Below are 72,089 nucleotides of genomic sequence, written 5' to 3'. Positions count from 1 at the left end.
AATGTTAGTAGCACAAAATTATATCTTGATTTTTAGTCTACTTAATTATTAGTCAGGTCTAGGACTTGGATTAGAGTACAATAGTTGAGTATCAGACATCACTGAATAATCCTCGAAGGTTGAAGACTGAAGATCAAACGAAGACATTTGGAAAACTTCATCGACAAAGAGGTATGTGAATATTGAACCATCCTATTTACTCGCGTCATTTCCATTATATATATAAGACTATGTCGTATGGCTCTAGTAGATTCTATATTGCAGAGAAGAAGTTTCGAGTCAAGCTTGTCTTGTTAAACATCTCAAAATATGATTAAAGCAATGGTGTTCTTAGATCCTTAGCAATCTTAGTTAAGAACAATTTATTGTTCAAGAATTATTTTTGCTTCAAGTTTATCATTTGGAAATCGCCTAAGGAATGATGATATTTCATATCTATAGCGATTGGGAATGTTTTAAATCATGAAAAAAAAAGGTTTTCCAGAACTACTGGAATCTGGACACATGGTAGGTACGCATACCCAGTACGCGCACCGTAGACATCTGAAGTTCCGGAACACAGGTAGGTACACATACCCTTAAATTCAGAATTCGTATAAAAAGGGACGTATGCATACTAATACGCGTACCCCAATGGTTGGAGTTCATTAATACCTTAGGGTGTGAAGACCCAACACAAGAACCTTAGATCCCTGAATTTGCGAACTGGTTCATAGGTACGTGTACCCGTTCACATACCTACCCAGTACAAATCAAACAGATACTCATAAACTATTTCCACAAACATGTTTGGCATTGATACAACTCTTATGAACACCTATAAGACATTTTTGATCACTAAAATACTTTTTGTTTGTGATTCACGATTTAAGTCTTAAGTTTTAAATGAACCATATTATTCTTATACATTCATATGACAAACTTGTCATGAATTATCATTATACACGGTTCCAGTACCCTGGACCATAATGTATATTATTCTATGTAATTTCAAGATAAACTTCTCATATGCTTGCATGAACTCCTTACAAGAGTTTCATCTTAACTGAGAAAGTGTTTGCTTGAATCTCAAGTTATTTTAGTTCGAATTCAAAAATACCTATAGTCTTAAAAGTCTATAAATAGAGAGACTCAAAGAACTAAAAATTCCAATTCCTGACACTTCTATGTCCTAGTTATATGCTAGATTCGTCCATCATTGGCCTAGGTTTTCTCTGAGAAACATAATTAGCTTTACGACTTAATGAATCTTGCGACTGTACTCCCCAGGCAGAGTTTTCACCCGTTAGCTGGGCCCCTGATTTGCACAAAGGACGAACACTCATTGTTACTTAGGAACTCGTGAAGCTAGGTCCGACTATCTTTACGTTGATAGTTCGTGTATCCTGATCTTGTTTTTATTGATATTCGAGGTTCATGTTATCTCATATCAAGAACGAGATAGATAGAAATCATAAAATTTTGTTCGTCTCAGACTTTGTGATTCCTCAAGATAAATGTTTATACCTCTTATTTGTTCATCGGTTTAAGATTTTTCTTTAGAGGTGGTTAATAACCAAGGCTTATTAGCTAACTGAGTGTAGGTGTTTCATATTCGTGAGGTTTGCTAGCTTTATCTACTGAAAATAGATTTTCGAGCCTCGATCTAAAGGGAAACTAAACAAGCTTATCTGTTAGAGGTAGATTGGTATCAAAAGTCTTCACTGAGGTTGAAACAACTCTTAGGTTGTAAAGAACGTCCTCTAAGGGAATCAATTGTGTAGATCCTTGCGAGGTTCAAGAGACTTAAGTTGCATGATTTCAACTGAATTGCTTGGAGGGTTAATTCGGTCTCAACTACATTTCAACCTGAAGTCTGATAGTAGACTAGTGTTTGTTGCGGCTTAATATAGTTTGGTGCTCAGAGTTAATTGAGGTCCCGGTGTTTTTTTGCAGGTTCAATTTTCCTCGTTAATAAAACTTCTGGTGTCTTTTTTATTTTCCATATTATAATGTTTTATCTTTATAATAGGAATAAAAAAGTAGGACATATTCAATCTAGGTAGTTTAATTCCTTGTTAATTGTGATTAAATACGAGACTTGTTCTTGTTTATTTTGTATCTTGAAAGTTAGACAACAAGTTTTATACTGGGATGAATTTGGATACGACTAGATTGATCTTGGATATTGATTTGTGGGATCGTTCAAGGACTCTTCTACATAATTAGGTTCACGAATTTTGTTGCCTAGACATATCGATTGTGGAAAAGATAATAGAAAACTTTATATATATAATGTTCAAAGATTCTTAAACTAGTTCTACTTGCAATTATATTAGGTTTCGTCCATATAAGTTTCCGTACAAAAATATTGGCGGTGTACTTGGTACCCTATCCTTTTCAAAACATATCTTTGTAAAGTCAAGGAATATGACTGAATTGGCCACCCGATAACACCCATCCATCTGGACTTACAGTGGCAAGTTGGTAACATGATCCCAACTAGATCTATCAATATGTTGCAGCGGATCCCCATTCTCCATTTTCGTCCCTATCCACGTAATATGGGGTTACATGAGTTCCATATACAATATTAATAACACTCTTTAGTAGATAAAAATGAAAAAGAAGTTAATATTTGGGAGGATAAATGGTTAAGAACCTTACTAAAAAACTTAACAACTACTTTGATGATCTGCTAGAAAAAAATCTTACTGCAGATGAAGGGATCAGAGAGGGATCACAATAATATTTGAAGGTGGTTCTATTCTGTTGAGGCCATGCTATCAGGATTTTTATTTTAATTTGTAGGAAGAAGATAAAGTTGTATATGAGATTCCTAAGAAAGGAGATTTCAGTGTCAAATCTCTGTACAAGGCAATTATCTATAACAAATACCAAAATAATATTCAGGTAACTGACTAGAGTAAAACTGGAAGATGGATACCTTCTCGGCTCTTAAATTTTCCATCTGGAAATATGTGCATAAGATCCTGCCTACTAATGCAAAAGCATTCAAATATACTCCAATACATTAATCACATCTGCAACTCTCGCAGTTCTGTTGAAGAAACTATAATCCATCTTTTCATGGAACGTCCCTTTACCATTTATGTTTAGCAAAAACTACTTGGCACTGACTGGCATTCCTCTTTTTGGGATTTTGGCATTTTTTCATGATTGGTTGAATTCTTCGTTCCACAATTTTTCCATGAGAGGAAACTGGACATATACTTATGCTTGTGGTTGTTGGTTCATATGGAAGACAAATTGTGATCTCATCTTTGGGGAAAATCTTTTTAATGTTGGGTTTACTATTAAGAATATAAAGCAATTCAAATGTTGTTTTAAAAAGTTGAACACAATTAAAATTGCATCCTATAACCATCTCTGTTATAACAATCAAACCATAACTCTTAGTAAGAGCCTTACTTATAAACATAAATAAAAAAATGACATAGAAAATAAATATACACCTCATATGGGATCATGTTTCCAAAGATTTTACAATTGGTTTAACTGCAAGCTTTTTTACACGCTATCATATTCGATTAAGGGGCTATCCAAAAATGTGGAAGTGGAGATAGAATCGTGCAAGAAGCTATTTTAGATTTTTTCTGGGCCAAGGAGATGTACCAAATTAACATAGTTTTTAATGCTGGAGAAATTAGTTTTTTTTAGAGCTCTCAAGAGAACTATGAAAGGGCGGTACAATTTTCTCTTAGTTATTATTACATCATTCGAGTAAGTACATTACAAGTTTTGTATGGTCCAAAGACATTTAACTTACCCGGTTTTAAACTTGCTAATATACGTAAGAACTTCAATTGTAATTGAGTATTTAACTGGAAAGGCCGGAACTAATATTTCATTTAACAATCTTGAGAACAATGGTAATTTAAGTTCCAAAAACCAAAGAGACACTAGCCATATAATCTTTATGGAAACTTTAGTATAAGGAGCTTTGGCATCAATTTTCACCAACATTGCATAAAGTAAATTGCACTCTCAATGTGAGTAAAAGTGGGTATAAATATCCGGTCTACTGTGGATTTCTTACCATTATTATCCTGCAACTTTTGCCTCACCTGTATGTATGGAACTTCTATCCACCATCCTAAGCATACTTAAAACATTTATCTGAAGTAAGGATAAAATAAGGTTATATATTGAATTCTAGGTCAGATTTGTTTTAACGGGATCAACACGCTAATACTTGTGCCAAATTTTATTAATTTTGACACAAAAAAGTGGAACAAAAAAACAACCAAGTAATTTAATTTTCACCGCATTATTGTATAAAAAAATCTTGAATATTTAATATTTTCCTTGATTATGAAAATTCATTGGAGAAAGATAATAAACCTAAATGAAAACCGATTAAGATGACAGTTTTACATCTAAATCTCTTTATGAAAGGTTAGGTAGGGTAAATACTATCTCAAATAATAAAGTTTATTTTTTGAAAGAGTTATGGAAAATAAATATTCCGCAAAGGATAAAGCTATTTCTTTGGAAATTTCTTAACAATATCGAACTTGTTAAACAAAAATTAGTTATCTTTACAGACATACTCACTTGAGACAATTACTTTTTGATTATTCTTTTACTGAATCCAAATGAATGTTACCTTCTATTATTGGTATGGGGCTAAACTTATCACTAGATAAACCTTTTGAGGATTTCTGCAAGATATGAATTTGATGAAAAATTGCAGGAAACTCGCCTAGTTTGGGAGTAGCAGCAACAAATTATTTATCTCTCAACAGACTTTCATTGCAACGGAATGATATCTAGATTTTTGGTGCGGAATAAACACATGAAAAACCATAGAAAAACTTAAAGAATGAAGAATTCAAGAGATGTTGGATATTCAAAAAATCAAGAAGCATTATTATGGAGATTGAGCTGAAGTTTATTTTTTATTTAAATCCATATGTAGTTACTAATTTTGTCAATAAAATTGACAAAAAAAAGAGAATGTTAGAGCATTCCTTGGTCAAACTCACAAGTTTTGGTATGTCAAGCTTGCACAAAACTATATCTTGATTTATAATCTACTATAGCCTGTCTAGTTGATTATTAGAATGCACCAAATAACCCTTGAAGATTGAAGAACAATGAAGACATCTATGAGGATGTTAGAGCATTGCTCGATTGAACTCACCAAGCGTTGGTATGTCAAGTTTGATTGTCATGTTTTTGTATCAAAACTCATATAGAGTCGCTTGATTAAATAATAGAGTCAACTTTGTTTAGATTAGACTAGAAAGTCTAAGAATGTTGGGACATACAAGTATTACTCCGAAGACCTGAAGAATGTGAAGAAGTAACGAATTACAACGACGACATCATCCTTCAACTTGAGGTTAGTAATAATGACTTGAACTCGTTTCATTCCTAACGTATCTTTCAAGTCGTGCTATATTGAAAACATAACTGCGAAGCTGTACATATTATATAATACTCTAGTGATGTGACATGATCATAGTATTAAGGAATTAGACTACGAAGTATAACGCTTATCTTTTTAACTTCGTAAATATGACATCGACATAATCTTGTATATATTGTTATGATTATGTGAATAGGTTACGGTGAAGATTTCATCCTACGAAGCAATGTTTTACATTTGTTTAAAGGGAGTACATTCATGAACTTGTTTCGTGAATCGAAAGGGAAATCAATAGGCTTATTGGTCTGACTATTCATTACAAATCTTTGGATGACCAATATGTGTGAGATGGTATAAACGATCTTAACTCAGGTTATGTATCTTGGTATAACTAATCACAATGCCTAGACTCATGATTTGGTATGACCGGTTTTGATAATTGGTGTAACCGATCCTAAGTAATCACCATGTGATGGTATGATCGATCCTTGTAATTGGTGTGACCGATTCTAGTAATTAGCTTGACCGATCATAAATATTGTGTGACCGATCCTTGTAATTGGTGTAACCGGTCCTGGTAACTAGTGTGACCGATCACACGTAGATACCATGTGTATATGGAACCGATACTTGTAACTGGTGTAGCCGATCTTAGTGACTGGTGTGACCGATCACAAGTAATTTCATATTTAGGTATAACCGATCCTAGTGATTGGTATAACCAATTGAACCCCATGTATGTGATTTGATATGATCAATCACATAGTAGTCTTGGAATACAGGCAAACCAATTCTAAACTTATTTGGAAGTGTGATATAACCGATTCCAAGAATGCAAATCCATGTAAATATGAAATAAGGATTTGCAGTGAAAATATGTCAACATACTTTGAACACGAGCAGTACCTCTTATCATATATTGTTCAAAGATATTCATTGGTACTCAAGGTAATCCTGTGCCGAAATAAATTAAGAATCTTTAAATTAAGATTTTTGGTTTTATATGCTTTAATTGCCTGCAATTAATGCATAGCTCTAGAAAATAAAAATTAGTAATGTGCATTTACTAATTGGAGATTTTATATTGAGATATGTCGGAAATATTGGACAAGCATTTATTGGAATTAGGAAAACCGAATTTCGCATTCATTGCATATCTTTAGAATATTTTGGGTTTTGGAAATTCCTTGGTGTCAAAACATCCTTGGTATATAAATACCTAAGTTTTCATTTCTAGAAAACTATCCTAAGAGCCAGGAAAACTTTATTTTTAGTTGTTTCTGGTGGAGCCGTCTAGTCGGAGAAGAAAGTATCCTAATTAGGTGAAATCTCTTACGATCGCTCGTTTAAAGACTTCTGCGGGATCAAGAAGCTCTAGGAGTACCGTTGGTGGGAAATTAGATAATTGCAATGTTATTAGTTTTCGATTTAATTTGATTGACTAACGGTTGTTCAAACTCTGATTACGCCTAGTTTGTTTATACTTGAGAATCTTCTCTTCTTATATAAGATTCACTCAAACTAGATCAGATTATCGACGGGATCTTTCGAACTGATGTTAGATCTAAAGACATCTTGTGATAATCCATTAATTGTTAACATACTCCGTTCTGTGCGTGATAGATCACAAGAGATTCAAGTGATTTTGTGCAGGTTCTGAAGATAAAAGAAAATTTGAAGAAGAAAAAGATTTCTTATTAGTTTTCGTATCTTGTGAATTGTGTGCACAAACCTTGGTCGGCCGGGATCCAACTAGAATCAGTTTATATTTGATATATCTGATTGATTAGTGGCGTGAGATCGGCATTCTCCATATTTCTTCTTGACATTTATATATTTTGAGTGCGAATGTATACTTGACTGTTTTGGTAGTTAAAGTTAGATTGATCCAACCAGATAAATGAGTTTATTAGATTAAACGGAAGATTCTTTGTAAACCACTCGTATAAATCTTGTAGCAATATTGATTAAAGTGGTTACCAAATAAATTCTTCATTTGATATTTGGAATACGATCCAGAGGACTTTCTATTCACGTGCGTGACTCTAGAAGTCGAAGGCGCGGGGATACTGAGGGAACTAAGTAGCCAGGGGTAGTCTGCTTGGTCTCAACTATACGAAGTTGGTATTAGATTTTGTATAGCGGCTTAATTTTGAGAGTATTCAAAACTGGACTAGGTCTCATGGTTTTTCTGCATTTGCGGTTTCCTCGTTAACAAAATCTTGTTGTGTCTTTTACTTTGATTTCTGCATTATAATGGTTTATTATAATAAAGTAAAATAAACATATACGTTAACTCCGCAATACTTGATAATGATCCTATAGAGTTTGGTTATTACCGAACCTATTATCAAGCATCACACTTTGTTGTAGTATTGTCTCGATTTTGTATCCATAGTCAATCACACAATTTATCTTGTTGTTGTATTGTCTCGATCTCGTATCCATAGACAATCACACGAAGTGTGAACTAAATCGTCGTATTGTATCGACTCTGTCCATAGACGATCACGTTCGATAGAGGACTTGTAGGTTGAAACAAAAAGATTGTGGTGTATTTGGGTACCCTCGTCTTTTCAGAGGACTTCATCAACAAAGGTATATGTGAACACGGACTATCCTATTTAATCATTATTTATACCATTCTATCTAGATGATGTCGTTTGGCTTTAGTATAATTGATGAAATGCAAATATGAAGTTTCGGGGCCAAGCTTGTACTTGATCAATCTCAAAATACAATTTCAACCAATGAATATTCATAGGTTATCGCTTTTGAGGTTGAGAACAATTTGTTGTTCAAAAAACTATCTCTGTGAAGTATAAACCTAAAAACATCAAGTTGAAATACTATTCACGAATTGATTTTTTGAGTTCACAAACTACACAATCTTGAAATTCCTGAACTCCAAATTGAATAAGAGATCGCTAACAATTTTAAGAGTTCGTGAACTATGCACTTTTGGGTACTTTTTGGAACTTTTTAAGCTCTTGCTCAATAATTGATTTTTGAGTTCGTTAACTAGCACTTTTGAATATATTCCCAGGCACTCCAAACATCTAACTTATACAAACTGATTTTATTGGTTGCGGACTAATATGTTTTTAGGTGTTCCTGAACTCCAGCCTTGCTTAATGTTTCAGAAGTTTAATGAGATAAACATTAAAGTATTATTTTAATTTATGTATGGTTATAAAATTCCAACTATGTTTGTGCACATTCTTCTTTGTAACTCAAAAAAAACTTCTCACATACTTACATGGTTTAAAATCCTTAGAATCACTAAGTTTGCTTAAGAACAAATTAATTCGTATAAGAAAACTAATTCACGAACTTTCTTTGCTCTCAAAAAACTAAAATTGCAATCCTGACACGTTGTGTCCTAGTTACGTCTAAAGTCGTTCCCTAAAGATATAGGTTTCCTAGAGAGATCATTGTTAGAGCACTGCTCGGTCGAACTCGCATGCGTTGCTATCTCAAGCATGTCTGTCAATGTTAGTGATCAAAACTATAAGTCTTGATTTCTAGTCTACTATAGCTAAGTCTCGGACTAGGATAGAAAGTGTAGTTAATCTCAAGAACTCCATGGAGATCATCATACAAGACGAAGAACTACTAAAGGAACTAGTGGAACTTCATCGACTAAAAGGTATGTGGAGACTTGAACTTATCTATCACTCAAAAGTCTATCTACTCTATCTTCTATCTTGAGACAAAAGTCGTTTTACTATATAGACTTTGATTATACACATTTGCTATTTTGAGCCGAGTTTATCTCGCTTATCTATTTCTCTAAATATGTGTTGGTAAGATTTCGCTTTGTCCAAGTTCATCTTTACCTAATGACGAAAGTCATATTATGTTTCAGTTACTTGAAAATAGCTTTGACGAAAAATAGTTTGTGAACAACAACTATATAACGTCCTCTAAGAATGTTTCAATGATTGAAATGAGAGTTTAGATTATATAACCATTGTTGTATATAAGCATTGTGTGGTAACAAGTATATGTATAAGTCCTTATTCCTTAAACCAAAGTATGTGTACTTTGTTGATCAGGAAAACTGGAACAGAGTCCGTGAACTTTCGGAGGTTCTCGTCCCGAGAAAATCTGCTTGAGTTTGTAAACCATTTACAAACTTATTCCGGGAACTTAAGTCCGCGTACTTAGGTTGGTTATTTTCTAAAAACGATTATTCGTGAACTTATACTTATATAAACTAAGGAATGCAAGTTTGCAAACCGTGGCTATAAAGTTCATGAATCGATTCGAGTGAATCAAATCGTTTTTGCTTCGATTGTGTCTTGTATATTTCTATAATATCTAAGCAATTGAACAACTCTCTAACTAGTTCATTTGAGTCATTTGAACTAGTTATGGTAAAGAAGAATATGGTTGATATGAAAGAGCTCATATGGCTAACCATTTGGTTAACTAGTGTTGAACCAACGAATGTACATGTTTGGGTACGGTTACACAAACCTAAAATCGTGCATTTCATTTGTGTATGACAAGCGGTAAGTTTTCAATCTAACGGTTGAAAGATATTAGCTTGAATCTAATCAGGTTTTCATCTAACGGTGAATATTGAATGCTTTGTTACTAAGCTAACATTGATTGCAAACCCTGATTTGAAAGACTATATAAGGGGGAACTCTAGCAACTGGGAAACCTAATTCCCAGACCTCCCGTGTGATACTAGTTGTATAAGATAGAGTCGATTCTCCTTTAACCTTAGGTTTTTACCGAGACCCTGTAGGTTAACGACTAGAAGACTTCATTGGGATTGTGAAGCCAAACCGATACTACTTTTCTTGTAGTTGTGTGATCTGATCTTGTTGTTTCTATCGTATTGAGTATAATCCTAACGATTGGCTTTAGATTGATATCTCCGATAGGCAAGATATAAAAGTAATTACAAATATCTTCGTCTCATCGGTTGTGATTCCACAATACCTTCTTTCGCCGCATCAATTAAAATTATTGTGAGGTGATTGATAATAATGAGCCGTTCTTCGGGAATATAAGTCTGGTTTATCAATTGGTTCATGTGCACCTTGATTTATCAAAACACGGAACAAAACTTGTAGTTATTTATGTGGGAAACAGATTTATCTATTACCGTAGAATTTTCTGTGTGATACAAATTTGTTTATTAAAGTCTTCGACTTTGGGTCGTAGCAACTCTTAGTTGTGGGCGAGATCAGCTAAGGGAATCAAGTGCGTAGGATCATGTTGGGATCAGAGACGTAGGAGCGCAACTGTATCTTGGATTAATGTGAGATTGATTGGGGTTCAACTACAGTTCAGACCGAAGTTAGTTTTTAGTAGGCTAGTGTCTGAAGCGTCTAAAGTATGTGTTCAATCTGGGTTAGGTCCCGGGTTTTTCTGCATGTGCGGTTTCCTCGTTAACAAAACTTCTGGTGTATGTGTTATTTCTTTTACGCATTATATTTTGGTATTGTTTGTGGGTGAAAACCGTTTCTGCTGATTTTGGTAATTTTGGGTGTGTGAATGAGAAACGAGTCTAGACCCTAAACAATGCACTGCATGGGAGTACTTTTGATTCGAGAGATCAATCTGTACAATCCTAGACTAAACCAAGAAACGGCCGTTCCAGGATTGCTTCGGTCACAAAGTGAAGGAGAAGGGTTGGTCTTAAGTAGGGAAGGGAAGAAAGTGTTGAGACCAGAATCGTTGATTCTGAAGGTGTGGTTGTTTATGACTGGTATCTGAAAATAGAGCTGGCTAGCAAAAGGAAAGCTACCAGGTGATTTTCTAGATACTGTATTATTGCCGACCAAAACTTTTTGTCTGGTAAAAATAGGTGAAGCCTATTTATATAAGTCATATTGAAACGTACCCTGGTCTCGTAGGAAGTGGAAACGATTGAGTGGTGGAAGAAAAGAGTAATGTGTAACCGTTAGACGTTACGCTTCCATGATGAAGGAAGTGTGTAACCGTCAGACATTATACTTCCATAATGAAGAAAATAAATTTGTTTACACCGTTACTTTTCACCGTCACTAATTGTCCCGCTTCATGACACTTTCTTGTAACGGGCGCATTGCACGCCGCACGCTGTAAACCGCCAGACCAATACCCTGATGAGCATCCCCCAGTTTGTGACATGTTTGATGTCTCGAGTGTTTTCATGGAAAACATGTAGCACTCTGCTACGTGTGGCAAGTTAAAATCAAGAGGCTTGATGTAGGAAAATAGCATGCGATGCTATTAGGCTTGCCTTGGCTAGTCGCCTGAAACTTTCCACAAGCCTGCGGCTCGGTGACGAACTTTGATGGCTCAGATTGCATCTCATGATGAAGGGTATCCGTCGATTATGGCTACCTTCTGTTGGCGCCTGGTAATGGCGCAATGACACCTTTGGTGCATTCCGACATCATTGCAGCATTGCTTGGCATGGCTCGTGCATGCCAGTGGCACAGTGGTACAAGTGGTGCCTGGCGTAGTCGTGGCCACTAGACTTAGGTGGATGATCGCCTAAAAGTTGCCACAAGTCTGTTAGTTTGGTGGAAAACTTGGATGGCTGAGATTGCATCTCATGAGTAAGGATGACCATTGATTATGGCCGCATCTTGTTGTATAGTGAAGTGGCACCATTGGAATAGCGTCGCCTGGTGGAGCCATGGAATAGCGGCATGCCAGTGGCGTTGTAGCATGTCCAAAGCCAAGATTTGGCTCTATGGCCAAAGTTAGGGCTTGGCGGCATGGCCAAGGTTTGGCGCCGTGGTGTTGGACCCACATGTGGCGTGGCAATATTGCCCAAATTAGGGTTTGGCATGTCGAAACCCTAGTTAGTGCGTATGGCATGCGTCCGCGGCATGGCGATACTTTTGTGAAAATGGCGCCATAGCTATGCCAAAGGAGTTATGTCAAGGCCATAGTGTGGAAACGGCCACAGGAGTAGGGATTATCGTGGGTGGCTATGATATGGCGCCAACCCTGGGGCTTCCTGGGTCCCACACGGCTCGTGGCATGTTGTGGGGTCAAAATGGCATAATTTGTGCCACGACTGAAAATTATGGCTTTGGTTAATGTGTAGACGTGCTTTTGACCAGAAAACCCTAATCTTAAGATTTTCATGGCGTTGGCCACGAACAGGAGGTAGGTTAGCACATAGGGCGCTATTTATCGCATGGTGCCATGAAGTGGCATGTTTGGCATGTTACTGTGGCAGAGTGGCATGTTGGCATGCCGATCAATATGTTGTTGTGGCAGGGCGCGTTTGGATTTCCAGTTAGTATGGTGGCGCGACAAGATGTGTTTGGCCTTTAACGTATGGTGGAAAGTTTAGAGCGACTTGATTGACCAAAAAAGGGGGCCGGCCAAACATAAGGCACAGACACACCTTTAGTGCTTTTGGCGCATTTAAAGTGACCCGATTGGTCGGTAGGAAGGAGAGGGTTCGGCCAAGCATGGGCGTTGGTACATTTCTGGTGTGAGTGTGACGGCTTTAGAGCAACCTGATTGGTCGATGGGAGATGGGGCCGACAAGCATGGGCCCAGTCACAGCTTATGTGCGTGTGGCGAGTTTAAAGCAACCTGATTGGTCGAGGGAAATAGGTCCGGTTTTAGGATGGGGCGTGGCCAATGTCAAGTGGCACCAAGGCATGGCCACGCCTTCCTTTGCTGCCGCGACTCCCTGTTTTCTGACTCTAGGCAAGGTCTTGCACCTACTAATCCATGGAGGATTAATTACCTAGTTTTCCTAGGCTTACTTTCGACAAGCAAGTATACTGCGTAATGCGCAAAAGTAATTGATTTAATTCTATGTGTTGACACAAAGTTCTTTAAGTTCATAGCCAAAGAGCAGCATGCTTTCTGATTGAATACCTTATGCAAAGACCTTATCCTTGATATTTGGAAATTTGTGCTACTCTGCTACGAGTGAACACAAATTGTCATGCCATATCAACATTAAGGGTTCAGCTGAGGAACATATCATAGAAATCATTCATAGAAATTCATATTAAGCGGATAAGGGCAAGGAGCCGAAATATACAGAACATCTGGGATGGTTGGTACATGCGCCAGTATGGATAAATTTCATGTAAATATATTGAATGACTCAATAAGTATGTCAGCGGAGAGGTTAACATTCATGGCTCTGTTTCCTTACAGAGTGACGTCACATCAGATGCAAGGTTTTACGATTTTAACCCTAAGCTAAAAACCACCATCAACAGTTATATAATTGAAATATCACAGGTTGTGCGTTTGAATCAATCAATTATAATATCCAACCTTTGGTTGTTGATTTACATTGATTGATACTTGAACATTGGTCTTTGATACTGTTCAAGTGATTTCTCTTGTATTCAATTAGACTCGCAGATTTCTATTTGCTTGAGTAATATTGAATCGAGAAAGAGAGATATAACTCTTTGATATACTTTTTTAAGATTGAGTCTAGTTGATTCTCTTGAAAGTATATTGGAGTTAGTCCATACAGATTGCTAATCGAAATATTGGGTGTGGTTGTTGTACCCCCCGCATTTTCAATTTGTATCAGAGCAGGAAAACACGTTTAAAGTCCTTACAAGTATGTGTTTGTAGCGATCTGACTCTATGGACAAAAATTCTATCTCCATAAACGTACCACCAGTATTCGATGTCTCAAACTACCTATGGTGGAAAATTTCTATGCGTGCATTTCTTCAAGCTCGTGATTTTCAAACATGGGTACGTGTTATTAATGGATATGAACCTCCGGTTAATGCAGACGACGATGTACCTATACCGAAGGATATTGGTAGATACAGCCCAGAAGAAGTTTTTGCTGCAAAGCAAAATTCTGACGACTTAAATACTATCATACATGCCAGTACCCTAGATCTTCATCACCATGTGACTACGTGCACAAAGTCTAAAGAAGCCTGGGATATCTTAGAAACCGTATTTGAAGGAAATACCAATGAGAAAGAAGCTAGACTTCAAAATCTAAGTTCTGATTGGGAAAACCTTTGTATGGCAGATGAAGAAACCTTTAATGAGTTTAACCACAAAATGTCTGAAATTGTTAATGAATCTTTTGCATTGGGTAAGACTATTCCTGAAAAGGACATTGTGATGAAAATTCTCAGATCGCTGCCATCTGGATACGATTCTAAGAAGCATGCCATCGTTGAAGGAAATAATCTCGCAACACTTTTCAGAAGTACTCTGGTTGGGAAGATAAATATCTTTGATCATGAGCATACGTCCAAGTCTAGTAAGGATGTTGCTTTCAAAGAACTAAAGAACACTAAATTACTTGATAAGAGTAAAAGTGTTTATATCTCTGAAGATGATCTTTCCGAGTTGATTCATAAGATGAAGATGTTGACAAGTCAGTCTCGTTGATCACAAGACAGTTTAGGGATCTTCTTTTGAAGAGAAGTAAACGGTTTTCCATAGATAAATCCAAGTCATCAGATAAACCTCATAATCGTGTTCCTCCTAAAAATAGGGATATTGATGATGATGATATGCCTCAGTGCTTTAAGTGTAAAGGTTTTGGTCATTTTGCAAATGAGTGTCCAAATCGAAACAAATACACTGGGAACAAAGGTCTTGCTGCAACTCTTGATGAAATGTCTGACAATTATGATTCTAATGAAGATGAAAAATCAAGTGTTGCAATTCTTTGTGAAAATATTGATCTTGATAACTGTAGCTATACACACATCAATCTTGATATTCTTTCAGAAGAAAACTCAACCAATCTGGAAGATAAACTTGACCCCTTCTTTGGAAATTTTGTGTATGATGTTTCAGGTTCCACTATGTGTCTAGCTGCTTGCACATCTCAGATGCCTGAATTATATTCAAGATTGACCTGTTCATATTGTTCACTCAAGGGTCATGAACTATCAAAGTGTTACAAGTACAAACACAAATTGAGACATGTCAACAAACTTCAGCTAAAAGCAAATCGATTAGCAAACAAACTTAAACTCGCTCAGAAGACCGCCGAGGTATGTAAGATTTTATCTTCGTCTAAGAAGTTAGTTTCCAAGGGCAAAATAAGACCATTAGATAAGAAAGTATGGTCAAATCGTTTTGATAGACAGAGGTATGTGGATTCCTCTCAAGAGGAACACGGTGGTCAAATTGTTGTTCACCGTAACACAACTTGATTGTGTTGATTTGAAGATATTTTCTCATGTGCCTGATCAAAAGAGACAAGGTTATGTACCTTTCAGGCTTTAGGAAAAGTTTGTTTTCTTCTTTTATTAGTTTTTTTCTCTCTTTGGAATTCTCTGTTTAAAGGAGGGTTATTCTCGACAATTCTACTCTCTCCAGGGTTCAAAATTGTACGTGCACGAACCTGTTAAAAAGCTTGCGTAACCCTATATTTCTTTTTCCTTCCCTGAAACCTTTTTTTATCTTGAGACTACTTGTTGAGTTTAAATTGTGATTTCCTATCACAAACCCATACGTTTATGGATACTCCAAGCATCATGTCTTCTGATGGAAAAGATGTATCAAGCCATCAATCATGAAGGAAAAAGATAAATCTCTGTCATCTCTGACATTGAAAAGAAAGAGAAGGAATGTGAGGAAGCCAAGAGTTATTCCTTCAAATTCTCGGAAGTTTTCTGATGTTCTTGAAGTGTTGACGGAGATGCGTAAGGAGATTCAACAAATAAAGGCTTTGTGCTTAAGACTCGTGAGATTCGTAAGGCCCTGGTTTGACATCAATCAAGAAGGTTTATTGATATTAACTCCTGTCTTCATGAACCTTATGTCCCAATGGTTGTTGACGACAAGGAGTTCGGGGACGATAAAGAGTTATTCAAAGGTCTTAATGTCTAGTAAATATCCTTTTGAGAATTTTATTCTTGTGTTTTTAGAAGAATAACTAGAGTTTGGAATAGCCATTATTGTGATTACACATAGCTATGTCCAACGTTTTCATCTTCATGTTTTTAGGTTTATTTGATTAAATTCTAAAAAGTTGTTTAGAAGATGATTTTTGCAGTATTAATATTTATTGTTTTATATATTGCAAACTTGTTATGAGATATGTGTGTTTGCGTCCGCGAACTATGATTGTCTCATACTTTGTCAAAAGTTAAGTCTTTCGTATGTCGATATGCATGTATTGATAAAAGAATGAATGAGCTTTTGACATTACAAAAGTTTGAAGCCTATTATGTCATTATTGATGGAAGATAGGATGAACTTTTGTTTACGAGGATTATATCTATTGTATGTCATTGTGCAAATAGTGATGGAAAATAGAATGAATCCTTGTCTATTCCGCAGTATTGATCTTCCCTGATCCATATTTTATGTATATATTGTGCGGCTCCGTAAGTTTTCTTATGTCGAGCATTTCAGATTAGATTAATCTTGGGTTTTCTTGTGGTTAATTTAATTGAGTATTATTTGGATTCAAATTCATATTCGTATGTGATTTGTTATGTCCAAAGAAAGCCTTCTTTTTCTTATGAAATTAAGGTTGCTCTTGTTGTTCTTCAGGGAATGACATATTATGGGGGAGAGTTCTTAATTGAACTTGTGCTTAATTTCCAAGTCTTTGTGGGGAGTGCGGTTGTGGAATATTACAGGGGTTATCTTGTATCTTTATAAACTCCTGGATGAAAGCATTTAGCTTCGGCTTTATGATTGCATCTAAATAAGTTGATAAGTGCTTGCTTTTGGTCATGAAATGTCTTTATGAAAATTTTCATTAGGATCCCGTTTTTATACCTTTGCCAATTTTATTGACAAAAAAGGGGAGAATTAATGTGTAGTTCACACTACAAATATATATGGTTTTCGGATCATTATGTAAGGGGGAGTGGTTTCCATGTGAGATGAAGTGTTTACTAAGGGGGAGTGATACTGAAAAAGCGTGGGTCTAACAACCACACCCAATATTTCGCTTAGCAATCTGTATGGACAAACTCTAATATACTTTCTAGAGAATCAACTAGACAGTCAGACTCAATCTAGACAAAAAGTATATCAAAGAGTTTTTATCTCTATCTCTCGATTTAAATCTTACTCAAGCAAATTGCGAGTCTCAATTTAAATACAAGGGAGATAAACTTGTATGGTACCAAAGACCAATATCCAAGTGTCAATCAATTTAAATCAACAACCAAAAGGTTGGATATTCTAATTGATTTAACAACACACATCATGTATTATTTCAATTATATAAACAAATATAATGCGGAAAAGAAATAACACAGACACCAGAAATTTTGTTAACGAGGAAACCGCAAATGCAGAAAAACCCCGGGACCTAGTCCGGATTGAACACACACTATATTAAGCCGCTACATACACTAGCCTACTCAAAACTAACTTCGGTCTGGACTGTAGTTGACCTCCAACCAATCTCACACTGATCCAAGGTACAGTTATGCTCCTACGTCTCTGATCCCAGCAGGATACTACGTACTTGATTTCCTTAGCTGATCTCACCACAACTAAGAGTTGCTACGACCCAAAGTCTAAGACTTTAATAAACAAATCTGTATCACACAAAAAATTCTACGATAATAGATAAATCCATCCCCCACTAATATACCTACGAGTTTTGTTCTGTCTTTTGATAAATCAAGGTGAACAAGAACTAATTGATAAACCGGACTTATATTTCTGAAGAACAGCCTAGTATTATCAATCACCTCACAATAGTCTTAATCGAAGCAGCGAAAAAAGATATTTTGGAATCACAAACGATGAGACGAAGATGTTTGTGATTACTTATTATCTTGCCAATCGGAGATAGAAATCTCAAGCCAATTATTAAAATTGTACTCGTACGATAGAAACAGCAAGATCAGATGACACAACTACAAGAAAAGTAGTATCGGTCTGGCTTCACAATCCCAATGAAGTCTTTAAGTCGTTAACCTGGTTTAGAAGAAAAAACCAAAGGTTAAAGGAGAATCGACTCTAGCTTAGCACAACTAGTATCACACAGAATGTGTGGGGATTAGTTTTCCCAGTTGCTAGAGTTCTCCCTAATATAGTCTTTCAAATCAGGGTTTGGAATCAATGTTAGCTTGTTAACAAAGTATTCAATATTCATCGTTAGATGAAAACCTGATTAGATTCAAGCTAATATTTATCAACCGTTAGATCGAAAACATAGCTTGTTATACACACATGAAATGCACGTTTCTGGTCTTGTGTAACCGTACCCAAACTTGTACATTTGTTGGTTCAAAAATAGTTAACCAAATGGTTAGCCATATGATCACTTTCATATCAACCATATTATTCTTCACCATAACTAGTTCAAATGACTCAAATGAACTAGTTAGAGAGTTGTTCAATTGCAAGGAAATCTCATGTACTACACCAAGACACAATTGAAACAAAAACGATTTGATTCACATGAATCGGTTCATGAACTCTATAGACATGATTTGCAATTGCATTCCTTAGTTTATAAAGATAAGTTCACTAAACATTGTTTTTAGACATAACCTACTCAAGTTCGCGGACTGGGTTCGCGGACTTAAGTTCCCAGATGGAGTTCACAAACTCCAGCAGAAATTCTCGGGTTTGAGAACTTTTCCAGTTCGCGGACTGGGTTCGCGGACTGAGTTAGCGGACTTAGCTCACGCAATTCTTCGGTTCACTTGATCAACAAATTTCGGAAACTTTGGTTCAAGCAATAATGACTTATACATATATGTGTTTCCACAACAATGCTTATATCCTCCAAATGGCTATATAGTCTAAACTCTCATTTTAATCATTGAAACATTCTCAGAGGATGTTATATAGTTGTTATTCATAAAACATTTTTCGTCATAGAAATTTTCAAAGTGATTGAAACATAACATGACTTTCGTCACTGGGTAAAGATGAACTTGGCTAAAGCGAAAGCTTTACCAACACATATTTCGAGAAATAAATAGGCGAGGTAAACTTGGCTCGAAATGCCAAATGTGTATAATCTAAGTCTATATAGCAAAATGAATTTTGTCTCAAGATAGGAAATAAATAGACTTTTGAGTGATAGATAAGTTCAAGTCTCCACATACCTTTTAGTCGATGAAGATCCACCCGTTCCTTGAGTAGTCACTCATCTTGTATGATGATTTTCATGGAGTTCTTGAGCTCAATTACACTTTCTATCCTAGTCCGAGACCTTAGCTATAGTAGACTAGAAATCAAGACTTATAGTTTTGATCACTAACATTGGCAAACATGCTTGAGATAGCAACGCATGCGATTTCGACCGAGCAATGCTCTAACAATCTCCCCCTTTGTCAATTTTAGTGACAAAACTATCAATACATATGGAATACAAAAAATATATAAATAAACTTTTGTAGCTCCTATTCCACATGCCTAATCTTCAACATTACTTGAAATCTTCATCACTTCCAAGTACTCCAATGATCCCAAAGGTTGTAAGTTTAGCATCATCGTTGTTGAAAATCCGTAGCTATAACAATGAGAAAACAAGAGTTCTCAATCATTGTTATACAGTGTCATAGTATCATTACACAACGTCAAAGTTCAATTGTATCACAACTTTAACAACAATCCTATGGTGATATGTTACTCCCCCTTAGTCAATACTCCATATCACATGGAAACCACTCCCCCTTACATAATGATCCGAAACCATATGTATTTTAGTGTGAACTACATATTAATTCTCCCCCTTTTTGTCAATAAAATTGGCAAAGGTACAAGAACGGGATCCTAATGAAATTTCCAAAAGAGACATTTCATGACCAAAAGAAAGCATATATCATCTTATTTAGATGCAATCATAAAGCCGAATCTAAATGCATTCATCAAGGAGTTTAAAGATACAAGATAACCCCTATAATATTCCACAGCCGCACTCTCCACAAAGATTTGGCAATTAAGCACAAGTTCAATTAGGAACTCTCCCCCATAATATGCCATTCCTGAAGGAACAACAAGAGCGACCTTAATTTAAAAAAGAAAAGAAGGATTTCTTTGGACATAACAAATCACATACAAGTATGAATTTGAATCCAAAATACTCAATTAAATTAACCATAAGAAAACCCATGATTAACTTAATCGGAAATGCCCAACACAAGTAAACTTATGGAGACTTAAAAACACTCAATTCGATTAATCACAAGAATACCCATAATTAATCTAATCGAAATACACAACCAAACTAATCACGAAAGTAATCAATTTAATTGGTCATGCTCGACACAAAGTATCTCATGGAACAACAACCATGCCAAAACAATGACTCAGTCGATAGAGCTCAACATAAGACACCTTATGGAACAACACAATACGTACACAAAAATTGCGGATCGGAGATCGACCTTATACCGTGGAATAAGCAAGGACTCATTCTATTTTTCATCACCATTTGCACCATGACATTCAATAGACATAATCCTTGAACACAAAAGATTTTAACCTATCTTCCGTCAAAAATTGACATAATAGGCTTAACTTTTGTTTTGTCAAAAGTCAATTCATTCTTTTATCAATACATGCATATCAACTCATGAACGACTTTACTTTTGACAAAGTATGGGACAATCAAGTTCACGGACGTAAACACACATATCCCATAACGATATTGCAATATATAAAACCATAAAGATTAACACTGCAAAAATCATCTTCCAAACAAATTTAGAGTTTAAGAAAATAAACCTAAAAATATTGAAGATGAAAACGTTTGGAAATAGCTATATGTAATAACAATAATTGCTATTCCAAACTCTAATAATCCTTCTCAAAAACAAGAATAAATTCTCATAAGAAGATTCCTAGGCATCAAGACAAACTCGTAATGCACATATAAGATGATTTGTCCTTAGAGGGCGTAATCAATCTTTTTCACCCGGATTTACACCAAGAATAGCTACCAAAGGCGTATAAAAATATTTTCTTAACAAAGAAGAACATACAAAGTCATTAACGACCATGCACCATAGTTCACATATGATTGTGAACATTCAAGAATCCCATAGTAATGCGTGTTACTGCCCATTCTTGAACTTCCTTCTTTGTGATTCACCAACAACATTCTTGTAAAAGCTACAAATGAGCTTAGAAGAGTAGTACTCCACGAATAACAAGTGCCCAAGTCCAAGAGAAGTGGAATAAGTGCGACGAAACGGAGCAAAACACTCAAAAACAAGAGAAGGGACAAAAACCAATCTTAACTCATCCAAATACAATATTTCTCATATCCATTTTGAACAGAATTGAAAGAGGAAGAGAATGCAAAAAGAATGAGGTCATTTCGAGTTCGGACGAAGAAGTTACTGCCAAAACAAGTTTACCGAATATCGACGTCTACAGGCAAGTATGCATACGGGTTTGCAAAAGAATTTTCGTGACCTGGAGCAGTATGCAAACAGGTATGCGTACTTTAGTCCATGGATATTAATTTTAAATGATGGTATGTACACCAGGTATGTGTACCATGAAGTCCAAACATCATGAACTACTATTTTGAAATCTAAACATTTAAGAACCTTAAACACAGATCAAGTTAGGTAGAAACGAACGATAAAAAAGGTACGTGGATCATTATAAAAACACAAATCTTGCTCAGATTTATAAACATACCTTTTTAGAAGAATCCATTCGAATTCTACAGCCTTACCGAACATAATCTGTATGCCCCAATTCTCGTGCTTCCTTTACCGTATACATAGCAGGGCATTCCTTGGTGAGGATGCACTTACAACACAATCAAGTTGTGTTAGGGTGAACAATGTCTTGCTCACCACAAGTAACCTTTGGATTATCATGAAAGAGATCGCTTTTAGAACCTTTCACATCCAATTCCATTTTTCCAAAAAAATTGTTAAGTTCCAACATCATGGATACTGCCTTCTCCATAGTCATGGAATTTTCTGGAAGATCATTCCTTTTCACACTCAAAGCATCATTGGATTTCTTTGGTACCCACTTCTGAGTGCGTTTAGGAACTACCAGAACCTTCTTCCCATTACTCTCTTCAAGATATCTCAGAAGAGAATTGGATTGATTATTCTTTTGCAAGTTACGAAGTTATCCTTTTGATAACCATTAAAATTGTGAAAAGGATTCGTATGACGTTTATAGGAAAATCTAGATTTATCACAGCACTGATTCCTTTGCCTAAAGGTTGGACAGTCACAACCTATAGCGTTAAGAGGATTAGTCTTAACATATGATCTTGGTTTCACAACTTCTTGTGATGCCCAAACAAGAACATCATGAAGTTTCTCATTCCTTATACGGAAACAACATCTCCTTTCCGGGTGACCTTTATTTCCTCAATAGTGACAAACATAAGGAATGTTCTTACCTCGATCCGTGTGTGCTGACTTTGAAGGTTGATATACTTTGCTCTTTCGAACCTTAACTGTCGGTGAAGGTATTTCACTTTTGCCATCAGTGGAAACATTTTGTTGAGAAGCATCACTAGCCTTGACAAATTTTACCTCTTTGCTAGTACTTGGAGCATCTATTCCCTTATAGCCCAATCCTCGTGTATCACGATGATTTTTACTTAATCCTAGCATAGAGGTTAATTTGCTTGAGCTAGTATTGAACTTTTTTAAGTCATCTTCCAACATCTTGATTTTATCAAGAGCAGCAGTTAAATCAGCCTCGAGGCATTTTTCTCGAGCGAGATAAGCGCTTTCTCTGTCATCAAAACTAATTTGTTGAGAGTTAAACCTTGCGTCAGATTCTGCAAGCTTCTCTTCCAACAAAAATTAATTTTGATAAAGATTATCACATTCAAGTGATTTCATACGTAGGTTTTCCTCAGAATCCTTGAGGATCGATTCGTTAGAACGATTCGAAAAATAAACACCTGCGCAACATCTTCTCAATTTCTTGTTTTCTCGACAGAGAGGAGTCAGAAAAGGTGAGACATTAGAAGTTGTAATCTTCTTCATATTCCACGAATCCGAAAACTTAACGTACTCTGAGACTTCCTCATCAACATCTCTATCAATATCTAAATCACCTTCATCGGAAAGTCCATCCAACTGTTCTTCTAGGAGAGTTTCCCAATAAACAGTTTTTACATCAACAAAATGTTTAGATATTGACCTAGATGTGACAGTTCTCTCAGGTGAATCCAAGCTTTTAGAATCATCTGGGAATTTCTGAAATTGTACGTTATTAGATATATAATCGTCCATAATCAGATCTCTACAAACACAGACTAATAAGGTCTTTAACGTGTTTGCCTGCTCTGATATCAATTGAAAAAGCGGGGGTCTAACAACCACACCCAATATTTCGCTTAGAAATATGTATGGACAAACTCCAATATGCTTTCTAGAGAATCAACTAGACAGTCAGGCTCAATCAAGACAAAAAGTATATCAAAGAGTTTTTATCTCTATCTCTCGATTTAAATCTTACTCAAGCAAACTGCGAGTCTCAATTTAAATACAAGAGAGATAAACTTGGATGGTACCAAAGACCAATATCCAAGTGTCAATCAATTTAAATCAACATCCAAAAGGTCGGATATTCTAATTGATTGAACAACGCACAACCTGTATTATTTCAATTATATAAACAAATATAATGCGGAAAAGAAATAACACAGACACCAGAAATTTTGTTAATGAGGAAACCGAAAATGCAGAAAAACCCCGGGACCTAGTCCAGATTGAACACACACTATATTAAGCTGCTACAGACACTATCCTACTCCAAACTAACTTCGATCTGGACTGTAGTTGAACCCCAACCAATATCACACTGATCCAAGGTACAGTTATGCTCTTACGTTTCTGATCCCAACAGGATACTACGTACTTGATTTACTTAGATGATCTCACCCACAACTAAGAGTTGCTACGACCCAAAGTCGAAGACTTTAATAAACAAATCTGTACCACACAGAAATTCTACGATAATATATAAATCCGTCTCCCACGAATATACCTACGAGTTTTGTTATGTCTTTTGATAAATTAAGGTGAACATGAACTAATTGATAAACCGGATTTATATTCCCGAAGAACAGCTTAGTATTATCAATCACCTCAAAATAGTCTTAATCGACGCAACGAAAAGAGATATTGTGGAATCACAAACATTGAGACGAAGATGTTTGTGATTACTTTTTATCTTGCCTATCGGAGATAGAAATCTAAAGCCAATTATTACAATTGTACTCGTACGATAGAAACAACAAGATTAGATCACACAACTGCAAGAACAGTAGTATCGGTCTTGCTTCACAATCCCAATGAAGTTTTTAAGTCGTTAACCTGGTTTAGAAGAAGAAACCAAAGGTTAAAGGAGAATCGACTCTAGCTTAGCACAACTAGTATCACACAGAATGTGTGGGGATTAGTTTTCCCAGTTGCTAGAGTTCTCCCTTATATAGTCTTTCAAATCAGGGTTTGCAATCAATGTTAGCTTGGTAACAAAGCATTCAATATTCACCGTTATATGAAAACCTGATTAGATTCAAGATAATATTTATCAACCGTTAGATCGAAAACATAGCTTGTTATACACACATGAAATGCACATTCCTGGTCTTGTGTAACCGTACCCAAACTTGTACATTAGTTGGTTCAACAATAGTTAACCAAATGGTTAGCCATATGATCACTTTCATATCAACCATATTATTCTTCACCATAACTAGTTCAAATGACTCAAATGAACTAGTTATAGAGTTGTTCAATTGCAAGGAAATCTCATGTAATACACAAGACACAATTGAAGCAAAAACGATTTGATTCACATGAATCGGTTCATGAACTCTATAGCTACGGTTTGAAATTGCATTCCTTAGTTTATAAAGCTAAGTTCACTACACATCGTTATTAGACATAACCTACTCAAGTTCGCGGACTTAAGCTCCGGGATGGAGTTCACAAACTCCAGCAGAAATTCTCGGGTTTGAGAACTTCGCCAGTTCGTGGACTGGGTTCGCAGACTGAGTTCGTGGACTTAGCTCACGCACTTCTCCGGTTCACTTGATCAACAAAGTTCGCAAATTTTGGTTCAAGCAATAAGGACTTATACATATATGTGTTTCCACAACAATACTTATATCCTCCAAATGGTTATATAGTCTAAACTCTCATTTCAATCATTGAAATATTTTCAGAGGACGTTATATAGTTGTTATTCACAAACCATTTATCGTCAGAGCAATTTTCAAAGTGATTGAAACATAACATGACTTTTGTCACTAGGTAAAGATGAACTTGTCTAAAGCGAAAGCTTTACCAACACATATTTCGAGAAATAGATGGGTGAGGTAAACTCGGCTCGAAATACCAAATGTTTATAATCTAAGACTATATAGAAAAATGACTTTTGTCTCAAGATAGGATATAAATAGACTTTTGAGTGATAGATAAGTTCAAGTCTCCACATACCTTTTAGTCGATGAAGATCCACCAGTTCTTTGAGTAGTCCTTCTTCTTGTATGATGATTGCCATGGAGTTCTTGAGATCAACCACACTTTCTATCCTAGTCCGAGACCTTAGCTATAGTAGACTAGAAATCAAGACTTATAGTTTTGATCACTAACATTGACAAACATGCTTGAGATAGCAACGCATGCGAGTTCGACCGAGCAATGCTCTAACAGATACATATCACCATAGTATTGTTGTCGAAGTTGTGATACAATTGAACTTTGATGTTATATAATAATACTATGACACTGTGTAACGATGATTAAGAATTCTTGTTTTCTCATTGTTATAGCTACAGATTTTCAACAAAGATGATGCTAACTTATAACCTTTGGAATCATTGGAGTACTTGGAAGTGACGAAGATTTCAATGTTGAAGATTAGGCATCTGGATAGGAGCTACAAAAGTTTATTTATCTATTTTTGTATTCCATATGTATTGATAGTTTTGTCACTAAAATTGAGAAAGGGGGAGATTGTTAGAGCACTGCTCAGTCGAACTCGCATGCGTTGCTATCTCAAGCATGTTTGTCAGTGTTAGTGATCAGAACTATAAGTCTTGATTTCTAGTCTATTATAGCTAAGTCTCGGACTAGGATAGAAGTTGAGCTCAAGAACTCCATGGAGATCATCATGTAAGACGAAGAACTACTCAAGGAACTGGTGGAACTTCATCTACTAACGAGTATGTGGAGACTTGAACTTATCTATCACTCAAAAGTCTATATACTCTATCTCCTATCTTGAGGCAAAAGTCATTTTACTATATAGACTTTGATTATACGCATTTGCTATTTCGAGCCGAGTTTATCTCGCTTATCTATTTCTCGAAATACGTGTTGGTACGCTTTCGCTTTGGCAAAGTTCATCTTTACCTAGTGACGAAAGTCATATTATGTTTCAATTACTTGAAAATGGCTTTGACGAAAAATAGTTTGTGAACAACAACTATATAACGTCCTCTAAGAATGTTTCAATGATTGAAATGAGAGTTTAGATTGTATAACCATTGTTGGGCATAAGCATTGTGTGGTAACACATATATGTATAAGTCCTTATTCCTTAAACCAAAGTATGCGTACTTTATTGATCAGGAAAACCGGAACAGAGTCCGCGAACCCAGTCCGCGTACCCAGTCCGCGAACTGTCGGAGGTTCTCGTCCCGAGAAAATATGCTGGAGTTTGTAAACCATTTACAAACTTATTCCGGGAACTTAAGTCCGCGTACTTAGGTTGGTTATTTTCTAAAAACGATTATTCGTGAACTTATACTTATATAAACTAAGGAATGTAAGTTTGCAAACCGTGGCTATAAAGTTCATGAATCGATTCGAGTGAATCAAATCGTTTATGCTTCGATTGTGTCTTGTATACTTATATAAGATCTAAGCAATTGAACAACTCTCTAACTAGTTCATTTGAGTCATTTGAACTAGTTATAGTAAAGAAGAATATGGTTGATATGAAATAGCTCATATGGCTAACCACTTGGTTAAATACTGTTGAACCAACGAATGTACATGTTTGGGTACGGTTACACAAACCTAAAATCGTGCATTTCATTTGTGTGTAACAAGCGGTAAGTTTTCAATCTAACGGTTGAAAGATATTAGCTTGAATCTAATCAGGTTTTCATCTAATAGTGGATATTGAATGCTTTGTTACTAAGCTAACATTGATTGCAAACCCTGATTTGAAATAATATATAAGGGAGAACTCTAGAAACTGGGAAACCTAATCCCCACACCTCCTGTGTGATACTAGTTGTATAAGATATAGTCGATTCTCCTATAACCTTAGGTTTCTACCGAGACCCTGTAGGTTAGCGACTTGAAGACTTCATTGGGATTGTGAATCCAGACCGATACTACTTTTCTTGTAGTCGTGCGATCTGATCTTGTTGTTTCTATCGTATTGAGTACAATCGTAATGATTGGCTTGAGATTGATATCTCCGATAGGAAAGATATATCACAAACATCTTCGTCTCATCGTTTGTGATTCCACAATATCTTCTTTCGCACGTCGATTAAGATTATTATGAGGTGATTGATAATACTGAGCTGTTCTTCGGGAATATAAGTCTGGTTTATCAATTGGTTCATGTTTACCTTGATTTATTAAAAGACGGAACAAAACTTGTAGGTATTTATGTGGGAGACATATTTATCTATTACCGTAGACTTTTCTCTGTGATACAGATTTGTTTATTAAAGTCTTCGACTTTATATCGTAGCAACTCTTAGTTGTGGGTGAGATCAGCTAAGGGAATCAAGTGTGTAGTATCATGTTGGGATCAGAGACGTAGGAGAGCAATTGTACCTTGGATCAGTGCGAGACTGATTGGGATTCAACTACAGTCCAGACCGAAGTTAGTTTGTAGTAGGGTAATGTTTGTAGAGGCTTAATACAGTGTGTGTTCAATCTGGACTAGGTCCCAGGGTTTTTCTGCATTTGCGGTTTCCTCGTTAACAAAACTTCTGGTGTCTGTGTTATTTCTTTTCCGCATTATATTTTGTTATATAATTGAAATATCACAGGTTGTGCGTTTGAATCAATTAATTAGAATATCCAACCTTTGGTTGTTGATTTACATTGATTGATACTTGAACATTGGTCTTTAGTACCGTTCAAGTGATTTCTCGTGTATTCAACTAGACTCGCAGATTTCTATTTGCTTGAGTAAGAATTGAATCGAGAAAGAGAGATATAACTCTTTGATATACTTTATTAAGATTGAGTCTAGTTTATTCTCTTGAAAATATATTGGAGTTAGTCCATACAGATTGCTAATTGAAATATTGGGTGTGGTTGTTGTACCCCCGCCTTTTCAGTCATATTAGGTTATGAATTCTAAAGTATTCATTAGGGATTCATGGATCTCTGTCAGAATATTTTTTAGCTGATAGTTCTTGGTATCAAGAATCTAACTTGATCATCGTAGCTCTTGTTTATTCTAAGGTTCATCTCATTTTTTTGTACAAACATTCAAGTATTACTGATTAAGGAATATAAGAATGATATAAATTACAAACTTTTATTCGTATCAAATTTTGTAATTCCATAAAATCAATATCTAAACTAGTTTTAAATTGTTCTTGTGAGTAGAATCTATTAAGCATCTCTATAACCTTTTGAAGATAGTAAGTTATCCTAATTGTTGAGGTTTACTTGATATCTTCTTTTCTCTTGAAGATCCCTCAAAGTAAACAAATTTTCATTACCTTGATAAAAACATATCTTACGGAAATCAAATATGTGTCCCATTGGGGGAATGGTAACATCAGTCTTCACAAAGTAGTATAAAGCAATTTCTAAAGAAATCCATAGTTTTTCTAGGGGTTTTACATGTGTTTGATTACGACAGAAGCACAATAATTTCTTGGGTTTACTTTGTCTTTATTACATCTAGTCCGAAGTTTGATAGTAGATAAAAAGTGTAACAACTTAAATCTCTACTAGGTCCCGAGATTTTTCTCAAGAATCGTAGTTTCCTGGTTAACAAAATCTTACTGTGTTTGATTCACTTTTGTTTTCGTATTATAAATTCTTTTATAATTAAAGTGAAAGCACATAAGTAAGTTAATCAAAATTTTAGAATTCAGTTCTTAAAAATAAAACAAAACAAGACTTACTCTTGTAGGAATTCAAATCTTGAAGGTTGTCCTTGGAAAATGATTTTTGAGATCGTCAAAAGAATTTGTCTTACAAGTGGACGAACGAAAAAGTTGATCGTATACTTTGTACACTCACTTTTTTATATTCTTAACTTTTTTATTCCAGGATATATAGTCTTTCGTGAAGTATTACCAGTTAAACCAGCTTGAACAGACTTCATACTTAACGGTCGTTATTTAGTCACAACGTCAACTAATAGTTAACTACAATATGAGATAACCTTTATTTATTAAAAATAATAAGTTTGGTACCAAAATGCAAAAGTGTATTTTTAAAATATTAAAAAATGTGTCATTAAATATATAAATATCTACAAAATTGTCTTTTTACTATGAGAAATTAAACATTAAAGTACAAAATCGAAAAAAATGATTAGTTAATTATGTAAAATAGAGACGAACATGTCACATATGGAAAATGATTATGAAAGAAGAAAGTATCATCTTAGAGAATAAATAAAATATTTTCCCTAAACAGGTATTTTTATATTTTTTGCCTTCATCTAAAAGTTTCAGACTTTCTAAAGACCTATGTACCCGATATTCAATCCGATTCTTTCCAACAAGGTGAGGGTCCCCTCCGTCCGTTTCTTTAGGGGTACACATATCCACCGTTCTTTGTCTTTCTGCATCAGACAATTAAAGGTCCGAAAACCGCTGTATTGGCACGTACGTCTACTGATCCTTAACCGCTTGCAAAGAAAGTAGGAGTAGTTTTTATAAGTTACGTACTTATCCATAACCGACTCACTATATATTCACCATTTTTCCACGATTTTGTCAAAAACTGTTCCAAACTCTCCATCTCTATCTTCTTATCTTCCCCAAATTCCCAGAAGAGTATTTATTTGTTTTGGTTGTTTAACCTTTGAATTCAATTGTGGTAATTTCTGATAGTAATTGATGAGAATGTGCTTAAATTCGAAGTACTGCCTTACAATCTGATGATGTTGAATTGCTTTTCCTTCTAAAGTACTGGCTTTGTAAAGTTTTCTGTTTTTTTGACATTTACTTTTAAAATCTATTTGTTTGCTGCAGGTTGGAAATTATCACTGATCTCTCCCAAGGAAGGAAGCCATTTTCTGGGACAAATGGATGTCAAATATAAGCATTGCGGGGAATTGCACTGGATGACAGAAAAACTTACGAGTTCGTCTCTAAGAACCCCAAAAATTGGGACATGTTGTCTTCAACGAAAATTTTGTCTTCCATTACTACGTGAACCACATACAGCGTTGAGAGAAATATATGACAGAGTCGACGCCAGATCAACTTCGTTTCGGAAACACATCTGAGAGTATAATGCAGCAAATGCATTTTCCAACCTCGGATGAAAATTACAATAGCTTTGAAATGAAGAGGTCCGAGACAATATTTGTTCAGTGTCACCCTCAAGTTTTACATCAGAATTTCAACAGTGCCTAACCCAACATCCATCATTTCTCATTTTAAAAATAATTTTCGCCTCATGCCTTGAAAGTAATCCGTTGAATTTTCTGGGGATTTCCCATCTGTCAAGGGTGATGAAAGATATTATGCGCACAGGGACACCATTATTTCATGGCAGTAATGATTCTAAGCCAATATGGAAACAACATCTAGAAATCGTTAAAGTGACTGGTGTCACCAAGGAATGAAATGTTCATGTAACCAATGGTTTATGTACATGCACATTATCGGCCGATTATCGGTAACGTACATGCATATTATCGGCCGAAAATGATATGTTCATGTACTGTCATTTCTGTGACCTTCATTTTTTCTCATGGCCGTGCTTTTGAAACAATTTCGATCGGCCTTTAATTCAAGTTCATGACTTGCATAATCCACCAAATTAAACCAAGACTCATATGCATGCGATAGCTTGAATCTCATGTGTGGGCGTGTCGGTATAAGTTTATGGCCTTTCTGATGAACCTTTTTTTTCTTTTTCTTTCATGTGTGGGCGTGTCGGTATAAGTTTATGGCCTTTCTGATGAACCTTTTTTTTTTTCTTTTGCGGGTCAATCCAAGGTGCACACTACTCTTGCAAATAGGAATAAAATGATAAGAGAAGAGCCTCATTTCCCACCGGAATCATGGCAACTCAGTCTCAGCGTAGTGCTCGCATTTTCATCTTAAACGGTATTACAGTGTATACATAACTTATACCGAGCATGTATGTCAGAATATGCTAAAAATACGACTATATATTAAATTGTGTCATAGTTAATTGATTTGTGTGTCCTTCCATAATTTTGGGAAAAACAATTAGTGGTCGTGATATTTTAATCAAACAGGAGAATATCTGCACCTTCCTTTTTCGTAAGTATCACCTGATCCACCGTTCTTTGTCTTTCAAGAAGGGTCAAGTTATATTATTGAATGTTGGCAAAATTGAAAACCGCAGCAATAACGTGTCACAGCCTCCTTTTGTTTCTCCCTAGGTGTCTTCCAGATAAGTTATTCTTAAGTTTCTATAACTTCCCCAATTGAAAGAGATCAAAACTGCAAATCAGTTTCGCTTGGTTTCATCTTAATTAGTTTTCTTCTTCCGACCATTAGGAAGAGACATGATAGTTTTTCTCTTAATTATTCTCATTTTTTTTTTATTTTTTTTTGGTGATTTTAAGTTTTTCTCTCATTGTTTGTTTTTCAGATAGTAATAAACATCAAAAGAAATTGGAAGACAAACATGCTGCTTGATTATCATCATCCCTGAGAACCAAAACAAAACTGAAACACGGTTTTTTCTTGGAAATCGATTTTTCCCAGTCCATCTATGAAAGTTCGTAACCTTTTACTTAACATTTTCTTTTGCAAATGATACATTCATTTAACCATTTCTATTCATGTTATTAGATTTTGCTGCGAATGAAGTGGCAGCATTTCTTTCTTTTTTTTGATCGATGTGGCAGCATTTTTCTTTGCCTGTGTTTTTTCTTAATTTTTTTGGCGCCAATATTGATCATTCTTATTGAGTGTGGTTAGATAAAGGAACGACTCATGGAATATGTTTACTTTCGTTTTTGTTTTTCATTTTGATTATCCTTTATCGTTTTTATAGTTTGTCTTCTGCCTCATGATATGCAGTTGGCGTTTGGAATAAAGATTGATCTGCAGTGTTAATGGTTACACTCAAGCTAGACTTGGATTTTCTTCATCTCATGCAGTGGAGATCTTTTCATCATGTTAACACTCAAGCCTTACTCAATGTTTGGTTATTGTTAATGTAGGTGCTTCCGGGAATCATTTAACAACAAAGATTACATGGTTGGTAACACCATATTGGGCGCTTTTTCTCCAGACTAGGGCACCAGCCTACATTTAAAAAAAATGTCACCGCAAAATCCAGTCACAACTCGGTCAGACTCTATAATAAACATATGTATGTGCAATTTTCCAATTATCTCTTAGTTATCTTTTGTTGGAATTCCACTACGTTTTTCTGAATATTCTTTCCCTTTGTTTGTTTTAGATTTCGACAGTCGTATAAAAATTTCAGTAGTGTGCTTAATATATGGGCAAAAAAAACAAAAGAAATTTTGCTTTAAATTTCGTTTTTGTTTTATGCCATGATCGCAATGCTTTAAATTTTCAGGGGATTCCCCGGAACTTTTAATTTCATGGCAACAAAACTTACATTATGTGATGCTAAGCTTATGTCGGAATGATTTATTGCTTTTTTGTCTATTTTTTGAAGACCATTCAAGTGATGATAAGCCAGTAGGGAGACATTATCCCAGTAAGATCAGTTGGATATAAATCAAAAAAAAATAAAAATCCTTAGGTGATTGTTGTCATCACGTATGCTTCTTCAAACTTCGCAGCAACCAAAGGTTTATAGATTCTCGGACAAAAAACAAATGTTTAAGTACTCGACTCGACATGCACAAGTACATTTACCAAAGACATCTGAGCATAAAGATGGTGTTAAACACATCTAAATGCAAGGAAATTGTGGCAGTGAGATACATGCACCATTTAAAGCTACAAAAGACATGGGAGCTTAAAATTTTCTGGGAGATGAATACAGCACATTTACCAGAATAAATGCTTGATTTTATTTCGTGGAAATGTCTTCTTTACACCTTTCTTAAGTGAAAATTTGTAACTTAGTTTTTCGGTGCTTAATGTGCTTAGTGGAATTGATTAATGTACATGTCATCCATATTTAATTAATATGTTACGTACTTAAAAATTTCTTGGATCTTTCCTAATTTCTTTAATTTATTGTGTTTTACATATTACTTTTTCTCTCGAAGTCCTTCTACTCTTTTATTTCATTCGTTTGTTCATATTAAGGGCGACTTTATTGGGTCTCTTTCATGATCGGTCGTAAAGAGAAAATAGACATTGCACTCCGTAATATTTTTTTTAAGAATATACCAAATGTTAACATTGCACATGTGAATTTTCACAAGTGAGATTGGAAATTCACGGACAACATGAAATAAGTTGGTCTTGCTGGACTTCATAAGGTAATAAAATCTTAATCTAAAAGCACCTTATATAGAACACCGTGGGTAGAAGTAAATTTTTTCATAATTAGTATTTGTTAAATTGTTCTTTTTTTGCATCACCCAGTTGAACTGCTGATCTGTTCACTTTATTGGTTCAATTATGATCAGTTAGATTAGGCGAATAAAAATTGGTATTGATTTCTGATTGAACCAATTTTCAGTTCTATGCTTTAAACTTATTTAGCGTTCTTCGCCTTTTCAGACTTCAAATTATGTTGCAATGAAATTTGTATTGTGTTGCAATGGAAATTAAGGTTATTGGCGAACCATGCAAAATGTAGTAGTATCACACATGGAACCCCCGATGGTGTGAACTTGCATACGATAAAGTAACCTATTTATGAATCATTTTGTGGATTTAATATTATAAGAGTGATGAATATAGTGAAGTTGTTTGCAAAGATCATGAACTTGCCAAAGCAACATTAATATCTGACCATACAAGGAAGGTGAGGAAAAGCAAGCAAATATTTTTGCATATGGGTGATGCAACGAAGGCCAATGTGGCGCAAAAGTTTTGGTATCGGATTAAATGAAACAATATAAGGATAACAAATTTCTTTTTACCAAATGAATCATATGGATGCACTTTATCATAAGCCTGGTATTTACGAGACGAAATGATTTGGATGCCACAAGCCAGAAATATTCGAAAGCGTTGGCAACGCATCCGTATCATAAAGTCCGACGCGCCGAAGGCGCACGAGAGGTTGAGCCCAGGCCGAAGGTCTGGGTGATACCCTAGTATATATATAATAAAGTACGAGATTTTTATAAGCATAATAAGGTGACTAAAATGACTATTTGTTATACTACCTAACTAATTAAAATGAATATAATAATTTTATATTTTTTAAAGAGTGCGCACTAAATTAGATTTATCGTGTAATTCCACTTGCAAGTCCATTTTAAATCATGTGCATAACACACAATTTTATAAGTGTGTTCTACTTTTGCACGATTTATAAAAGGGATAGTGGGGATAATATCATTCCATATAGGACAAAGAGGCGTTGGATCGACTAAATGGTATCCACCCCTGCCATTGTAGAACTGGTATCTAGGGCTGCACATAACCGAGTGAAACCGAGACGAACCGAACGGTCTGCCACAGTTTTTAAAACGAGAAGCGTTGATCTCTCGGCTCAGTCTACGGTTTGATCATAGAAGCCGACCGAACCGAACCGACTAATACAAACCCTAGATTTATTATTACCTTGATCAATCCTAGCCATCTAAAACTTATGAAACCCTGAATCTCTTAACTCTTAGCGCAGGAAGCTGCTTCATTTCATTTCTTCTTTTACTCTTCAGTCTTCTCTCTCGACTACCACTATCAGTCGCTTCCACCACCACTCACCAGCATATGAACCACCTCCATCAAGAGCACCACCACCTCCATCTAGTAAACATATGATTTCACTACCTCGATATGGTTTAGTTTCTGTTTATCAAACGATTTTTGTTGTTGATTTTTTTTTCTGTTTATTTTTTTATGTTAGGGTTTTCATTATCTTTTTCTTTTTTTTAATGCAAAAGACTAAGAGGAGCAGATGGAGTTCTTCATCACCTAAAGTTGTGTTGAGACATTGAGGAGCAGGTAACTACTAGTGTTTCTTCTTTTTGTTTCAGAGATTGTTCTTTATTTTTGAGACTATTTGTGTTGTGTAAAGCTTACAGAGAAAACCCATTTGTTTGAAAATATGTTTGAGAATATTTATTAGAGTTTATATATCTTAGATTTGTCCTGTTATTGTTTATTTGAGTTTTAGTTTCTTACAGATATCTGTGTAAGACCCATGAACTTTGATAAGACCCATGAAATGATGATGTCGTTGTTGTAGTTATTGTGGGTTTTACCAAAATGTTAATATGGTGTATGTGATGATGTTCTTTTATATTAAAACCCACGCTGCAACTGGATGTGCATAACCGTCTCAACTTCTTCTTATTGACTGTTTATTAGCTAATACATACCAGATATTCACTTAATAAATTCAAGTTGTTTACTTTTCGCAGGTGCTGTAACTGCTAATGGTTGGAGCAAGTTGTTCAATTTTTGTAACACCTGAACTTGTTGCTGCATAAGGAACGCAGCAGCCTCCACATGACCCTCACCTAAAAGTGAACCAAAGAAGAAGGGAAGAGTTGCATCTAAAATATGGAGTGATTTTAATAGTTTCAATCCTAAAGAAGCGGAATGTAATCATTGCAAGAAGAAAATGAAAGCCAGAACTCAAGGAAATGGAACATCTAGTCTGAGGGAACATCTGACCAGATGTCCAGAAAATCACAACAATAAGCAGAAAGGATAGCAAAGTTCAATTTTTCCGCTACCTAAACCAGGCCAGCCTTCCCAACTAGTTTCTGTTGGTTTTAACAAGGATATGTGTAGAAGAAAATTGGTGGAGTTTGTGATAAAAGATGAGCTACCATTCAAATTGGTAGAAGGAAAAGGGTTCAGAGCATTTTTTCAACTGTTAGAACTTAGATTCAAGGTGCCGAGCCGTATGACAATATAGCGAGATCTTTTAGTCATCTATAAAAACGAGAAAGAAATTTTGAAGAAGTATTTCAAGGAAAACAAACAAAGAGTATCTCTCACAACGGATACATGGAATTCTCCAAATAACTTTAATTATATGTGTGTGACAGTGCATTTTGTTGATATTCATTGGAAGCTTCAAAAGAGGATCATTTAGTTTTTCCAAATCAATGGTCATAGTGGAGTGGATATTGGAAAAATGATAGAGGGATGTTTTCTTGATTGGGGGTTAGAAGATGTTTTTGGTGTGACTTTGGACAATGTCAGTGCAAATAGTGTGGCAATTGGATATCTTCAAACCAGTATCATAAATTGGACATGAGCACCAGTTCGAGCTCAATACATGCAGGTTAGATTGCTTTTCTTTATGTATATGATTTAATTTTTCTACTTCTTTCGATATGTAGTGGTTTCATCTTATGGTTTTAGTAAATAAGGATATTGTCATCTTATGGATTTAGTAACTTATGATATTTCCTTGTTTCATTGTTTCATTCTTATCAGGTAAGATGTGATGCGCATGTTCTTGCACTTGTTTTTAAAGATGCAGTTCTATTGTATCACAAGTCAATCAGTAGGATTAGGTCAGTAATAAAGTATGTGACCAGTTCTCCCTCTAGATTAGCCAAAATTTGAAAATGTGTTGCTCTAGAAGATCGAATGTAAGAAAATGGTTTTCTTAAATGTGAAAACCAAATGGAATAACTCATTTCTAATGATAGAAGCTGCAATTCCATATGAAAGGGCTATTAAGAGGTTAGAAAGGGAAGATAAGAGCTTCCGAGACAAGCACATTTTCAAGGAAAATTATGACGAGGCTTCCCTAATACTGATGTCGTAGTTATAGTTGATAGTGATGATTATTCATCCAGTGAATCTGAATGTGAAGTTGTTGTAAATAACAAGAAGAATAAGAATAAGAAGAACAATCCCCGTCATCATGCTCCATATGCTGCATATTGGTCATATGTTAAATGTATTGTGAAATGTTTGAAGATTTTCTTTGATGCTACAGTTAGGTTCTCAGCTTCAACACAGGTTACCACGCATGAATTCTTATGGCAGTTGGCTTTGATACATGAACAATTGGTTCGTCTGAGACAAACTGCAGGAGATCCTCATATTTATAGAATGGCCGATCTCATGTTTCAAAAGTACAACACGTATTGGGAGAGTACGAAAACATGAACTCTGTTATGTTTTTTTGCCAAGTTACTTGATCCTCAAGAGAAAGAGCCCGGTTTGAAGTTTGATCTTGAATGTTTGTATGGGCAATGTGAGTAGAGGGTTACAACTGTTTTGAAAGTTGTTAAACAAGATAGGAAAGCTCTATGAAGAGTACATGACCATGTATTCAAATGCCAATGCAGAGGAAGGTATTGGGTCAACAACTATTGCAGGTGTAGATGACGCGACTATTTGTGTGCAAGAAGTAAGTATTGAGGATATGCTTGAGTCAAGGAAGAAAAAGAAAAGCATGAATGTTAATTTTACTCAACCAAAATCAGAAGTTGAAAGGTATCTGAGGGATGAATGTGAAGCATCTACCAAGGACTTTGAAATTTTGGCTTGGTGGCAGGCTAATAGTACCAAGTATAGGGTACTATCACTCATGGCGAAGGAGATTTTGGAAATACCGGTATCTTCAGGTGCACCTGAATCTGCATTCAGTACAAGAAAGCGTATTCTTACTCCATCGAGAAGCTCATTATCTTCCAGGACAGTTGAGTCACTTCTCTGTACGCAGAGCTGGTTACAACAACATATTGCTCTTGATTTCATATCTGAATATGTACAAGATGATAGCATTGAGGATGGTAATGAACTCTCTTTTCTTATTGCTTTTCAACTTTTCATCTGTTTTGACTTTTGAGTCATTCTCTTATCTTATTTGTATTGCTTTTCTTGTTTGTATTGACTTAAAATGTGTATTGCAGAAATTTTGGGCCCATTGTCAGAGATCTGAAGGTTGAAGATTAAAGGGATGATTCCCTTGAGATGGACTATAGTCTTTTACTTGGTTTAAAGCTCATGCCGATGCAGTGTTTTACTTCATTTTCATGCTACATTTCTTTTGTTATGTTAAACTATAAGACTTGTTCTTGAGCTTTAGAATCTTTGGTTTTGAACTGTTAGACTTTGTGTATCAGTTTATCAAGACTTTGTGTGTTAGTTTATTAATATTTACTTCTTATTAACAGTTCAATACTTCAATTACAGTTTATTAAGACTTAGTATGAAACTGATGTACAAGTGACGAACCGGTGAATTAACAAGTCAGTTTCAATTTCAAATGTAAAATCTATGCTCTGTACAGTTTGGCCGGCGATTTTGCCTGAAAACCGAACCGACAGACCGATGTGCAGCCCTATTGGTATCATCCCATATAATTCATTCACTTTTGACATGGCTTGTATACGGATGATTCACCGTTCCATGCAAAGGCACCCTCGCTAAAAATGGAAATAAAAAAGAGGGATCTACTGTTTAGTCCAGAAAACCCGATCCGGGTTACTGGCTAGTCCAGCGCCAAAAAATATTTACTCCCTAGTCCAAAAAAGTTTTGAAAAGAGTAAAATTACTCTACTAACCCTAATATATAACATTACGTATAATAATACATATGTTACTACATATCACATATGTAGTATATACTAGTAGTAACTAGTATACTAGTAGTAATTAGTAGTAACTAGTATGTAGTATGTAGTAATAACATATGTAGTATGTAATATACTAGTAGTAACTAGTATGTAGTAATAACATATGTAGTATACTAGTAGTAACTAGTATACTAGTAGTAATATGTTATTTATTGATACTATATATTGATATGTAGTACGTTATGTATTGATACTACATATTGACATGTAGTATGTTATATATTGATATGTAGTATGTTATGTATTGATACTACATATTGATATGTAGTATGTTATATATTGATATGTAGTATGTTTGATATGTAGTATGTTATATATTGATACTACATATTGATATGTAGTATGTTTGATATGTAGTATGTTATATATTGATATGTAGTATGTTATGTATTGATACTACATATCAAAAAAAATTGTTATGTATTGATACTACATATTTTACTACTAGTACTAGTTACTACTAGTTTACTAGTATACTATACTATAGTAGTATACTAGTATAATAGTTTAGTATAGTAAAGTAATTACATAATTTACTAGTAACAATAAGATATTTTTGTTACTACTAGTACAATACATATTAATATGTAGTATCACCGTATTGATACTACTAGTATGTAGTAACATACTACTAGTAACATTTACATGTGTTGATACTAATTAGACTTGGAAGGGTGTTTTAGGAATTTATAAAATACACTTTATAGTTTCCACGAAGTTTTTGGACTAGAGAGTAAATAATCTAGTTCAAAAACATGTTTTTGGACTAGAGAGTAAATCTTTTCCACGGGTGCACTAGCCATTAACTGGGTCTGCTAGAACTGGACTAGCCAGTAATTCTTACAATAAAAAAATTAAGATAATTCACCCACTAGCCCACTTGACAGAGTCTAACCCGACCCGCTTAACAGAATCAAAGTATGAGTAGCTAGCACTGAAGAAACGAATCGCTTCTTTCCTAGTGTCAAATACCAGTCAGTCTCTGTCAAGGTCAACCAAATCGCCCAAAACTTTTCATCTCTAATTATTTCAAAAGAAAATCACTGTGAATCAATTCAATATTTATTCTCACCAGATCTAATCACAGATTTTCTTCTTAATCAAAACCCTAGATAAACCCTTTAATTGACTTGAGGATTTTCAGTATATTTTTTCTCTTCAAATTCTCACTCAAAAACAGTTTTCGTTTTCATGGAGTAATTGGAACTCCACAATATTTATTGAAATTTTAGTAATTTTCCCCCAATAATTATTGATAGAATAATGGGTGATCCATTGGAAAGATTAAATTCTGGAATCGAACAACCAGAGATTGAAGCCCTATGTATGGATATTGATCTTAAAGAAAATTCAGCAACAGCTGATGATTGGAGAAAAGCATTAAGCAAAGTTGTACCAGCTGTTGTTGTGTTAAGAACAACTGCTACTAAAGCTTTTGATACTGAAGCTGCTGGTGCCAGTTATGCTACAGGGTTCGTTGTTGATAAGAAACGTGGAATCATACTCACTAATCGTCATGTCGTCAAGCCTGGTACTTGAATTTGTTTCTTTTCGAGATAAAATTTTCATCTTTTTAGAATAGTATTCATTCATCAAGCTCATTGCTTAATTTTTGTTATGATCTTTTAGTAGTTACTGTGTAAGTTTACTAGATTATCTTGATTTTTTGCGTAGGTCCTGTTGTTGCTGAAGCTACATTTGTTAACAGGGAAGAAACTCCAGTTTTCCCTATATACAGAGATCCAGTATGTTGCCTTATCAATACTCAGTTTTTGTAATCTTTATATGTTAACATGAGACATTGTGGAATGATACACCGGGTACTTTTTATTCTAGGTTCATGATTTTGGTTTTTTTCGATATGATCCTGGTACGGTGCAATTTTTGAGCTATGAGGAGATTCCTCTAGCACCTGAAGCTGCTTCTGTTGGACTCGAGATTAGGGTTGTGGGTAATGATAGTGGTGAAAAGGTACTTTCTTCAAGTCATTGGCTGTGCATTTATTTTCTATGTAATTTTTTTTATACGCCTCTTCCTGTCCATGGTTAATCTTTTCTCATCAAGGTAGTAATCGCTAACAGCCAGCTCAAGAGATTCATACTTCATACTTCATACTTTTTGCTTATAGAGATTGTCCAATGCTAGTAAGACCAATTTGTTGATTAGTAATCTTATACCTTTTCAGGTTTCAATTCTAGCTGGAACGCTAGCTCGATTGGATAGGGATGCACCTCACTATAAAAAGTATGTGTTTTTTCGTTGTTGTTAAGTTCCCCTGGCGATAACTGAAGTTCCAGGTGGGAATAAACAAATATCATGTTATACTTATTATTTACATGCTGTTGGAATTGTATTCTTGTGCAGGGATGGATACAATGACTTCAATACATTCTACATGCAAGTAAGTGGCCTGATATTAGGATACATTGTATGGGGGTTTTGAGACTGGTCGGAAGCCTCTTTTTGTGAAGCTGAAATTTTTGGGTTGTTGTTGCCTCTCCTTTACAGGCTGCATCTGGGACAAAAGGTGGTTCAAGTGGTTCTCCAGTAGTGGATTGGCAAGGAAGAGCAGTGGCCTTAAATGCAGGGAGCAAATCATCAAGTGCTTCAGCATTTTTCCTTCCATTAGAGCGAGTGAGTATTTGTCTACCATGTTAGACTAAATATTGTCATGTTTCAGTTTTCCGGCAGATGTAACTTGGTTGGCTGCTTGTTCCTCTTGAACTATTTCTGGATTGTTATATAAATATGCCTATCATATTCTTATTGCTATGTTATTGGATTATCTACCGGACATGAACTATAAGCATTTCATTGTGCATGAGGGGATTATATGTAGTAGATCCCACCTTAAGAACTTTCTTTTCTATTTGAAATAAAATGAAAGCCTGGAGAGGCTATGTTGGTGTTGTGTTGTTGATGCTACTATTGATAAGAGGCTTCAAATGTCTTGTATTATTAGTAGAGGTGTTACGGATACTTCCATTACTATGTTATAAATTTTGCTTCGTGCATTTTGTTCACAGGTTGTGAGGGCGTTAAGGTTTATTCAAAAGAGTAAAGACTCATCTGGAAGTGGATGGGAGGCTGTAACTATTCCTCGTGGTACACTCCAGGTTAGTTTGTTCAACTTCAATTTTGGGTTCCTTCTCAGTGAAAATTTGATATTGAATAGCGTATGGTTGTAGGATCAATTAACATTCTGTTTGAATGAAATTAATTAACTATTTTTCAACATGAAACCTCTTTTGCTCACTTTTTTACCTGGAGGAGTATGTTTTACATGAGCTTGTATTGGATTTGACCACTTTCCTTTTTGACATCTTCAGTCTTACTCCCAGTTCAAGATTCTAATGTTTGCCTAAAGGCATACAAGAAAAACATCTATCAACTAGCTTTATTTTGTGTATTAGTGCCTTAATAAGTCTTTGTGCTGCAAACATCTTCCAATCAGTTCTTCACATGAACGTATGATGAGGTAATTATTTTCATATTGTCTATTTGTTCATTGTAGTCGACATTTCTCCACAAGGGCTTTGACGAGACACGGAGACTTGGACTCATAAGCGAAACAGAACAGGTGACCTATTTTTTTCATTTATTTTGTTTTTGAGATTTATCCGTTTGATGCACAATGTTCTTGGTAATTTGAACTGTTCTAGGCACTATGATTTTTTTTTTGCTCATACAAACTTACTCTTTTCTTTACTTGCTGGCCAGATGGTAAGGCATGCATCACCAGTTGATGAGACAGGGATGCTTGTTGTTGAATCTGTGGTAAGATTTCTAGATTGACTTTGAACTTCAAGGATTTTAATCATCTATCTGACTTTCTTAATAATAAATGTAGTTAGAGGTTCTAAAATGATGTGATTGCTATAGGTACCAGATGGCCCAGCCCATAAACATTTGGAGCCAGGGGATATCCTTGTTCGGGTGAATGGAGAGGTAAGATTTCGAAAAGCAAATCCCACAATCGAACAACTAGTATCACAATTTTTGTGAATTTGAAAGTTTGATGAGCCACAACTAATGATCTTAATCACGTCTGATACAAAATTGCCAAATACAAATAAGGAAATCAGAACCGTGAAAGCAAAACAACCAAAGCTTTCCATTATTTCAGGAATCATGTTTGGTTTGATACTTTTTAAAACATCTTCTTTTAGTTTACTGATTTTTATCTGCAAAAACTTTAATTTGATTTTTGAAATCCTTGTTTATTCATCAGAAAAATCTTCCTTTGGAAGATCTTACTAAGCTTGTGACGTATATCATTATCTTCAAACTACTTACACATCTTCGAGTTGCAAACACCTTCGTGTTTCTTGTAACGTATTTCAAGAAACACGTTTACGTCGACACTCTTTTCTAACATCAGCTTGACTAATTTTTCATCTGCAAAACTGTATGTTTGATAGATGAGCAACAAATATTTTCTGGAAGATCCTATTGGATTACAATATCTGCATATTACTTGCACAATTTCACATTCGATTTATTTATATCATTTATTTAACTTATTAGCTTTTCAATGCAGGTCATTACCCAATTTTTGAAATTAGAGACAATACTCGATGATAGTGTGGACCGGAAGATCGACTTGCTGATCGAAAGGGGTGGTGTTTCATTAACAGTGAATTTAATGGTAAGTTGGCTGATGTGATTTCCTGCTTATTTATATGCAGTAATAATTTTACTTTAGCTCAATTTACTTCAATGGAAGGCTTTGAACTTACTTAACATGTAATGCGAGTTGGATTCCAGATGTACTCCAGATAAGTAGATTTTCATTTACTAGTGGAATTTAATCTGAAATGCAAAAAACGCAACCATTTAACTTTGTGCCATATGATTATACTGGACCTTGTTGTTAACCAAGGGACAAATTATCATACTATAGGGGGGTCGTGTATTTTGGCCACAAACTTATGTCATGCTTGGTTATAATGTTAAGTTTTTGTTTATTGTGCTCTAGGTTCAAGACTTACATTCTATAACTCCAAACTTCTTCTTGGAAGTAAGTGGTGCAGTTATCCAGTCTCTTTCCTACCAACAGGTGAGTTTTAGTTGGATTTTTTTTCTTGTACTTCTTAATTTTGCATGATATAAGCTTACTGGGATCATATAAAAATGCACCTCATAAGAAATTTTGACGACCACTTTTTGCGGTGAGAAACTTACAGAAGTTCTCTCAGCACCGCGTATTTAGTTGCAAGATCACAAATGTGCTGTCAACTTTTGTATGTGGTGGCAGGTTTACAGGTTACCAACAACCTTATTCCTAGAATATATTCATGTTGAATCTACATGGTACTGACTTCAAGAAGCCCGATTCCTAAGGCGTCCATACAATTTAAGTCAGTTTATAGACGAGGTCATTATCAGATGTCACTACTTCAATTGTATAACTATCTAAGAAGTTTGTAAATGAAGATTTTAAACTTTCAGTATCATGTAAGTGCATAAATGATTTAGGAGCTCACATATGTAATTGAGTAAGGCCAGAGCAATTATTTTCTGAGTTTTTTAAATGGAGCGTTGCATCATGGTAACATATCACGAGGGAGCAGCTCCCAAAAATGCTGTCCTAGTTGTACGACAAATATTCCTAATCATATGCAGTGTTATCTTCGAAGCTAACTAAGTCCTTGTTCTTATTCATAATGCAGGCCAGAAATTTCCGTTTCAAATGTGGCCTGGTGTATGTTGCTGAACCAGGGTAAGTCTGCACTAAGCTAGTTATAAGATATCCATTCTTCCCTTGTGTTGTTTTTTACTCTTTCTGAATTTCTTTTTACTTTCTCCTTTCCCTTCAAAGGTCTGGGAAACAAATGATTCTACTATCTAAGAGCTGCAACAAAGCATATTTCTCTTATTGTTTCCAACTGATGACTGAGTTGTTAAATTGCAAAGTCCAGGTACATGCTTTCTAGAGCAGCTGTTCCTCGCCATGCCATAATTAAGAAATTTGCAGGGAAAGAGATATCGCAGCTGGATGACCTAATACGGGTGCTATCTGAGCTGTCTAGGGGTGCTCGAGTCCCTTTGGAATACATAAGCTACGTGGACCGTCATCGCAGCAAGGTACATATTGTAGTTACACAATGATGCGTGTTTATTTTTGTCTCTAACCTAACCCGCTGGGCGTGCAAGAATTTATGTAAAAAGGTCTGGGTATTTGTTGATTAGAAGTACTTTCCCATCTCCATTATATTATTCAGTAACAAAGTGACTACTGAATCTCACTTTTCCAGTAATGGTTCCCTATTTTTGCAGTCTGTCTTGGTCACCATTGACCGGCATGAATGGTATGCCCCCCCTCAGATATATACTCGTAATGATAGTACTGGTTTATGGACAGCAAGGCCTGCATTGCCTGATGGATCAACATATTTATCTTCAAGCATTCACTGCTCAATAAATGTACCAGATGAACCTAATTTGTTGACTACAAGTGAAATAGGCACGTTAGCACCTGTAGTGCAAACTGCAAACAAAGATTGGGCAGATGGTTTCTGTAGAAGTGTGGCTACTGATGAACATGTTGGGGAGGAATCACACTTCATGGAAGAATCTAACGTTCCAAACAAGAAGCAACGACTGGAAGATGATTTGCCCATTATGTTTTCTGAGAACACCATACATAAACCTGTTGAGGTAAGGGCGATGGACTTAGACCTTGAAGATACTGGGCATGCAGATGACCGAGGAGGTGCAACAACAACTGCTAATGCTTCAGTCGCTGAACGAGTAATAGAGCCGACTCTTGTCATGTTTGAAGTAAGACATTAACATTATTCTGGAATTTTGGTAGTTTATCATGCTCTTTCATATCGTCTATGTTGCAAAGCTGATTTGTCATACATATATTTTGGTAGATGTTATAACTACCCGTAAGTCCTATTTTGGATTATTCTCCTTGTTGTTGGTTTCATCTTCCTTTATGTGTTTCACATGTTAAGTGATGTTATATTATGGTATCACATTCCATACCATGCTCTTTGCTTTATTTCTCCAATTCCGCTCTGTAAATTCCTCTTGTTCTTGATTCTATCTTCCATTGTGTGATTCACATGTTATATGGTATTATATTATAGTGGCACGTCCTTCGACTTTGTCCTTTGTGTATGCTAAGAACCTTACCTAATTTTTTCTGATATGTGTTGTGCTTATCGATGTGGAAATACGCTGATCTAGATTGATGAATGATTCACAGGTTCATGTTCCACCATCGTGTATGGTTGATGGGGTGCACTCACAACACTTTTTCGGAACTGGTGTTATTGTGTATCATTCTCAAAACATGGGTTTGGTTGTTGTTGACAAAAATACGGTTGCGGTATCTGTTTCTGATGTAATGCTCTCATTTGCTGCATTCCCCATGGAAATTCCGGGCGAGGTAAATTAGTGTTGCAATATTAGTAATTACATCTAGTACCCACCACTGATCAGGGTTTTGATTCACTTTTTTGGTTTCTTGTAGGTAGTTTTCCTCCATCCTGTTCACAACTTCGCTCTCGTTGCTTATAATCCTTCGTCTCTAGGTGCTGCAGGTGCCTCAGTTGTTTGTGCTGCTAAACTTTTACCTGGTAATATTAGCTTGTCTATATATAAACCGAGTTCTTGATGTTTCTACTTATTATCTAATGGTGTTTCATTGAGTATATAATATAAAAAGAAAAAATCGGTAGAAGTCAATTAGTGCAAGGTGATTGTAGCTTAGAGTCGCTGCCTACTGTATTTAAATGATGCCAAAAGTACGTATGAAATTGGTTGTTAAATTTCTTTCTGGCATGAATCTCTTTGTCGTCAAAATGGTTGCCAAAGCAACGGTGTCACAAGGCTTGAACAATGCTGCTTTGAGCATCCGCTTGTCATGAATCAAAATCATATCAGCTTAATTGTGTGTAGGGATGCTAACAATTCGAGCACATTCTTGAGCTTTGCCAGGAAAGGCTTAATAACAGGAGACATAGTTCACATGCAAGTGAAAAACATTTGAGATGATTAAAATTTTGACCATGATCATAAGCATGCTTAGCAGTATACGGTAATAACATCTCTGTATGATTATCTCTAACATATCAGCTATGTGTTTTTTTCTTTGTGTTGATAGAACCTGCTTTGCAAAGAGGTGATTCAGTGTATCTCGTGGGTTTGAGTAGAAGTCTGCAAGCAACATCAAGGAAATCAACTGTTACCAATCCATGTGCTGCTGTGAACATTGGCTCAGCTGACTGCCCACGGTACAGGGCTACCAATATGGAAGTCATCGAACTTGATACTGGTACTTTTCGGTCTTTATCTCTGAGTAAATCCTGGTTATATAGAATTTCATGCATTTTCAGTTACTGAGTAGTCTCATCTTTTGGTTTGTTTAAGATTTCGGTAGTTCATTTTCTGGAGTATTGTCTGATGAACGTGGATTTGTTCGAGCAATTTGGGGAAGCTTCTCCACTCAGGTTCTATATGGTTTTGTTGTCTTCACATAATCTAATTATCATTTCTTGTTTGACCACAACATAACAATTGAAACATCTGATGCAGCTAAGATATGGTGGTAGCACATCCGAAGACCACCAATTTGTTCGAGGAATTCCAATTTATGCAGTCAGCGAAGTTCTTGAGAAGATTATTCGTGGTGATAAGGGACCACTTCTACTCATAAATGGCATCAGAAGGCCAATGCCTCTTCTTAGGGTCTTGGATGCCGAACTATATCCGACTTTACTTTCTAAAGCTAGGAGTTTTGGATTGAGTGACAGTTGGGTTCAAGTAAACACCTCCTTTTTGATACCATTATTCATGTCTTCAGTTCTTAAATGCTATTTGATGACCTTCTAGAAGCCACATCAACAGTTTTTTCTTCCCAGTTTTGGAGCTGGATTGATCTTTCTCTTAGAGCTCCATTGAATTGCTTTTTCGGATTATCTTAAGTGTCTCGTCATATTCATACATGCTTTGATGATTGATAATATAATTTTTTGTACTAAGACTCCCCTTTATTTTTGTAGGCTCTTGATAAGAAAGATCCAATAAGGCGTCAGGTTTTACGAGTTAAAGGTTGTTTGGCTGGATCCAAAGCGGAGCACAAACTAGAACAAGGTGACATGGTCCTAGCCATCAACAAAAATCCGATCACCTGTTTCAGAGATGTAGAAAATGCTTGCCAAGGACTGGATGCATCTGAAGAGAGCGATGTCGCACTTAGTATGACAATTTTCCGGCAGGTGAGTAAAAGCCGATTTATTGATATTTCCCGTGTTCTTACATTAACTTAAATTTCCCTCTTCTAGTTTCATGTTGTTCTTATCTGGGGAAAGACAATACTGTAACAATAAGGAGTTATTCATAAAGCTTCTGCTTCCTGGCAGGGACAAGAAATTGAGGTTACTGTTGGGACTGATGTTAGAGATGGCATCGGCACTACGAGAATGGTGAACTGGTGTGGATGTATTGTTCAGGATCCTCACCCAGCAGTCCGTGCACTTGGATTTCTTCCCGAAGAAGGGCATGGTGTGTATGTAGCTAGGTAAGGATTTTCATGTTGCAGGGCGTTAATGCATCCCTTCAGGAGTGTCATCACCATACAGCTGAATAATTTTTGGAGCAAGCAAATCTATTCCCTCTTATTAATGACTATATTTATCTATTTTTGCAGATGGTGTCATGGAAGTCCAGCACATAGATACGGTCTTTACGCCCTCCAATGGATAATTGAGATCAATGGGAAGCCCACCCCTGATATGGGATCTTTTGTCGAAGTTACAAAGGTGTGTTTTATTTTACCATCCCAAGTACAATAACTGTAAAGTAAATTTCTCACAAGATTTCATATATTCTCTACAAAAATATGTATTGCCATTCTTGAGCATGTAAAATTATTTCATGCTTGTCTCGGTCCCTAAATCTGCTCACATTAATGATCAGGTTGATGAGAAAAAAAGTATTTATCAATGGTTTAAACAAGTATTTGAGATTCTCTTATTTTGACTTTCTCAATACCAATTGACAGGGTCTGGAGCACAGAGAATTTGTCCGAGTAAAAATAATACACTTAAATGGGAAACCCAAAGTGCTCACACTTAAACAAGATCTTCATTACTGGCCAACTTGGGAACTGAAATTCGACCCCGATACTGCAATGTGGCGTCGTGGAATGATCAAGACACTGTACAGCAGTATTGCAGCATAAGATATTAGATCCATTAATCACTGGTCAATTATACTGTAATATTTTTCATATACACATGATGCAATTCTTCTGCTGCTTTTTTTGAAGAACGGCCATAAAACTCTATATACTTGGAATCATGTATAATCCGCTATAGTCTCCCATGACTGAAAATGTCATTATAAGTTATTAAAGAAAAGACTCATTCAATATTTCTAGCCCTCTGACTCTCTTAAAATCTATATAAAAAAACTTCATGAACTGAACTGAATTCCTATTTCTTTTGCAGTTAAAAGTTGAAACACATTGAATCCTGACAAACATCTGGCGTTTGTTCGATCACAGAGTAAAGGCCAAGGCAGGCTAATCATGCATGCACTAGATGTCAGTATATGCCTCTGGCTCCTCTCCTCCAAATACAATGATTGACTGATGGCTGCCCCAAAGTATTTATCTTTTCTGGATAATACTGAACCTCTCAGATGGCCCAATGTCCAAGCATGTGATTATCACAAAAGCTTCATTTTTATTTACTTTATTAGCGGGAGTTCAAATCTCCTTTTAAAGTAAAAAGTTGTTAATCACCACATAGTTACCGCCAAAAAGCCCCCAACTTATATAATAAGGGGCTTTAAAAATGAAAGATTGACATGTGGGGTGCTCTAAAAGGAGGATAATTAGATCCCATTTAGAATCTTTTGTCTCATTCTCAATTATTCTCCGTTTTCATAAACGGCCGTGACAGCATCTGTTCAGGATGGCAAGTGGCACATTTATATCTCCAATTTCGGCTTTCTAGTTTTTCTTCGGCGAGTCTCCGTTTTCATCATGTATTCCAGGCATTACTTTGAATTTTTTCATTCTAGTCTTGCTGGAAGCTCAGTATCCGCACTGGATTATTTATAGCTTGTTTGAATATCAGTTCAGAAGTTATTTTTTTGACTTTTGGAAGCAGAAAATCAGAAATTAGTTTAGGTAGATAGTTTAAGAATGATTTCTAGGAGCGAAAGAGTTAATATTTTGTGAAACAAAAATTTTGTGCTTCTGACTTCAGTCTTCTAAAGAATCAGAAACACTTCTATTTTTGGTATTTAAACAGGCAATGAAAGAACCGATTTCAGTTCATAAAAAAAAGTAGTGACTTCAAATTACGAGAATCCATTTAGACCGCCCGTTATTAAAAAATACAAAACTATCAAATATGAAAAGCAATGATCGGTCTGTAATTTTAATATCAAGCTGAGACAATAGAGTTAGTTCTTGGAGTAGTCCTACTACCGGTTAACGGCCAGATAACAGAAGTTAAGATATAAGTAGACCCAATAATTTATTACTATTACTTCATTATTGGCTCTTAAGCTTAGACAAGACAAAAAGAAGAGGAGACAGTTAGAAATACCTTTTAAGCAAAAACTCATTTCCTTCATCGTCATCTTCTTCTCCTCACATATCTTTCACAAACCAAAAAAATCAATTATTAAGTTCACACTTACACGCACCCTCGAGATTCTCTGTCTTTTTCTCTTTCAAAATCTCCTTTGATCCAATCCAGTGATCCACACATATACACTTTCTTAGTTTTGATCTTTTCCAAGTTATCTCACACATTCACAAGAAGAAACAAAGACTAGTATAATATCTATAGACTAGATTAGATCAAACCTAACAAGTTCATTGGATCGAGTTTTAATTTTGAACTTATCGGACTTGCTGAATTACTTTCTTGTTCTTGGAATTTGAAATGGAGATGTTTCCATGTCATTTTTCTTGGTCGGTGGAAGGAGGACTGTTTCATTCGTATTTGAAAACCAGGGAATGAATATCAATCATTCTATTTCTATATAGGTACTTGTTATTCTTCTGTATTAATGAGATCTGTTTCTTTTATTTGCTGATTGGGTAATTCAGGTTAAATTCTTTGTCTTGTCTTGGTGAATTTTGAATTTTGTGATTTTGTTTCATTTAGATCTTAATTGTTTTTCATTTAAGGTATGAATTATTTGGTAAGTTAGTCATACTGAGATATTGTACTGTGGAAGAGAATTTATGATCTAAAACAGGCTGGGCGGCTTTGATTTTGGGTTTAGCTTGAGGTTTAGAGGGTTACAATTACAGAAAGATGTAGTTTGATTACTGATTATGATATTGAATGTCTTAGTTATTCTATTTAGATCTTTTAGTTGCCACGGAAAATTGAAAGATCTGGATCTCTTGATTGACAATTTGTTTAATTGTTGAAATTTTCAGCTTAATGTAGTTGGTTAGTATTTAGTATAATTTTTAGTCTAAGTAAGGTTGAGATCTGATGTGAAAACAAATCCATGTACAAATGCTGATTCACTAAGTTTTGTTTACAGGTAATTGTAATTTATACTGCTTGATTCAACTACTATGGCTGGAGAAATTGAAGAACCCATTAAACTTCAGGTTTGAGCTTTTAAAGTCGAGATTGACATGGCAATATCTTATATTATTGTCATACTTATTTTGCTTATTAATGTTATAGACTTTTGACATGGGTTTATTCTAACCATTGACATTGGCAGTTGACATCTGTACACTCGGGTTCTGTATCATTTGGAAGGTATGAGAATGATGATACCTTGGCGTGGGAAAGAAGTTCGCCTTTCCCGCATAATAGGTATCTTGAAGAGGTTGAGAAATACTCAAGTCCTGGTTCTGTTACTCAGAAGAAAGCTTATTTTGAAGCTCATTTTAAGAAGAAGGCTCTTCTGCGCCAGGCTTCAGAGTGCCAAAATGGGACTGAATGTCAAACAAGTGACAGTGATTACCTGGATCAAATGAGTTGCATGGAAGACTATGAGCAATCTAATGCAGAAACCAGATATGACGATGAGCAATCTAATGCAGAAACCCGTTACGACTATGAGCAATCTAATGCAGAAACCCATTATGACTGTGAGCATTCTAAAGCAGAAACCCATTATGACTATGAGCATTCTAATGCAGAAACCCACTATGCCCAATGTGACGAAAGCATAGATGGTTCAGATGATCATGAAGAATGTGAGGTGATAATGATCTGTGAAAGAGAGTGCCAGGAAATTGCACTTGAATTTGGGATTGAGCACACTATCGAGAATCCTGAAGTTGCATACTACCACGATTCTGAACATATTGAGCCTGCCGAAGAGCATCGGAATCATATTGAATGTGAACTACCTGAATTACTTATCGATGAAGTAGAGGAAAAGCAAATGCTTGCTTATGAAACTAAATGTCTTGATGGATTACCCGGAAGCAGTGATTGCTCAATTCCGACTACTGAGAAAGATCATGAGCCTTGCATTGACATAACCGAAAAATCCCCTCCGGAGGTACGGTTTTTCATTACATTAAATAATTCCTTTTTCTATTTTCTATTTCTTTTTTGCTTAAAACACCAACTAGTCAGGATTTTTCATTGCATAATACCTTTTTGTATTTTCTACTTATTATTTGATTGAAACACCAACTAGTCAGAATTTTTCATTGCATTAAATAATTCCGTTTTCTATTTTCTATTTCTTATTTGATTAAACACCAACTAGTCAGGATTTTTCATTTTTTGTCTTTTCTATTTCTTATTTGTTCAAAACACCAACTAGTCAACTTTAATATTGCAGGAGAAAAAAAAGAAGGTGTATTGTTGTTGGCTGTTATGTCCGCTTAATTTTGTAGTTGCACTCTAAACTTTGCTTATAAATTATAGCATTCTCTTAATTACAAAATCAGAGAAATCTCTATCATAGCTTAGTGTGTCAAATTCTTCTTCGGTTTTCAGGTAAAGGCCACAGAAGAAACCCATACTGTTAAACCCAAATTGAAGACTCAGTTAGAAGCTGCTGAGGGACCAATCAAGAGTTCAAGTGAAGCATCTAAGGATTCTGCAGGAACTTCAAGGAAAATGGGAAGAGGAAGTCCACTGAGAACTAAAACAGAGAAATTTTCACGTCAGAAGGGTCAAGCAATCGTTTTTACTCATCCCAAAACTCAGAAACCAGAGGTACTCGACTACTTTGATTTTACAGCAATGTCATATTTGGGTTTTGACAGCAGTCAGAAAATATGAATTTCTAATGTGGATTTAAACTCATCAATTATCTTACCATGATTGGTTATCCAAACAGGACTCGGAACTGGTGAAGGCAAAACAAAGCCAAGAGAACAGAAGGTAACATCTGGTTCAGCGAATCACCTAAGTATCAGATTGCCTCAAATGATAAATCGCTTATGTTTATACTTCTGTTGAAACAGTAGGAAAGATCAGAGGGCAAAGAGTGCAGGCAGTATACCTCAGTCCTCCGTGCCAGACAAGGCTGAACCTAGACCTCGGCGAAGTGCCAGCAGGTTTTTAACCAACATCTTGAAGACTTTTCAATTCCTTTATTTATCTCTTTAATTATGTTCTTATCTAGAATTAAAAATGTAGGCCTAAGCAAACCATTGATCCCATTGGCAAACACGATGTGAAAGTAATTGTTCCAGTTTTCAAAAGTGATGAAAGAGCAGAGAAGAGGAAAGAGGTAAGTCATCTGGAGATTTTCGTCAATGTGCTTTTACCATTGCACTGAAAGTTCAAATTCTTATATGTGATTGTTTCATTTATTTCAGTTCTACATGAAGTTAGAGGAAAAAATGCATGCCAAAGAAGCAGAGATGAACCAGATCCAAGCAAGAACACAGGTATGTAACGTGATAAAATTAACCCGGGGGTTATCGTATGTGTTTCCAGTTCTTGTTTTTTTATTTGTTATAAGGGCAATATTCAGCTCTGCTAATGCATCTGCAGGAAGAGGCAGAAGCTGAGCTAAAGAAACTTCGGAAAAGGCTAAACTTTAAAGCAAAACCAATGCCTTCTTTTTACCAAGAATCCGTGTCACGAGGCTCCGACGGAAAAAAGGTGTATATGCCAGTTTATTTTCGTTGAGCCTGGACTAACTTGAGAAGGTTCTTATTGTATAAACAATCAAACAAACAGACAAACTAACAAAAGAACTTAGTTGAAGAGTTTCTCCTAATGTTTTTCAAACAATATTACTTTTACTCAAGTCAGATGTTCAAGTAGACAAGAAACCAGCAGATTCCCTAAAGTTGTCACCTGTTATCTTTCTGTTTTTCAGGCTATAACAATTCAACCAAAATCTACTAAATCACGGAGCAAGTCTACAAGTCCAGTGAGAAGAGCTGCAACTGGCTCATCAGTGTCTTCAAAACCTGGGAGTAAACAAGGCACAACTCTCAGTGAATCCATGAGAACACCTGCTCAACCTCAGACATCAGAATCAACTAAGAATGTCTCAGAGACTAATGACAGTACTCAAAACCCGTCTGCCAACAAAAATCGTGCAGCACAGAAAAGAACTGAGTCAGCAGGGAAGAAAGAGAAAGAGAAGAGTAAGGATGCTAATGTGCAGAAACAGCAAGGGACAGATAGTTCTAAGGTTAAGAAAGGAGAGAAAATCGAGGGGAAGAGATTAGGAGGAAGGAATAGCAGCAGTGGTATGATGAGATCAATGAGGAAGGACGTCGCGATTTGTGGGAATTCAGGAATGGAATGTCTCCCTGTCGGCGTTGCTTCCTGAGTAACTCCTCGACCCAAATTTTTCTCTTCATCTATTAATCTGTTTGTTGTTATATTTTTATGTCTCTTCGTTCTCACTTTTTTGTATCTTTGTAGATGTATGAAGCTTTAGCAGGAATAGAAATATAAATAAGATGTGGTTGCGTTAGGGAGGCATAAAATTAGAATCTCCCTTGGCCACTCCCTTCACTATTCCATTTTCTTTGTGTAGATTTTTTCAGTATAGTTTAGTTACTAGTCTCCTGAAAACAATCTTAGCTGAAACAGTCAATTTAAATTTGTTTGCACCTATAATATTGAAACTTGGTTATCGCGTTGGCTGGGAGGATACCTCGACCCGGCTATTTTCAGTAAATTAGAAACTAGGTTCAGGTAGTATGCAATTTTAGGACTGTACCTACCCCATCAAGGGTGTGTTTTGATTTTGACCAACAGAATTAAGTTGTCAATCTGTACACTAACTTGGTCTAAGATACCACTTCTGCAACAGCTTAGTAAATAGGCAAAACTGGGCGTTAATTAGAACCTGTATTACTTATTTGGAAAGGGAAATTAGGCAAAAACTAGAATATAGACAATCCTCAGTCTATGCGCTTAGTATGCTTATTCAATTTCTTCCAATACAAAAATAAAAGTTAGTAGAAGCTGATTGTAACTTCTGATACTAATTCTTAGACTGCTTGCTTCTTCTGCCACATGAAATTAGAAGGGCATAGCAGAACAAGGCATTAACAGGCGTGCAGCTTCTGTTACTTCTTCATCTTGGTGAAGTTCTTTGTATTTCATTTTAAGTAGCTCGCATTGTCTTCTCTTTTTCTTTGTGCAAAGGGTCTGTCAAGTAAAAGAGTTGATATTATCTGGAAATAAAGCAATGAACAAACTGAACTGCTTTAATGATGAAAAATATAGATACTTCAAAACACACCTTAGAACCTGAAGGGCCAGCTCTCCATAATGGAGTCTTGGTTGCTTTGCAGTCAGTACAGACCCTACTTGATGAGACCACCACCATGTTATCTTGATTATTGATATTACTGTGTTGTGTAGGTCCTTTATTATTCCTTCCAGTTCTAACCTCTTCTATTGCTTCTTGTTCTGTCTCTAGTGGAACTGTAATGGGTCTGTTACCACATATAATTCTTAACTTTGTGACTGAATGATGTTCATGTTTTTGAATTTCATGATCATGATCATGGAGTATCAAACTTGGGTTATGGCTGATATTTGATGTTGAAAGCATGTATGACTGACTACTTTAGCAAGCTGCTTCTGCTATGCATACAAAGATATCAGCAGAGTTCTAGTGAGAAAGAAGGACAGACTGTCCAAAAGGCCACCAGCAGAAAGAGACGCAAGAATAATTTGTAGGGCTTGAAATTCTTCCAAGTTTGTTGACTTTAGCTATTAGTCATCTAGAGTGGGATTCCACTTAAATTGTAAGATTGACTTTGCCATCATATGGTTGACCCTGCTTTCTGATTCAGTAAACCATATTAAGGCATTCTCCAGCTCAGTGGCCTTGGAGGATGGTGGCTAAATTAATTTCAAAACTATACTGGATGCAGCTTTGGATTTGCCATAACTATGTTGGATGTTTAGGGTCTTTCTCCCTGCTAAGGCTTAAGGAAGGCCTTTGGAGGATGGTGTTCATTAGACAGAAAATTTCGATACTTCCATTGACAGGCACAAAATTTTACTGAGAAAATATTTATTACATTAGCACAAAGGAAAGTTCATAAAAGATACACGGTGTATAGTCTGGTACAGTTATACAGAAATGAGGTCAACATAAAAGGAAAATCAATTATACTGGGGTAAATATCTTCCTTCAGATAAGAGATTGCTGTTGATTTAGAATCTTAGATAGGCATGCAATTGGAAACTTTGGGATAAACAACACGAGCCGGATGACCCATGATCCGTTTACCCTTCATGTGTTTAAAGATATAAACGACCGCTCCGATTGGCCATTCTACCACTGCTGCGACGCAAAACGCCACGCACCCGAGTGTTGGTCCGAATACCCTGCATCGGCATGGATTTCTTCTCGTCCCACATTCTACACATCCTACCATGTTTGAACTAGTAAGCTTTTGCTAAAAGATGTACAAAAAAAGATAGCCAAAAGTATTTTCAGCAAACGAACTGGTTGAGTAACTCTTTTCTTCTGTAAGTTTCTTAGATGGTTTCCGATGAATTTGCCCGATGATTTGTGATATTTCCTAGACTCCTAGTTCTCCTTTTATAAGCAAATTTTCGAATTTGGGGTTGCTTTAAATATTCTTTATCTTGTTATTATACGGGTTTAAGTTCACTTTCAAGTACATAGTTGGGGCAGGTGGGATGAAGGTGATTGTCGTGGAGTACACGTGTCAGAGTTTCTGATGAGTAATTAGGGACACGTAAGCTTGATATGTCGGTATCGTATATAGAAATGTCTGGTGGTTTGAAGGTGATTGGTCAAATGGATAACAGAATCTGGTGTTTCAGGTCGGTCAATAGCTTCAACTCTGAAGCAATGTCTGTGACTGGCCTAGATAAGGTCTCCTTTTTGTTTGTAGTTCGCCACCCACTACCGTCATCTACTTCGTGGATTGTTTTGCGGATTACGTGGGTGTAGTACGTGGCAGGTTAGCCACCCGGAACCATTTGGAGTCGACCTATTGGGCACTTTGGTTTTGGATTAGTCGTTAAGGGCGATGTCCCAGGCAATGCCCCTCTAGCTAAGTACGTTGTGGTTTTCTCTTAGGCCTATTCGTATGCACGTGCCAAACATCACATTTTACTATATATGCACCCATTACGGGTATGTTAAAGTACCAAACGTATATGCTTATATATCAATTATATAACATATATGCATATATGACAGACTTTCCAGCGAGCGATAGAGTGTCCATCGCTCGATGGTCATAATATCGCTCGCTGGTCATTCCAGCGCCAACGGTAGTCATTGCATCGCTCATCAGTTCCTCATCCAACGGTTACCATTTTTTCCCTATATAAATACCAAATTTCAAACTCATTTCAACTCACACCAGAATTTCTAAATCTCTACAGAATTTCTCAATCTCCAATTCTTTTCATCACTCTTCCAATTCCTCAGAGAGCATGGATGATAATATGAACATAGATGAGTTCGTAGCAAGCGAACATGCTGACGAAAATCAAAGAGTTGTTAATCATGCCAATGTGCAAAGTGAAACTAGGAGAAAACCAAAATTCACTACTGCGGAAGATGAATGTATTTGCAAGAATTATATATTTTTTTACCTGAGACTTTTATTTGGAGATGTATTACATCCCCAAACATTATGGCAAAGGATTTTTGGGAAATTTCAAGAACAAACAATGAACCTCAACAATCGTGATGTTTCAGAGTTGAGTTAGCACTTCACTACAATCAATCAAGAAGTTACTAGGTATGTTGTTTTACTTCAGCAAGAAGGTCCAAATTTGAGGGATGGTGAAACCATGATGGAACTTCAACAAAGGTGTCGTGCGGAATATCGTCGCATCTACGAAAAAGACTTCCAATTTGGAAGTTATTTCGAGACTTTAAAATATTTGCCCAAATATTTGCCCAAATATTGTCCAATATTTATGTTTATTTCTCAATTGTCCACTTAAGTTCTTATGTTTTAATTTCTTAATTGTCTAAGTATTAAGTTTAATATTTTTTAAACTATTAAATGTATCTCTAATTAAAATGTAAGATTGAATTAAGAATAAAATTAAGCGTAATTTTCAACAATACTCGTCAAATTTTCAAATTCATTAAACTTCGATATAATCATTAATAGTCATTTTACAAGACATAAAACTAGACAATAATAATTTGAAATATAAACTTTAAAAATAAAAATTTGGGACAATGTTCTTCATCTTGTTAATTTTCTTCATTTCACCAAACTACCAATGAGTGCTCTCATGAGCGGAGTTTCCTTTGTTTATCTTCTTCTTTGGCTTCAGATTTGTTTTTCCTTGAACTTTTCTTTACCTTTTCTTAGTTGCGGTTTTGACTTGGTTAATATCCAAAATTTGTAGACTTCTTTGCTTCTTACCTATTTCTTTATAACTATCACATATCTTCTTCACGACACATCAACCACTACTCCGAAAAAATCAAGTTGGGTATGAAATTGTGCCATTTGGGAAAATTCAAAAAAATAAATTAGATTGAGAAATAGAGAAATTTAGATTGAGAAAGAGAAAATTAGAGAAATTTTTTGTTATTTAAATTTTTTTTGGGATAAGTTCTGAATTTGAAAATTACCTATTTATAGCGATAAAGAACTAGCCATTGGCGCTAGAGTCAACACTGAGCGATATTCCTGGCGATTAAGTCTTTATCGCTGGCGTTATAGTCAACATCGCTCGCTAGAAACTCGGTCGCTCCATGGGTTCTCCATAGTGGCGCAATTAGTTTGCCATGCCACCTGGTATACCAAACAGTTTTTCTTTGGCATGTGCATAAGAATAGGCCTTTAGGAAAAACTGGGAAAATGACCCATATAGCCATTGGGAAAATGACACGTTAACCAGCAAAATTTGAAGACAGGTTGTGTTTGGAGACACACTATCTCATTAATATTGAAGGAAACATCTTGATTTCATTAATATTATAAAATTGAATACATGATTACCAAATACATCAAAGATAAGAATAATAAAAACATTACATATATTTTGTTTCACAGAGGAAACAAATATTCGAAATGGCTTCAGAAATAAAATTCTGCCATTGAGATTTGTTTTCTTCTATAAGAATATAATGTCCCATAGGGATCATTATCGCAATTTTCTGTAGCCATTGATCTTCAAAGAATTGTAAAAGCATGAGCACTTTCGAAAAATCGCCAACAATGATATATTTGATAAGATTGTAACACATATGAAGCGCCCTTAAGACTATAAGAACCATTTAATTGGCACGTAAAAGTCATTAGAAGGGATGAAATCAATTGAAGAAAAGAATGATATTCTTATTTAATACAAATAGATAGTAATATTTAGCCTGGTATTTTTAGGAGCGACCCCAAAAGAATTAGGGGCGACATAAAATGACAAAAAGGTCACCCAAATATAAAATGTAGCCATCCCTTATCTGCCATTTTTTAATGGCCAAACTACCCTTTACAATCGGTAGATAACATTATAATCGGGAAGCTAATCCACAATCGGGAGTCAATTTGGTTTATTTAACTTCCGAATATAAAGTATCCCAAAATAAAATCCTATAGATTTTGAATTTTGACTATCCTATATTCGGTAGTTAATAAAGTTATCTTGACTCCCGATTAAAGTATACCTTTGGCTAAAATGCTACCATAATCGGTAGTGAATTTAGGTTATTTAACTCCAATATAGAGTAGCCCCAAAATGAGATTTTGCAAAAAATCTCTATTTTTCGAATTTTGGTTGAGCCTATAATCGGTAGTAACTTCCGATTATACAGTAGACCTCTTTACCGAAATCATAGCATAATCGGTAGTCAAGATAGTTCATAACTACCGAATATAGAGTAGCCCCAAAATGAGATTTTGAAAAAATTCTCAATTTTTTGAATTTTGGTTGAGCCTATAATCGGTAGTAAATGAAGGTATCCTGACTTCCGATTATATAGTTGACCTCTTTACCGAAATCCTAGCATAATCGGTAGTCAAGATAGTTCATAACTACCGAATATTGAGTAGCCCCAAAATGAGATTTTGAAAAAATTCTCATTTTTTTTAATTTTTATAATCGGTAGTAAATAAAGTTATCCTGACTTCCGATTATACAATGGATCTCTTTGCAAATATCCTACCATAATCGGTAGTCAAGATAGTTCATATAACTACCGAATATAGAGTAGACCAAAAATGAGATTTCGAAGTAATTCTCAATTTTTTCAATTTTGTTTGCTTATAATTGGTAGTAAATGAAGTTATCCTGACTTCCGATTATACAATGACTCTTTTTGCAAATATCCTACCATAATCGGTAGTCAAGATAGTTCATATAACTACCGAATATAGAGTAGCCCCAATATGAGATTTTGCCAAAATCATCAATTTTTTGAATTTTGGTTGAGCCTATAATCGGTAGTAAATGAGGTAAAATCCTAACTTCCAATTATACAGTGGCTCTCTTTGCAAATATTCAACCATATTCGTTAGTCAAAATAGTTCATATAACTACCGAATAATACAGAGTAGCCCCAAAATGAGATTTTACAAAAAAGATTCCTTTTTTTTTTAAATTTTTTTTAGTTGAGTCTATAATCGGTAGTAAATTAATCTATCATTAACTTCCGATTAATAGTAGCCCCAAATACGCATTTAGCACAAATTCCATATCAATCGGTAGTATCTTTGAGTTGCTTAACTCCTGATTCAGTATTAACAATCAGAGACAAAATAGCTTCTGATTATGTAATGGCACGAGAGTATGACCCGTGCCGTAACGGCCCGGGTTGTTTTTTGTTGTCAAAATGAATGGAGATTGAGCATAATGATAGTGCACTACAGTCTGTATGTAGTACTGGTAAAGTCTCTTGATAATATATCTCCTGAAAAGAGCTCACCTAAAACCGCAAGTATCCAGCTTAGTAAAAAATGAAAATAGCATCAACAATATCCTAGATACAAATGAAGGATAAAATCCCCTCCATTAACAAACTATAAGAAATGTGCTTTTAAACTTACATACTATCCACTGAGCATGAGCTTACATATCTGGAAGTATCAGGTATATAATATGTATGCTCTAAAGAGTATGCAAATACTACCAATGATGAGAATCAACGTTTCCATGTTGTGAACTGTTCCCGCCAGCTCACAAACTTCTTGCTCCATAAAGATATCGGTCAAGAATAGAGGGTACAAAAAATATAATAATATACATCCTAAATTAAAATGACATTGATCATACACGTTCATTACATTTTGAAGTATTACAGTTGCCATTTTATTTCGTTGTATAAAGAAAAACGAACTAATTTTTTTTTCACAACGCAAAGAAAGATTTCCAAATCAAAGACATTAAGAAAATAACCATAAAAGTATAGGATGACCATGTTCATAAACCGTGTTGATAGATCCCAACAAATACGGGCTATATGATATATAATCCAGAGTGTTAACCTTGCTACGGGAACTCTCATATTCAGGTAGCATTCTTTTCCTCCACAGGTCTCACTATCATCATCCCAAAAAAAAAATTGTATGACACTCAAGGAAGGGTCGATAGTACCGACCATTTTCAATGAGTAGGTTGGTAGTGGCCGCGTTGAAACGACGATATTAGCAACCTCATACATAGGCGGAACATTAAAAGGCAAACTATATGGAATGGACTGCAAAAACTCCTAAGTAGGTGGGACCTCATTATGAAGAAATATCGTGAGGTGTTTTCCCTTTCCTCATAGGAAGTGTATACGACGCGATGGTATTGTATTCAAGCACCTGAAAATGAAATATAGGCATCAAGTGATGCGCAAATAACTGTGCATTACACTCTAAACTAATTTTAAGAGGTTATGAAATACAACATTGTTCAAGCTGTAAAAATATGAAGAAGCAGCTTGAACATATACGATCAGATAGTAAACTGATCAATAATGACTTATCACAAAATTATTAAAATACTTCTATCATGTAGTATCTGTGAGTGCAATTTTAAAGACATAATTGCAGCAAGACCTAATGCAATATAATTTGATCGGTTTTGGTTACCACTTACGACTTCAAACCAAGAAGTTTTTCACATATTTGAGCCAAAACGAACAAAGTAGATAACAATATGGTAAAAACAACCATACAAATTAAATGAACAACTTTGTTTTAGATAAATTGGACAACTGCACAATCTCCAGTTTCTATTTTCTCACTAAGCCTAATAATAATGATGCGTTCATTTCATAGAAATTTGAGCAATTCATTCGTACTGAATACTATGCACTTCAGTTCCCAGGTGAAAAAATGGGCCTTTTGGAATGACCTTGCCTCTTAATTTATGACTTAACAATAACACCAGTTACCTCTTTTCTCATTATGTCCTTAACCAACAAAAATTCTAGAAAAAAATCATTAAGAACTAAATCAAATACAAATTAAAGAAATATTAAATGTAAAAAATCGTACATAGTCAAACTTACAGAGCAGAAATCGAGTAATCTTGAGGTTTATATAGTTGAACGTCTCCATCAATTGATTAGCGAAAATAATGGAGGAGTTAGAAAGGATCTTTTTTTAATTCTTACTGGCATGTCAGAATAACAAATTTGCAAGCGCTCAAGAATGGTTGGACGTTATCTTACCTAAAGTGGAATTCTTCCATGGCTTTTGGAACCGTACCAACTAAAGCAAATTTTATACTACCGATAATATTCCGAACTGACATCTCAGGAGCTACACAGTCTGAGAAGAGACGTTTGATCCATCTATTACACAATTTCTTAAATATGGAAAACTTAATACCTGCCTTCACAATCTCATCCCAAACTCATAATCCTGTGTGAAGAAATACATCAAATAAAAATAAACAAAATTGTTATTAAATTAAGAGAAATGTTTACACAACCTGTGGTCGTAGATACTCAACAATGGCATGAGGGTGGGACGTAGTTTTTTCTCATTGAACGACCATCTGTGGCTTCTATAAGAACAATATATTTTGCTTTTTCAGGATCCATGATGGACGAAACAGAATTACTCATCAACTCTAATAGCAACTCAATGGACTGTAGTTCTTGAATGGTGACTACAACAAAAGCAAAACCAACAATAAAAAATTCAAGGATAATTCCAATTGAAAGTAGCAGCCGTAGCGACCAATTTCAATACCAATGTACAGGAAAAATTAGAATTCATTAGCGTCTTGTTATTAGTTAAAGATACATTAATTATCTACAAAATACTAATTCTAAATGGTAAACTTTCGATTACTGCCCATCAAAGAGTTGAAAACATATAGCTGCATTAACACCAAATCAAGGAAGAACAAACATTTAATTTTTATAGAAAATCCAATGTTGTCCTAAGTTTTCTTCACCAAGAGACTCTACCTGGCCACTTCATGTAAACATGACGAAAATCACAACTTTATAAGGTTGGGTTGGATCGTCTATAAAATTGTTTGACTGAAGCTTTTCTGGTTTTAGTGGTCTTATAGCATCAAATAATTGATGTAAAACAATATAAATAACATAATAGACCTATAATAAACATGTAGTGATACATAACATGCACTTAACGAAAATACTCCTTACCTATTCGGTACAATTCTTCTCAGCATGATTCCAAAACTTGCCCAGGGTAACTGATAATTAGCTTACATTTGCCAGTAGAGATAAAGATGGGGGTTATGACATAAGCTTTAAGAATTTATTCTGGAAGTTGTAAGATCCTAGCTCTTCATGCTCTAAAAACTTCATAGCTAGAACCCTCAACGTATCCAATACAACGATGTTACAGAGAGATTTTCTGGTAACCCCACTAAGATAAAGAAGTTCCAAGGTGAAAGAATATTCTTAATATATGTGAGACCTCACCAATTAGATCCAATCCATATTGTAGTGCCTGTAGGTACAAACATAATATTTTACAACAGGCCTAACTGCAAATGAGAAAGACAAAAACTATATACGTTGAGCATAATATTTCAAACTGCAGAAGATTATAAATCTATATAGTATACAATCATCACAGTCGATACATATTACTTTGAGCTGTCTACCTAATCTGAGAAAATTAATAAAATCAAGTTTATTAGAAAACCCGTCCGCAGTAAAGAAGGAAAACCCGCAAGGATAAAAAATGGCTTTACAAATCAATAAGAATCTGAGACAGAGATGTGAGGGAATACCTGAAGTCAGATTAAAGGATTGAATTTAATTTTGAGCAAAGAAACTAAGAAGCCAAGTTGCTGGAAATATGGCACGACAAAAGCAATGGAATTCGATGTTAAGTTGTTACGAACATAAAACATCCATTATTTCCTGCTTGGGTACATCCCTAAGGTTTTTTCCTGCTTGGCATAACCCAAGATGCATAGCAGATCTATCTAACATGCATAAGAAATGAGATGTTGATTTAGTACCTAAATCACAGATTTCCTAACCTGTCCAGAAACCCAAAAAAAATAAAATTAATTGGATACAACAATCGAAATTTAAAAATACAATTGAGTTACCTGAGATGTTTGGAACTCTAACGATTTTATGAATACAACAAAGGAAACTTACGATACAACAATCAAAATTTAAAAATACAATTGAATTACCTAAGACAACTGAATTACCTGGGTACTGAGATGTTTGGAACTCTAACGATTTTATGAATACAACAATAGTTATCTAATTAATACCCAAAGAAAATCAAACTATCACCAAAGAAACGAATAAAAAACAATCGGCCATTACCTAGTAGTGCTGAGAGAGAATGCGACTGAAACTGGGCAAGATGATCACCTCGTCTAGGGTTTATGTAGTGGAACATTTGAAACAGATGCTGTTGCATGTAACGTTTGAAGTTATTACTGGAACTATAAAGAAAATCGTTGTTGTGTTCGTAATCGAAGAGGATAATGGGAGAGGGAGAATATTATTGGAAACAATAATGAGATTGATAACGGAGAGAGAGATAATAATGGATGCGTGAATCTGGATGGTTGGATATAGGCGTTAAACATGGGTTGGTTCTTAGCCGCGATTTTGTCTCCCAACTTTCTGAACTTTGAGAGCAAATAGTGGTCGTGGATCGAGCTAAAAAAACGCATCCACAACCATCGGATTTTACAAACACCATTTGTTTTTGTAAGATAGATTAACATATTCTACTCGCCTTCAGGACATCCCTTAACGTTGTATAAGGGTTGGGAATAAAAAAGTCGCCCCTAATTCTTTTGGAGTCGTCCCTAAAAATGCCAGGATATTTTGAGCCATTTACAAAATGGTCATACTTTTTGTAATTGGGTCACAAAATGGTCACACTTTTGTAATTCGTTTACAAAGCAGTCATACCTCCATCCGATTTAACACCTTTGAATAAAACGACGTTATCTTTTCCTAAATACACTCCTTCAAAATACCCTTCTCATTTAACTAATTAGTTGAAGTGGTGGTGATCTAGCGGTGATGGTGGTGGAAGCTTAAGAATCTTCACTAATCCTCGGAGTGGAAGCGATGAACACTTTGAGTGAATGCGGCATAACAGACCTGAATGTGGTGTAACGAACTTTAATGTGGTATAATGATCCTGAATGCTGTCTAATGGTGTGTACGTGGCGGCACCACCACCTACAAATAACACCACCGTCAAAACAATTACAATGAAGAGAAAATTTAAAATTGTATATGGAGGGATAAATAGGAAGGACACATAGGTAATTTGGTTGACATATTTTACGGTGAGTCATCACTTAACTCTATTTCCAACGAATGTTTAGCATATTTTACTTTGAGTCATCAGTCATCACTTAACTCTATTTTGAACGGATATGTGTCGATTTTGTTAATAGTTTGTAATAGGATGATGGTTTTGTGAATATCTCTACCAAATTTACGAGAAGATCGGAAGATTTCAGATTAAATATGACCAGCTGAAACATTGATTTCAGATAAAATATGACCAGAGACACATTATTCGATAAGGTGAGTCGTCACATCTAGTTTTGGGAGAGAGATGAAAAACAAGTTCTGAAAAAGACTGACACAAGCCTTGAGTTTAGAAAATCCAAAAAGAAAAGAAAAAAAGTCTACGAGTTTGATGGTCGGCAATTGTTTTGTCAAAAGCATTTTAACATTTTACCCGGGTGTTCAAGTGCTGGCCTCAAAATTAAACCACACCCTCAAGGATGTACACGCATATGTTGATGAAACTGGAACCAGCTTTGCTAATATAACACTCATCCTATAGATAACTGGACAAGTTTGAAACACCGTTGTGATCAAGACAGAACAAGATAAGTCTCGGATACATTACGATAAGTCACAAAAGTAGTACATTTGGGTTTGTAGTACAAACAAAAAGATAAAGATAAAGGTACACTTAAGACCGAGTCTAGTCCCATTGATCAAATAGGGACGGCTCTAGAAACCTTAGGATAAACAACACGAGCAGGATGACCCATGATGCGACGTCCCTTCATATGTTTAAAGATATACACCACCGCTCCGATTGGCCATTCCACCACTGCCGCAGCTGCAAAAGCCAAGAATCCGATTGTTGGTCCAATCACCCTGCATCGACATGGATTGCTTCTAGTTCCACATTCCACACAGATGGGTACTCCTACACCAACCGCCATATTGAATAGTTGAGAGTTTCAGAAAAAAACTGAACCAAAATGATTGGAGATAGTTCAAAGTTGTAGTAGTTGAAGTTGCTTGAGAAGTTATGAATTCTGATGGTTCGATGATTATTGGCACTAGGTGCAGTTCCCTTTTATAGAGAAATCTCAAGTTTTTCGTCTTAGATTTTGAAAATTGCTCCTTAAGGAATCTAAGTTGAGACAGGTGGTACTGAATAAGAATGCATGGCTTACACATGTCGAAAGGTGATGAGTAACCAAAGACACGTAATCATGTCAGTTGTTCTGCCTGGTTTCAGATTTTGGAGTTCCAAACCGCCAATTGTTTAATGATTTAGGTTGGATTAATCGGATGCTAGGAACATGGTATTTGGATCGGACCAGTTTGAACTCTGTACTGGTTTCCAACTTAGCAAAGGAAATCCGACACGGCTTTTTGTTGAGGGGGGAACACAAAATCCCCCATAATATTATGTAGACTTTTTATATCCCAACAATGTTAAACATGATTATTACTATAGCATCATGATTATTAAAGGTAACCATGTTGTTTATCTAAACATGAAAGGTTCAGCCAGAGCGAACAAAAAATCCATACAACAAGAAACAATTGAAAGAGGTTGAGCGCAGCGCTCCTTAGGCCGCGGTGATGATATCTAATATTCATATTACAGGCAAGAGACTTTCTTTGTAAAATGTCTTTTTTTTTCTGGGATATGTATGAAACGGTCCCAGTATTAGCACCCGATTTGCAAAAGGGTCATACTGCTACAATCCAATAACAAACAGGTCCTACTTCCGTTAAAGACAGGGTTATGTCACTGGTCCCATGAATTCAGAGTTAAATGCACTCGCCAGTTTACGAATTTAACCTTAACCTGACCATAGTAGATCCAACACCGCACATCTTACAATTGAAGCATCTCGAGATGATACGGACGGACAGAGATTGAAGTAGCAGGATGAAATTCTATAATAGTTTAGGGTTAGGGCAAATCCAATTCATTTCCGTCTCCCCCCTTCTCTCTCTAAAATCGCTGCAGAAATGGCGATTCACTCCAAAACTTGAGTGAATCCCTGGTTTTGATTGCAAACAGTTGCTCAGTGCATTACGCTGGTAGTGTATATGGTTTTTAACCTTGATTCGTGAAGATTTGCAACCAAAGAATCATACTGCTTGTAGGACGTCAGTGGTTTTCTTACAAGATTTCGTCACCATGTACTCGGCGATCATGAGGTTGGTAATCACAACCATATTCTGTCAATTTCCACTACCAGAATGTAATTTATCAATTTTTTTTTTGCAAAACCCTAATTTCTGAAAATTGAAAATTTTACAGATCATTTTAGTAAACCCTAATTTGTGAAATTGGGTATGTTATCTGTTACTAGTTTCTGGTGTATTGAATTTGATTATGTGTATGTGTAGGAAATATGTGAAGAATCCAGTTAGGAGCTTTAGGGTTGAAGAATCTGATACAAATAAGGTTAGGTTTTTTTGATAACATAAGTGTGAATTCTGGTGGATTGGAAGGTTTCAGTGATACAGTTCATGCTGCATACCAGTTACCACCTATTAAGAAGGTTAATTTGACATGGTTCAGTGACCCAGACCATTTCTATATTGGTAGTAATGATGAATTCTTTGAAATGTGGGATCAGGGAGTGGTTGAAGATGATGGGTATATTCATCTTTACATGAATGTTACCAAAAGAAAAGTTCCTCTTAGTGATAAATGCCCTTCATCTTCTTGTCTGTCAGTTTCAAAGAGTCTTTTTTCAACACCTGAGAAGGTGCAGAGTACATCAAGAATTCACATTGAAAGAGGTGCAGCACCAGTCAGTATTGACCCATCTCTTTTTTTTAACACCTAAGAAGAGAATCATATATAGTAAATCTCCTGAGCTACTAAGAAGAAGTCTTAGGATGGTGCAGAAGTCAATTGCTGCAGTCACTGGTAGTGTGAATGGTAAGAAGTTATTTGTTAATGTGGATGATGATGACACTGGAGTTGAAGAAATATCAGTTGAATCATGACAGGCTGAGTTGGAGTATGAAAACATACAACTCACAAATACTGAAGAAGATATGTGTCATCCCATTGATGACTGTAGAAGTCCAGTTGCCGATGATGCAGAAATGGGTATAGAAGTGTACACTGAGTTTGTGAACAACTACTTTGGGAGATTAGACTCTTTTGATTACTTACATACACAACTATATAAGAAAAATGGAAATGCAGGTATGATTTCCATCTCTATGTTTTTATTGAATGCATTTGAACTTGTCTAGGACTTCTTCTTGTATGCATTTTAACTTGTCTAGGACTTCTTCTTGTATGCATTTTAACTTTTATGCATTTTAACTTGTCTGCATTTAAACTTGTATGCATTTTAAGTTGTCTGTCTGTATTTTATGCTGTAGATGAAGGCCACAATGACAACAATTGTGGTGTTGGTGAAGAGTGTGACCCAAAGCAATGGTCTAGGGCCTTCTATGACCAATCTACTGCATCTGAGCACACCAACAACAACTTCTGTGAGTCCTTCAACAACATGGCTGGCCTAATGAGAGACAAGCCCATTTGTACTCTTGGAATGATGTATGGTCAACTCATTATGGTATGTTTTACAAGAGAAGAGCTGAGGCTGATAAGTTGGAGCTTGGAACCTTGGTGCTAGAAGTTATGAAGTTGATAAAGAAGATGGAGAAATGCACAGCTCACCTGAGACCAAATGGAGCAGTATATGGCAAGTTATACGAGGTGAAGAACATTGAAACTAATGCTCTGTTTCAAGTTGATATTGTTGACAAGACTTGCAGTTGCATTCAGTGGCAACTTAGAGGAATCCCTTGCATACATGCTGTATGTGTTTTGATGGATATGAGAATCAATTGGGTTGAGTGAGTTTTCTTGTCTTTTTTTTTTATGTAGCTTGTCATTTATAATGTGGTTGCAATCTAGTTGAACCAAAACATTATTAACATTGTTATCTTTTGATGACAGTTATTGTGACAAGTGCTATCTGGTTGATGCTTTGAGAGCAACTTATGCTCCTGAGATGGGTTTATTACTGGGCAGAGAAGACTGGGATGAGGTAAGCACCAACTTTGCCCTTATTTACTCTCTTTTGTCCTTTCCTTTGTCCTTTTATGTAATTTTAACTATTATGGAATCTTTCACTTTGTGACAAAATATTTCTTTAATATTTAGGGTTTGCTTCCATTACTTATTGTCCTGTTTCATTTCCTCTTTCCTTATCAATTCTTCTTCTTATATCTTTCTCTCTTGTTTCTTTGTGCATCCACAAGGCTTAGTTATGAGACCTCCTATTGATATCAGAAAACCAGGGAGACCATGTAAGAAAAGAAAGAGAGCTTATGATGAAGGTCACACTGAGAAGAAGGTTAGAAGTTGTACAAGGTGTAAGACAATTGGGAACAACATGAGAACATGTGCTGGTGCACCTGTTGGATCTAATCCAAAATCTAATAGGCAAAGAACTATGGTTGAAGGAGAATCTCACTATACTTCTTATCCAGATCCACATGATCTTAGTACCAGTAGGAGAGGCATAAAGGAAACAAGAGGAAGAGGAGCTGCTTCAACATCTACTACTGCTGCATCATCATCTCAACCTACAGATAGTGCTGCTGCTGCTGCATCATCATCAACAAATGCAGGAGGTAGAGGTTCAACAGGTACTAGAGGCACAAGAGGTGGTATATGATAAAGAGGTGGTAGAGGCAGATCTAGCAGTATAGCACAGGTGCATCAAACACTGTCACATAGCATTGCAGGTGTTGGTGGGATGAGTCAAACACTAACTCAAACTTTCACAGTGCCAAAGATTACAGTTCTTGCTGCTGCTACTCAATAAGTCATTTGGTTCTTGATTATGGTTCTTCCATGGACACAATTTATGTTATTAAACTAGACTACTTCTTTTGTTACTGCACCTGTTTTCAGAAGTATGGATGTTATTTTATGTTATGTTATGGTGATAATGTTAATATTCTAAGCTATGTTAATATTCTAGATTATTTTGATGTTTTCAGACAACATGAAATTTTCTTTTTATTTAAATTGTAGCTCATTACATTTGTAGATCTCCTATTTCTTTGCATAATTCTGCCATCTTCAGGGATGTTTGTTTTACATTGGATTTTGCTGCATTGAAGACAACAACAGATAGCCATTGAAAATCAAGACAGTTGGAGCATTTGAGGTAAGCAATGTTGTAGTTGTGTGCATTTTGGCAGAAGGAAAGCATCATAGTTCCCTTACACTTCCTTTTCTTGCAGGGTTGTTGCTTCCATGGATAGTTGTTGAGCATATGGCTCTTGTCACCACAAGAAAAGAAGGAATGTGGAGTTGGGAGTTGCACTTTCATTGCTCTTTTTTGGTTTTTTGGCATCTGCAAACCACTCAAAGTATGAGCATACTGAGCATCTCAAGAACTTCTCAGCAAAATGATCTTCAGTTTGAGCTTTCAACAGCTTTCTCACTCCACAGCAAGGTACATTTTTACACCTTGAATATATCCATGGACAATCAATAGGATCATGCATTCCAATCTCACATAAACAACAAATGACATTGATGCTGCTTGAACCATCAGCTCTGCTGCTTGCCTCACTTGAATTGTTGCACCATTCACTTTTGCCTCTACCCATTTTTGGTTTGAACATGTTATCTGTTATGTTTGTTGGTTGTTGGAAGTTGAAAGCAAAGTATGAATATGTGCAGGTATATAAAGAAGAGTGAAAATCATACCGTTGGGAACGGTCTGATTTTCTGGCCACTAGTTTACTGCCACGTCACTAGATTTCCACGTCACGGGGTAACAAACCACGTCAGTTTAGGTTAACTCCG

General features: G+C 35.7%; 4 protein-coding genes and 1 long non-coding RNA gene across 7 annotated transcripts in view; 3 read left to right on the top strand and 2 right to left on the bottom strand.

The window, feature by feature from the left end:
• The first annotated feature begins 40,113 nt into the window (after positions 1-40,113).
• Positions 40,114-49,552, top strand: LOC113275475 (protease Do-like 7). Its single transcript, XM_026524980.1, has 24 exons — positions 40,114-40,688; positions 40,832-40,902; positions 40,994-41,128; positions 41,343-41,401; positions 41,522-41,558; positions 41,666-41,791; positions 42,184-42,273; positions 42,672-42,737; positions 42,878-42,934; positions 43,040-43,105; positions 43,698-43,805; positions 44,136-44,216; positions 44,830-44,879; positions 45,079-45,244; positions 45,437-45,940; positions 46,377-46,559; positions 46,644-46,749; positions 47,277-47,447; positions 47,543-47,622; positions 47,708-47,935; positions 48,175-48,390; positions 48,535-48,692; positions 48,822-48,933; positions 49,176-49,552. Exons 1-24 carry the CDS (start codon positions 40,421-40,423, stop codon positions 49,353-49,355), a joined length of 3,318 nt encoding a protein of 1,105 aa, XP_026380765.1. The 5' UTR covers positions 40,114-40,420; the 3' UTR covers positions 49,356-49,552.
• Positions 49,553-50,710: 1,158 nt separating this feature from the next.
• LOC113275474 (protein WVD2-like 7) lies at positions 50,711-55,143 on the top strand. Of its 3 annotated transcripts, none has more exons than XM_026524978.1 (11): positions 50,711-51,179; positions 51,692-51,761; positions 51,881-52,672; positions 52,961-52,975; positions 53,119-53,340; positions 53,465-53,508; positions 53,595-53,684; positions 53,767-53,860; positions 53,949-54,020; positions 54,127-54,237; positions 54,458-55,143. In XM_026524978.1, exons 2-11 carry the CDS (start codon positions 51,726-51,728, stop codon positions 54,917-54,919), a joined length of 1,938 nt encoding a protein of 645 aa, XP_026380763.1. In that variant the 5' UTR covers positions 50,711-51,179; positions 51,692-51,725; the 3' UTR covers positions 54,920-55,143. The 3 variants fall into 3 exon arrangements, with proteins under 3 accessions (XP_026380763.1, XP_026380762.1, XP_026380764.1); XM_026524977.1 differs by having other exon boundaries at positions 50,713-51,179; positions 53,592-53,684; XM_026524979.1 differs by lacking the exon at positions 52,961-52,975 and having other exon boundaries at positions 50,715-51,179; positions 53,592-53,684.
• Positions 55,144-56,609: 1,466 nt separating this feature from the next.
• On the bottom strand, positions 56,610-57,134 carry LOC113273872. Its single transcript, XM_026523460.1, has one exon. It carries the CDS (start codon positions 56,991-56,993, stop codon positions 56,778-56,780), a length of 216 nt encoding a protein of 71 aa, XP_026379245.1. The 5' UTR covers positions 56,994-57,134; the 3' UTR covers positions 56,610-56,777.
• Positions 57,135-66,831: 9,697 nt separating this feature from the next.
• Positions 66,832-67,304, bottom strand: LOC113273871. The gene has a single exon (XM_026523459.1). It carries the CDS (start codon positions 67,207-67,209, stop codon positions 66,976-66,978), a length of 234 nt encoding a protein of 77 aa, XP_026379244.1. The 5' UTR covers positions 67,210-67,304; the 3' UTR covers positions 66,832-66,975.
• Positions 67,305-68,233: 929 nt separating this feature from the next.
• The window catches only part of LOC113275473, a 4,029-nt gene continuing 173 nt past the window's right edge, over positions 68,234-72,089 (top strand). Inside the window, exons 1-7 of the long non-coding RNA XR_003323615.1 lie at positions 68,234-68,449; positions 68,642-69,455; positions 69,638-70,117; positions 70,221-70,311; positions 70,526-71,442; positions 71,519-71,733; positions 71,964-72,089. The exon at positions 71,964-72,089 is cut by the window's right edge and continues 173 nt beyond it. This is a non-coding gene — a long non-coding RNA (uncharacterized LOC113275473). The remainder of the gene's footprint in view (positions 68,450-68,641; positions 69,456-69,637; positions 70,118-70,220; positions 70,312-70,525; positions 71,443-71,518; positions 71,734-71,963) is intronic.

The sequence above is a fragment of the Papaver somniferum genome, chromosome 4 (assembly GCF_003573695.1).
Source record: "Papaver somniferum cultivar HN1 chromosome 4, ASM357369v1, whole genome shotgun sequence".
NCBI lineage: Eukaryota > Viridiplantae > Streptophyta > Magnoliopsida > Ranunculales > Papaveraceae > Papaver > Papaver somniferum.
The sequence above is the reverse complement of the archived record's forward strand: the minus strand, read 5'-3'. Positions and strand labels throughout refer to the sequence as shown.

What these genes read in the sequence shown, in the direction of transcription:
- LOC113275475 (XM_026524980.1), top strand. Translation starts at nt 40,421, where the DNA reads ATGGGTGATCCATTGGAAAGATTAAATTCTGGAATCGAACAACCAGAG. An exon ending in TCAATACATTCTACATGCAA is followed by an intron (nt 41,559 to 41,665) that starts GTAAGTGGCCTG and finishes TCTCCTTTACAG; the next exon opens with GCTGCATCTGGGACAAAAGG. An exon ending in TTGTTCGGGTGAATGGAGAG is followed by an intron (nt 43,106 to 43,697) that starts GTAAGATTTCGA and finishes TTTTCAATGCAG; the next exon opens with GTCATTACCCAATTTTTGAA.
- LOC113275474 (XM_026524977.1), top strand. Translation starts at nt 51,726, where the DNA reads ATGGCTGGAGAAATTGAAGAACCCATTAAACTTCAG. An exon ending in CCAAAACTCAGAAACCAGAG is followed by an intron (nt 53,341 to 53,464) that starts GTACTCGACTAC and finishes TTATCCAAACAG; the next exon opens with GACTCGGAACTGGTGAAGGC. An exon ending in AGATCCAAGCAAGAACACAG is followed by an intron (nt 54,021 to 54,126) that starts GTATGTAACGTG and finishes ATGCATCTGCAG; the next exon opens with GAAGAGGCAGAAGCTGAGCT.
- LOC113273871 (XM_026523459.1), bottom strand. Translation starts at nt 67,209, where the DNA reads ATGGCGGTTGGTGTAGGAGTACCCATCTGTGTGGAATGTGGAACTAGA.
- LOC113273872 (XM_026523460.1), bottom strand. Translation starts at nt 56,993, where the DNA reads ATGGTAGGATGTGTAGAATGTGGGACGAGAAGAAATCCATGCCGATGC.